Below are 72089 nucleotides of genomic sequence, written 5' to 3'. Positions count from 1 at the left end.
AAAATACACACGTTAGTAACTTCAATGAAAATCATAAAATCAAAGAATTAAATTAAATAATTGAAATAAAGATTTGGGACCAAACCCTCAGAAATCAAACCTTTCACTTCTAGGGCGAAGGTAACTTCGAATTATGCTAGGTGTGTCTAGATCTTGTGGATGCGGAATTTTATTTATAAAAGGCCAGTTTAGAAAAGACAGAGAGAGAAAGAGTAATTAAGAGATTCTTGATCAGAGTTGGTGATTGTTGAATTAAAGAGAATAAGAATTGATGAGAATTGATAGTTGTTGATGATGGAAAACGGAGGTTTTAGGAGGCTATTTATAAAGAAAATTAGCCGGATATGATAAAAAACGAATCAGAGTTTCGAAAAGAATAAAACACGACCGCATCGCCAAACACGCGCCTGTCGCCAAACGATAGACTTGTCGCAAAACGCTGCGCGTGTCACCAGGCGACAGAGCTGTCGTGTGGCGCTGGAAATAATTTTCCACGCGTTTTCTTATTTTCATAAAATTTAACCGTACGAGAGGGAAAAATTGTATTTTCTTTAAAAACACTTCTTTTATTCCAATTAAACTCTTAAAAGTATACTAAAGTTAATTTATCAATGCTAATTAAAGTAGGATTCAAAAGAACCTTCTAGAAGTATATAGAAGACTATACTCAACTCTAATCGCAGTAGGAATGATAAATCAATATTAGGCCTTCCTCTAGATCATTGGGCCGCATATAAATATCAAACCAGGCCCATTTTAGTAATTTGGCCATAACTTCCTCATTATTCATCGGAATTGGGTTTATAATATATCGTTGGAAAGCTCTTTTCGAACCCGACTGAATTACACTATTATTGGACCCTTGCCATGGACCAAACTAAACTGGATTGGTTGTTCTCTTAAAATAGGTTTTCAAAAACAGAGAGAAAGAAAATAAATAAAAACTAACCGCAACACTAGACTTTCCACACTTTCACTTCATGCGATTATGATTCGACGGTGAAAGGTACTCATCACTGGGTTTGATTTTAGGGAGACACAAATGGGTGTCTACACTTCTCTTTCGTAGCAAGGTGAGGGGTAGGTTGTCGGTCCTTGACTGACTTTGCTTTTTCAGCCTGATCAGGGTTTTAGGCCGAATGTTCCTTCCTAGGAACAGCCGTCCTATTGGTGATCAATTACTTGATTTCACCCTTGAAACTTGTCATGAATTTCATGAGCTTGTCTCAGGTGATTAGGGCTGATCTTTCCACCTACATCTTATTATATGGCTGTCCACGGGGAAACATGTTTAGAGATTAGTGTCCCATTAGTGGCCACATAGGTTTCGACTTCATAGTCGTCACTGAAGTCATGGTTTGAATGGACCTCTACATCAACCAAAGGTCGGTTGGTCTCCGAAAGCGGTACAAGATCTTGTGAAAACCATATTTAAGGTCCTCCCCCCACATACGACGCCTAATGTTTCAAGGGATTTTTCTCCCTTGGGAGAGTTACAGCTCATAGACTGGATCCAAGTCGCCTGTACCTGCAAAACAATGGAACTCCGGATGTTTAGATGTCCGCTTCTGAAGATTAACACTCTGTTTGGATAGCTGTTTAGGAAGTAAAGGGAGGGAATGGATAGAGAGGGGAGGGAAAAGAAGGGGCAGGGAGGGAGGAAGAATTTTTTTTCCCTTGTTTGGATTGAAGAGAAAGGGAAGGGAAGGGAAGGGAGGGAAGCAGCAGCATAAATGATAAATAGTAGTAAAAGCAACAGCAGTAACCTCAACACCCTTTTCCTCCATTTCGAAGCCAATTCAGAATCACCCTTCCCACAAAAACTCCTAATCAAAATCCCATAAGAAACCTCATTAGGAACAAAATCATGTCTCTTAGGCATTTCATCGAACAGTTGGGGTACATTATCATATAACTTAGAATGATTACAAGCAGCAAGCAAAGCATTATTATCGTACTACTATTCGCATTTATAATTATTGAAAAATTATGAGTTTGATTATAGAGTAAGTCCTAGCTTGAGTAATTCTTAGCAAAACGCTTAACATTTTCATGAACACGCATCCTACCTTGAGTATAAGAACAAAATCGCATTAAAATATTCAATCAACAAAATCAAACTAAAATTTGACAAGTATGAGTAGATTAGTAGTGAAATCGCACTCCACAAATCCTAGAAATTGGGGGGGGGGGTGCATTTTGGAAACCTAGAAATTTAGGGATATCGTGAGGAGAGAGAAAAAAATTACATCAAAAACTGATGTTCAGATTTTTGTTAGAAAGTAAAGGGTATATTTGTCTTTTTACAATATATCAGTTTTTACAGAATTTTCCTTCCTAATCTTTTCAAAATTGGAATGATTTTACTCCTAAGTAAATAATGAATTATTTTCCACCCATTTCCTTTCCTTCCATTTCCTTTCCCTTCCTAATTTGCTATCAAAACAAAGGAAATTGTATCCCTCCCTTTATCTTCTCTTCCTTTCCCTCCAAATCTTTCTATCCAAACACACCCTAAGTTAGTAACGATTCAGAGTAAAAAGGTGCGGAAGTAAGGTATCTTCTCGGATTCAGAGATCAGGTGTCTGTCTTTTTCTAAAGAGTGGCAGATGGTATAAATGATTAGAACGTGCCTCAATAAATGGGAGTATCTCCATATTTATAGGGTCTTAGAAAGGTGTGCCCTTTCCTAGGGTTTGATGAACTAGGATTTAGGGTAGCACCGTTTTACGGTTCCCATGGAATTTGGGCCTTGAAGGCCGCCATTCCCAGAGGACATATCTTCGTGACACGTGTCAACATCTGGGAAGTCCATTTGGACATCTCTTCCAGTGACACGTGTTGCGCTCTCATTGGGCCACTTGGCGGGGTAGAAATACCCAAATAAAATAGTGTTTTCAACAACACTTAGTCAAATACATAATTTATACAACTAATCAATGTAAAACCCTAATTGAAAATTAATAACCAATACAATTATCCAAAGACAAACCTTCAAATAATGATTTAAAAGCTTTATAAACTGAATTAGAACAACTAAATTAACAACAACATAAAGCTTTACAGCAATTAGCATAAGTAAAAAATAACTCAATAATGAATTACTGAACAAGAACACCCATTATTCATAAAAATACCCAAATTTAAATTTCAAAAAATAATTGATTTAGGGTCGGTAAATTTCCTAAGTTTTGTAGTGGATGGGTAATAGACGGAGCCACGGAGAAAATCTTGAAGCCGACCGACGGAGGGTATGGCCGGAATAGTGAAATCGTCTTGAATCACCGCTTGAAATCGGGGAGGTTGGTTTTTTTTTGTCAAGGGGAAAGTTTTGTAAATCATACGAGTAAGAAGTAAATTAAACAGTGTATAAAAATTAGGAAAGGGTTGGCAAAAAAGTCTGACAAGTCATAAAGATTCTTCTTTAATTTTTTTTTATTTTTTTTAGGAAATTTTGACAATTACCACCTACTATTGTTTATGTTTGAGCAATTACCACCTACTATTATTATTAGTTTTTTTTGTTTTTTTTTTTTTTTGCAAATTATCATCAACTTTTTTCTTAAACACCAAAAGTTCCCACCTAGTTCGCTCTCAACCACCTTATGATGCCATGTGCAAAGGCGGATCTTGGTTAGGGCGAGTAAGGGCCTGGCCCCCTTAAGCATATTTATGTGGTTGATTATAATTAATATGATGTCAAATAATTACAAATAAAATTTTGTGGCATAGTGTTTAAGTATTGTTATTTTTATCCAAAAGGTTGAGGGATCAAACCTTGGCCCTGATAATTTTTTGGTCCAAAATCCGCCACTGGTCATGTGGGCCTCACATAATACCTTCCCTCCCATTTCTTATTTCTCACTCGATACTTCACTCCCAAGTTCAATTTTTCGCTGAATGAAATCAAAAGAGCAAACAATATTCAATTAATTATTTGGTTTAGAGAAGTGAATTGCAATGTTTTCGATTTCTTTCAGCGAAAATTGAACCTTGGAGTGAAGTATCGAGTGAGAAATAAGAAATGGTATGGGAAAAGGGAGGAAAGGTATTATGTGGGGCCCACATGACGTCATAAGATGGTTGAGATTCAACTTGTGGGAACTTTTGGTATTTTAGAAAAAAATTGATGGTAATTTTCAAAAAAAAATTGTGGTACGTGGTATTTGCTTAAACGGAAACAATAGTAATTGGTAATTCTCAAAATTTCCTTTTTGTAAAAAGAAAATTAAAGGGTTTCCATGTGAAACACTAGGGCTTACTTTAAGTAGTAGTTTGACTCCAATTATGCTATTTACATATTAGTATAATTTTTTTTTTTAATATTAATATATCCCGGGACCTACCATGACTAAAGGTGAGTCCGCCCTTGCCTGCAACATATCCCTACCAATTAAAAAGTGGCAACTTGTCAAACATGAAAGAAATAGTGTTATGAGTGTGTAGTCAATGAAAAATATTGTTCATAAGCTTGGGAAAAATTAGAGAGTTTGGGTTTCTTGCATTTAGGTGCAATTTCATTTCATTTGTTGAGTCACCAAATAATACTTTTTCCCTGATTTCCTCCCTTCCATTCTTTCCCCTCGTTCACGCTCTTTTTCTTCCTCTTCCTCTTTCATTTGAGTTTTCAGATTTTATTAAAAATAAAATTTCTCTCCTCCCACTCTCTATTATCTATTTTTCCACCATTAAAGGTGTACTCTAAGCCTTCTCTACTTCATTGACGCAAATTCTACATTAAGATGTTTTATCAAGTGATGAAATTATAAGTTTGAACTAGTAAAATGCAATTTAATTAAGATTTGTATTGTGGAATTTCAGCTTTTTTTTTTTATCAATCACCGAATATCAATTCCGCAATAGAGTTCATTCTTAATTGATTTTTCACTATCAATTTAGGGAAGAAATCACATTAAGATTTCATTCCTCCTTCTTGGACCAGGTTGGCTTGCAATGCCCCTGCCCTTTCATTTTTCCTCCAACAAATGGTGGCATCTTCAGGCCGGTGTTCTCGCGGCGGTGGTAGTTTCAACGGTTGTGGTGGTCCAACTTCAGTATATAGTACGTCATTGATGATTTATTCGACAGAAATTTGAAAGGTATATGAAGATTAAATACCTGGAACGAGGTTTAATATTTTTTTTGATAAATTTCTACTTATTTTGTAGTTGGTCATTTTAGCTTGAAATTGTCAGTGGTTTTTTCTTTTTTAAATTTTTTTTATTTGATTTTGATCTGAGCTTTAATTATTGCTTTGTATTTGTCCCTTAATAAAATCTGGGTTTTATCTAATGACTGTATAATGATTTATCTGGTTTAAAAAAAACAAAAAAAAAATTATTTATATATTTGAAGAATGTTGTGGTTAATTATGGGTTATTGATTAAGGAATTATTTGAATTATTGTGTTTAGGTATCACAATGTGAACATCAATGTAGTAGTGCAAACTGAGAATGGTTTTTATGTTCCAATTTAGTGATGCTTTGATTGGGGGAGAGCAAATGCGCTTGTTGTTGGGATAGTTTTCTATTTGACTTTGGCTCAATTGGGAAATTTCAACTAGAATTTGCAATTCACAATTTGGTTGTTGATTGGGAGTTTAAGTTTGAGAAGATTCATAAACAATTTGTTTTTGTTTTATGCGTTTAGTTTGTCTATGTCAATCTAGAGCTGACCAACTTGGGAAAGTGCCAGGCCCGTATTTGGACCGGGGCAGCCAGGGCGCCCGCCCAGGGCCCCATATCAGAAGCCCAAATATTTTTAAAGAAAAAAAAAAGTGTACACAATATACTAGTACGTTTCTTAATGGCGTAATAGTGTAATCTTGGGAATTAACGTCATCAACTTGGGAAGTTGAATATTTCCAAAAAATGTCAATCAATTACAACCTAAAAATCATCATCTAATAATTAAATCTTTCCATTATTATCTTTATTTTTTGATTTTATATCTTCCTAATTTTATCTCCCAATTAATTCCTAAAACAACATATTCAACCATATTAATTCTCCCTTAAATGTTCATTTTACTCATAATTAACTATATATCTGAATTTTTTGGTGAATTTTGATGTGATACTCCAAGACGATTTTGAGATTGGCCGTATTATTTAATTTTTCTTTCTTTTTTTTCTTATAATAATTTGTTTTTCATTATTATTCTTCAATTAATATAGGTAACTAATTAATTGATGATAAATGATTATATTGATGAATTAAAAAAAAAATGAGTATAATTTTCTGATTTTCTTTTCCATATGTATAATTTTTTTTTCGTTTAATATATATATATATATATATATATATATATATATATATAAAGGGGAGTTTTTTCTCGATTTTTTAGAGAGCCACATATGAAAAGCAAAATTGACGAATGTGATTTTCCAGTTTAAATTAATTAAAAATTAAATATTATCTTTTGATATCAGGAATTTTATCTGAATATATAATAAATTTTAGCACGTAAATATATATATATATATATATATATATATATATATATATATATATATATATAATTATTTTTAAAAAATTCAAACAAAATGTGCATCACATGAGATTCATTTAGTATGAATTATAAGGGTATAATAAGATTACTAGTATGTGTCAAAATATATATATTACTATTCCGTAGTAGACTATTAAAAAGAACAAATTAATTGATATTGCAAAAAAAAAAATGATATTGAATTATTGATGATTTATAGGATGAAATTAATCAAATATAATATTATGATTAATTTTTTTTTTTTTTGTGTATAATCAATGTTGATCTCGACCTTATTGATTTTGAGAAGGATTTTTGTTTTTTTTTTGAAACCTTGAGAAGGATTTTCTTTATCTTCGACAGTTTCAACTTTCAAGGATAGGTGCTATTAATGTCTCTAAGAAATTGTTTTGTACTTCAAATAAAAACTGTTGCGTTAAAATGTAAATTTTTTTGCATTACCCGAATGATTTTTTTTAGTAATATATTAAACGATTAGGGCCCCAATTTATAGGTTCGCCCCTAGGCCACACAAATCTCATAAACGGGCCAGGGGAGTGCAAGTGTGTATATTATTGGAATATTTGTGCATATTTTGTTACTCAGATTAATTTCAGGAGATCTTTCTTGTTCTTTACTGCATCAATGTGCTACAATTTACATATTTCATGATAATTTTACGGATTACTTAAAAATTTTAAATTATAAAAATTAGATTCTTGTAAATGTAGTTCTAGGCTATTGAAATTGAAATGCAGTTAAATAAAAGGATTATTTTATGGTTGCCTGGTTATACCCAACATTGTTGATATTTTGTTCCTTTTAATAGATTTTGTTTCATAATTTGGTATTTTGATTGATTTTATGTGATTTTAGTATGTTATTGTAATGGTTTTTTTTTTTTATTATTCAGGGATGTGGTCTTTGCTTCCTCATGAGAACGCTACTAATGGGCCTGCATGTCCTATTAGAATGAGGGCACATCAGAATATCCCCTTAATAATTACATCACATAAGTATTGAAATTCAAGGCTCTGATAATTTGAAATGAGCTGGTCCCCATTAGGGTATTGGAACAGAGTAAGAAGTAGTGCAATTTCATTCCTTTATTTACTACGAGTAATAACTTGTATAAAGGAACTAGAGGCTCAAAATGTTATTTTAGGCTTCCCCTTTTGATGACTCTAGCACTAAGGCTATTGTGTATATCATTGGAGGTAAGGCTGTAAAGTTGAGATAGGAAGCATCAGGTTAATCCATTTGTCTATTTTATAGTTTCTGGAAATCTTGGGACCAATCCTTGCTATGATAGTGATGATTTCTCTTTGCATGAAGTGGATAATTGCTTCATTGCTTAATGTTGGTAAAACCAAGAATCATACATGCCTCTGGAACTTGATTGGTGATGATTATTATATATTTAAGTTTCATGTGCATTGATTTTGAGTTTTTCTTTAATTTTGGACTTGTAACCTGTATGCATTCTATGCGTGCTTTTATCAACTTTATCTTTGGGCTTGTTTGCAAGTCTTGGAAGGCGGACCCTCTCCCCTCTTATAAGCCCTGTTCTACCACTGATTTTTATAATTTTGTGATTATATGAGATGGAATTGAAAAGCTAATGGTCAACAATCAAGTATAACCGTATAACCCATTTCCGTAATTTTTTTCATTTGCAAAAATATATTTTTGTTTGAATTGAAGCATTATTTGTTTGATTAATTGAGGTAAAAGTGAAATCTGAAACTTTGATGAATTTAGTATCTGGGCTTTCATTTTTTAATTTAGTGTTGAATTAGGTGTTGATTATAATATCTGTTTGTATGACGAGTTATAGGAATTGAAGTGAAAAGGTTAATGTCCAGTGAAAGAGGGAAAGGACAACATTAAGTGAGTTTCACGATTCTCCAAGGCTGTTTTCGGTATCCTTTAATTCTTTGGCTGGTGTCTTTCTTTGTTTATTTATGCTTTAGTCCATTTCTCATGTTTATTTTTTTTGGTGTTTATTGTGGTGAATTTGAATTTTGGATTTGGGTTTTGTTTATTTATGTAATTAGACTAAAATTGTGTTGATAAGTATTGTTGGATTTCTATTTAGAGGAGAAAAAATTAAATTTAGTTGTGCACTTTGGTCCAAAAGTGGTCACTATACTATATAGTTGATGCCAGAACTTTAGCTGCTTTATCTGCCTCATTGAGCTACTGAGCTGTGACTGTGTTACTTTGCTGACTGCTTGCTCCTTGATCTTCTAACAACAAAAATCACCAGCCATTAAAGGTTGTGATGAGTGTACACCATTCAAAGTATTAATATTTAATGAGGGATTATGAGAACGATCTTTGTAGTGCTTAGTCACAAGCTCACACACTCACATTTTTAGGCTTTATAGCTGATTATAAGAACAATACGCCTTATCATTACTCTTCTTTGTCGAATTTAAGGGCGCATATTACTCAACCTAAAAATTAAACTTAACCGGATATCGCATGTCCTAATGTTAACCTATATCAGAACTTCAAAACTAATCTAACCCAAATCAAAAACCATTGTCATTTATACTTCTTCACTTTTCTTGAATATGTTATTGTCATGAAATGTGAGTTTTAAATTGGTACCCATGTGGAATTTTTGTATCATGACTCTGAATTAGTCGAATATGAACATGTTTAAATTAGAAATATAGGACTTTAAAGCTCTTTTCATGAATGTTTAGGGGTGGGGAGGGTCTCTCCTTATATTAAGTAATATATGAATAGGAGTGGTTGTTTTGTTTGTGGTTAAGTAGGAGAGTAGGTCCTCTAAAGAAGGTGAGAGATAGGACTTATTGTTCTAAAATGAAATTCACAAGTATGAGAAGAGCACTAAGCTTTTGACCTTCAAACTCCCCTTCCAGCGTCTTCTTCGTTGATGCCTTCTTATGATAATTTGTTTATTGAGGTTGTTTATCAAGTGTTCTACTTCCTTTCATCTGGTATAAACAATTTTTGAAATATTCTATTGTCTGTCTTGTGTGATGGCCCTATCCAAGTAAGGTCTTCTGTTTGCAAGTTGCAATGTTTTAATGGATAAATAGTTTTATGAACATGTCAAATATATATATCAGGACTCTGGTATGGTTGGGCTACTGATTTGATTTGGATTGAAGTTAGGCATCTCACATACAAGGACGAGACTAAGTTGCTTCAGCATTTTGTGTGGTTCTATAAATTTCCACCTCGTGTATAAAGTTTGGCATGTTTATAAAACTTTGCAGCAACTAGCCTAGGTATAGGTATATCAGTGGGAAAGAAAATGTTGTTATAAGTTAGTTATATCTGATGGATGCTTTTGAGTAGTTTTAGTAAAGATGGCAACGCTATTCATAATATGACTGTTATTTATTCACTAATTAGGAAGGAGTTGAAAAAAGAGAGAGGGTTCATTGAAAGATACATGAAGCTTCAAGAACAAGGGAAAACTGAGCATGCAGAGAAAGACTTAGGTAAGTTTAGGGATTATAATCTCACATTTGCTGTCAAATAATTGTATTGATTGTATGCGCTGCCTACAATTAAAATTCTTATAGAAGAAGGAAACGGATAATTTTTTAACCTCATGATGAATTGATGACATCCTTTGCCCTTTTGACGGTCCCAGCTTAATTATTGAATTACCCTTTTTATTTTGTTCAAATAATAAGAATACTAGATGGTCATACAATAAAATAAGTTGGGTTCCTTATAGGTTTGTGCAGGAATTTGTGAAAGCTCAAAAGACGAGCTTTTTTAACAATTCTAAGTTAAGTTCAAGAGAAGGCATGGTACATGGTTTGTTTGATGATTGTTTCTTAGGTTGCGCTCCGGCTTTTGATTTTTGATGTGTGTATTTCTATAGAGGATATATAAGTAATACTTGCCATTCTGATGCTGGTACTTGGCGAAGCTAATTCTAACGAAATTCACTCAATTATTAAGATTATCCTTTAGGCATAGGGAATTAAGATTAAGAAAATTGGTACAAAGGTTAATTGGGGCCCTTTTTGCCCATTACAGATGGCCTTTTTTCCACTAGTGTGAACTAAGATTAAATTGGCTGTTTAATATGATTCTATGGGTTATATTATTAAGTTAGTTTTTTGATTCTTAGGTGAATAGGGTTCGTTTGGAGTAAAGTGGACCGTGAGGCATGAGTGCTTTGGATTGCCGGTCAAGAATTTAGGTTTTGGAACCTTCAGTTTGATATACAATGGAATACGAACCTTCATTATGGAACATTGTTTAGTTGAGTGGATTCTTCAATCATCTAATTAAGGAAGTGCAAATGTTGTGGTGGCCGGGAGGAGGGGGAAATGAAAAGTATGAAAGTAATAGAGAGGGTGAAACAAGTAAGACTCAAGTACGATGAAGGGAATAAGGAAATCAAAGAAAAAGGGGATAAGGAATTTGATGCTGAAGATAAGAGAGAGAGAGAGAGAGAGGATGGAGCATGTAGGACTAAGCTAACTAAAAATATTTAACCATAAAAGAAGATATATGGAGAGAAGAATTGTGAGCAATAGAGTGGGGAAAAGGAAAAAAAAACGGGGAATGTGTAGGAGATGAGGAAAAGGGATTTAAAAAGACGACCAAGCAAATGTAAAGATGATAAAGAAAGATCGAATATAGAAATCAGAGAGGAGACATGGAAATTAAAGCTATTTGAGGAGACCATTATAGAATAAAATATCATTTTGAGGTCGTAACAATAAAATTAACAATTCAGAAGAGATTCTCAACTACACATAACTATATAAGACAATTATGAAGGAAAGATAAAAGAGATAGAGAGGGTGAAGCAAGTAAGACTCAAGTAAGAAGAAGGGGTAAGGAAATGAAAGAGAAAGAGAAGAGGGGATTTTAGAGGGAGAGAGAGAGAGCATGTAGGATTAAGCTGACTAAAAATATTAAACCATAAAAGAAGAGATGGAGAGAAAAATAGGGAGCAAGAGAGTGGGGAAAAGGAAGAGAGCGGAGGAATGTGTAGGAGATGAGGAAGAGGGATTTGAAAAGGTGGATAGGCGAATGTAAAGATGATAAAGAAAGATCAAATATAGAAGTCAAAGAGGAGAACGTTATAGAATAAAATATCTTTTTAATTCCGTAACAAAAAAAATAAAATATTAAGAATAGATTCTCAACTACACATAATTATATGAGACAAATTAGAGGAAGGGTAAAAAAAAAGTAGTGACAAAGTGTGAGGGAGAGAGCAAGTAGGATAAGCTAAATTTTAAGACTATAATTAAAAAGTGAAAGGGAGAAAAATATAAGGAGGAAAGAGGGTGTATAAATAGGAGACCAAAAAGAGTGGAGGGTGATAGAGAAATTGTATCACTTACATGTGTTAAGAAGAAAGAAACAAAGAGCATTAGAGGAGGTTAATTTTAACATGATTAAGAAATAGAGAAAATTGAAAGATTATAAAAAAAATTACAAAATCATAAAAGGTTGAGTGATAGAAACTGTAAGAGAAAGGAAAATAGAGGTAGTAGGGGAAGCAAGTGGTAAGGGTAAGCTAAAATTAACACTTGCATGTATGAAGGCTGATTTTTTTTACTTTCGCCTTCTCCAAATATTGTTCTCAAATGTCAAAAATCAAAAGAATTAAGAAATGGAAGGAAAAAGTACATAAAGCAACAAAAGATAAATATAGGAAATGTTAGTACGTAGATCATAAACTATAAGTTCATAAAACAGAATAAAGTACATGCATGTGGGTGGTGGAAAATAAAAAAAAAGGGCTAATTTGGTGTTTTTTTTTTTTTTTTATAGCGATCAAATTGAAAATATGAAATGAGAACATCAATTTAGGGCGCCTAAAAAGAAATATAAGAACTGTTTTTGGGGACAGAGGGATTAGTATCCATTGTTAGATGAGCATCTTGAGGGAATAGTTTCTAGGAATGGCAATGGTGAAGGGACAAAAGAAGAGGTATAGAGAGACATAGAGAAAGGTGTAGGAGGGTTGTGTATTTTTTTTCTTGGAATACTGGCTTACGATATTATTTGACTTTAGTCAGTCATATACAACAACATAATCCAATAGATGAGGTGTGAAATTAATTAAAATTTTAAAATATAAAGATTTGATTCTTATTTCTTCGCTCGTATTGTGTTACTATTCTAATTTCCTATTATCATGGTGCAATTTTTATTTCTTTGCATTTGCTAGCACTCCTGTAGTTTGCTGGGAGCCATTAGGCAAAGAAGAATGCAAGAGTCATCAATGGCACAACGTGGTAGAGGTGGTTCGACATAAGTACTTAATTGTGTTAGATTATTCACCAGATTTTCCAAACCTTTAGTTTAATATTAGGCAAAGAAGAGTGTAAAACACATGGCTTATAAGTGCTGTAATACAGAAGTTCATAGGTGAACTTTTAATCAAGTAGACAGATTATTATTCATTAAGATTAGATCATCAGATCACATGTTCTAAGCAAGGAGTTGTAACATGGTTTTGAGAGGAATCAGTTGAGTACTTGGGTATAGTCTAATAAAATCATGCTTTGCTTCTCCTTTTGATCCTTACAACAAGTTCATAATATGAAGATAATGCCTTTTTGCTGCCTGTTTGGATTATGCAGAAACAAAGGTATGTTAGTTAATGATGTGATATATCATGTTAATTTAAGTAGAAGAGTATCTAAGACTAGGGGTGTAAGATTCTCGATATTGTATTATTTTGGTTAGCTTAAACAACTAAGTTTTTGTGTGGAGTAAGATGTGCATTATTAATATTTGTATTGAACTTAAGTATCTTTTATGTATAAAATTCTATGCTATATAATGAAAACTTTTATCAATATTTTGTTAACTTATTTTGCATAGTAATGCTTTAAGATGGTTATAATTGTTTCTAGATAAGCAACTGCACTAATATAATGCCAAATAAGATATAAGCAATGAATTTAAAAATGAAATACGATAAGATTTTTTAAATTAGCAAAAAAACTAAATAATACAATTACATTATGCTTAATAAATTAACTCGATCTTATTGATAAGCAGATTATAAATAACATAGCAATTATCTCCATATACAATTAAATAATGTTCATTGTACACAATTTGACAATGCAACAAGTCCGTTAACCCTAGCCAAGACCAATAATTGGGATTGCTATTGATGATCTAAATGAAATAACAAGTTAAAAACAATTCAAGTGTGATTGGACATTTGGATGTGTGCTATTACACACATATCCTTACTTCAATATGTTCATCTTTAGTAGATTGACTAATGCCATTTATAATTCTACAATGATTGAAAGCACCCTTATCATAATAGTGAAATGAGACTAGAATCTATAACTTAAAAAAATAATAATAATAATAAAAATAAAAAAATAATAAAAAAAAACAGTACTCTTAAATCATGCATTTGGTTTACATTTGATTTGAATTCGTAAAATAAATGAGAACTTTTTCATGCTCATTTTCCCATTTTACCTCTCTTCCAAAGATCTTACGTCAATATATACATTATTTAACATCGATTATTGGCCAAATTAAATGTACTGCTATCTTAAAAATTGATGCAACAAAAGCAATTTCCTCTTAATCACATCTATTAGGATATTATGAGATATTAGGTGATAATAGTGAATATATTCTGTTATACGATAATATTGTAGAGAATATTTGGGTATATCTTGACCTTGCCCTCCAAGTATACCTAGGTTATATATATTGTATGTGGTTGTTCATATTGAATGAGAAATACAGAGATTAATTTTACATGGTATCAAGAGTTTTTTTTTTTTTTTAAATTTTTTTTTTACGACGAATCAATCACACGTCATTTACATAATTTCGTGTCATCGTGAAGAGTGTGAGAGTTCACATTAATTTTTTTTTAAAAAAAAAATCGAAAAGTGTTAAGCGTCAATTGTGAGGGTTTTCTTTTACAATAGTTAGGAGTTAGGAGCGTGAGTTTTATGAGTTTTTGGAGGGTTCACAAAATTAATCCAATTTTTAATCCTTTGTTTGTGAGGAATTGTGAGGAACTTTTCTTGACATTTAGTTTCTTTATTTTGAGAGACAGTGTGTGAGATTTTATCACTCAAATATATTCAGCGTTTTCCATTGCTAAGTGATGGCTAGTGATACATATTTGGCTCGGACCACTCATGCTGATGTGGGTGGTCTTACGGGGGTGACGTCAGTCCAAGTTTAGTAACTGTTAGACTATTTGAATTCCATTCAACCCAAGCTCCATGATAAGCACGATTTGGGTTTGATAATAGATACGGGAGCATCAAATCATGTAACATGTTATTTGTCTATTTTGATTAATGTGACCAATGTCAGTCATGTCCGATGAGATTACCGGATTGTAATAATGCAAATGCATCAAAAATTAGATCGGTGATATTGCAAGGGGGTTTAAAAAATGACAATGCTCTTTATGTACCCCAATTAAATTGTAATTTAGTTTCAATAATTCAATTGAGCGATGAATCAAATTGTATAATGCAATTTACTGATAAACTTTGTGTAATACGGGACCTCACAACGAGGAATGTGATCGGAGCGAGTGAACAAGGGGATGGACTATATTATTTCCGAGGTGTTCCGTGTGTGAAGGTTTTGAAGATAGATAGTGATCGTTCGACAGAGTTATGGCATCAACGATTGGGGTACCCCTCGGGAAAAGTTCTGCAATTTCTTCCTCATGTGAGTACTTCTAGTAGGAATCTTAAACACTAATCATGTGATATTTGTCCTTGGGCAAAACAACATAGAAGTAGTTTTCCCAATAGCAGGAATAGAGCTGGTCGTATTTTTGAACTTATTCATGTTGATTTATGGGGGCCTTACAAGACTACATCGACTTGTGGTTCTCATTATTTCTTAACTATAATAGATGATTTATCACGAGGAGTGTGGACGTATTTATTGCGTAATAAAAATGAGGTTGAATTGATGTTCCTTAACTTTGTTGCTTTGGTGAAAAGACAATTTGAGCATGAGATTAAAATTGTCCGCAGTGATAATGGCACGAAATTTAATTCCTTGCGTGACTATTTCTTTGCTAATGGGATTATATTTGAGACTTCTTGTGTGGGGACGCCTTAACAAAAATGGGCGTGTTGAGCGTAAACATCAACATATACTTAATGTGGCACGTGCATTGAGATTTCAAGCAAATTACCTCTTCGATTTTGGGGGGAATGTGTGTAAGCAGCTTTCCATTTGATAAACCGTACTCCATCTAGATTACTTGAGTTTAAGACTCCATATGAGATTTTGTTTGGTAAACAACCTTCGTATGATTATATTAAGGTGTTTGGGTGCCTGTGTTATGCTCATAACTAATGAAATAAGGGTGACAAGTTTACTAGTAGGAGCCGGAAATGCCTTTTTTGGGTTATCCTTTTGGGAAGAAAGGATGGAGAGTTTTTTACATAGAGACTAAAGAGCATTTTTTGTCACGTGATGTGCAATTTGTTGAGAATGAATTTCCTTTTCATACTCTAGATGTTGATAATCTACGGATCACCACACATGTGCAAACTTCGGAGGTTGTTGAGAGTGATTATGAATGGAGCCGTGAATTGATTAAAGTGAGTGAAGGAGAGCTCCAGGTAGTTAAGACCGCAGGCAGCTCGCGGTATGAAGAGCAAAACCACAGCCACACTGCGGATCGGTCTGCCAACGACCAATCAGCGGGCGATGGTGCTGCTACCAATGATACGGCCAACCCTTTTGGTCCGAGCGCTGGAAATCCAGCGACCGATGGTGAGCAGCGACGAACATACATCAGTACTATATGGAATATTTCAAGCATTACCCAAAATTTGAACCCCACTGTGATCATACACTAAAGTACGGTGGCGTACAAAGGGAAGGAAGCTAGAGCAAAAGAGTTGCCAACAAGTGTTAGGAACTTGTAAACCGTTCACGAGGTGAAGGTTATTACACCCCTTAACGATTGAAGAGATCGTTAACTTCAATAGGTCTGGAACCAAGACTGGAAGTTTGGGGATGAAGGTAGAAATCCAATCTAAAAGAGAAAGAACCTGCCCTAATAATAGGCCTCTACTTTATTCTTCTCGTATTCATGTGCTCTTTCTGACTAACATGCAATCATTAGGTTTACCCTTAACCTGTTTAATCTATATTGGTTGAATATTAATGCACAAATAAGACTATTATTGGCGATCACTTGAATTATAATCAAATTAACCCTAAACAAGATTATTAATTATCTTATTAAGCGTGATTACAAGTACAAATTCCCTTTAAATATGCATAAAAAGTGTGATCAAACAATAAAAATAAAAATCAAGCAACATAATAATAATCATCATCATAACAATAATTATAATAATCATAATTACAATAATCATTGTTTAGGGTAAAAATACCCTAGACACGTGGACCAATGAGAGGAGGCCACGTGTCGAGTTTAGGATGACCCACGTAGCTTAATATCCTCTTGACACGTGGCGCCCTTAGATACATCTTTGAAATGGCGGCCTTCAAGGGCCCAAATTCCAAGAAGCGCCGTAAAACGGCGCAACACACTAAAATTTAGGTCAAGTGACCTAGATAGGGGCACGTTCTCCAATGACCCTATAAATAGGGGGAATATTGTTGCCCTTGATGTTTTGATGATAACACAAGTCAAACAAGTAAATTAATGAATTTTGTGAGTCTTGCAGTTTTTCTATAAATCACAGGATTCACTTAAGGCTAAGGAAAACGAAGAGCTAAAAGTTCAAGGGATCAGCTGAAGAGTTCCTGAGAAGGAACTGGAGCTTCGGAGCAGAAGCTAAGGAAAGAAGACTCGGAGAAGAGACTTCTTAGAGAAGCATAAAGTCTGAAGTATTTTTCTATTTTAGATTTTATGTAAGTGAAAAATAATTAGGATTGATGCTAAGTAGAATGCATTTGAAAAAGGATAATTATTGACTTGCTAAAAAATAGGAGAAGTTGTTTGAGAAAATCTTTTCTGATTTTATCTTTAAAACGCTGAGGAGTTATCTTCTGGAAAAATATCTTTGCAAAACTAATTTCCTAAACTTGCGCTACTGATTGTTTGATTTGGTCTTCCCCACTCACGAACATACTGCTTCCTTAAGAATTAAACGTGCCCTGGTTTTTAGGACACGATTAAGAGTTTTGGAAGTGGTGTTGAGTAGTGGAGTTGATATGAAACAGAGGTGGTGCAAGTGGTGGAGATTATGGCGTTTTCTCCAAGAAATGTTTTCCTATAAATATTGAAGTTATTTTCTGAATAAACTTCACCTTGCTCAAATACTTTTATCTATCTTTCTTGTTTACAAAAAGAGTCAAGAGTCGCATTCCACTTAAGTGTTTTTCTTAATTACTTTCACTAGAGTTTGTCATTGAGTTGTAATTTGGGAATTGGGAGTTTGAGTGAACTCTTAGAGAAGTTAGAAGAGAAAGAGAGAGAAGAGAAGAGTAGCAAGTAGTGGGACTTGCTGCTGGGAACTTCAAGTTCGTAGAGGAACTTGAAGATTGATTCTTTAGCTTGTAATAGGTTGTTTGCCCTGTTATAGTGGAGAATTTTTTCCTAAAATCCCAAGTGGTCGTGGTTTTTCCTCTTGTTAGGGCCAAGAGGTTTTCCACGTTAAATCTCTCTATGTTCACTTCTAGTTCCTGTAGCTTAATAGTTTTCAATTCCGCAAAAAGTTAGCTCAATTCTCTTAAACTACAATTCACCCCCCCCCCCTCCAGTAGTATTCTTCTAAAGTAACAATATTTCCCCATTTTGGGGACACATTCAATCATTTATTACACCTACATTCTCTCACATCAGAGAAACACCTGAGCTTGGAATCCAAGCAGATCCCCACCTAAATTTCCGTACTCTTTATTCCCTTTCAAGTTACTAACTTGATCGTCGGAGGCGGAGCTCCTACCACCCGGAGTCTTCGTTGTTTTGCAGGTACAACTCAGCCGGATCAGACTTTGTGACGTAACTCTCTCGAGGGACAAAAACACCCAAAACAATCATGTTAAAGTACAATAATATTAGCAAGATCCTAGGCATGATACTAACAAGATTAATAACAAATCCTAGCATGTCACTAAACAATAAAAATCAAAGCTTTAGCCCTAACATGATACTAACATGCTATTAGGAAAGAAAATAGGAAATATCACAGAAATCATAATTGATATAATTAAGAAACTTATTCTTACCCTAAACATCATACTAAGAAAAGCATCCTAACATGATACTAGGAAAAACATCATAACATGATACTAGGAATCAAAATAACAATCTAAACATGATAACTATATCATAATATCAATAAAACAATTAAAGTACTTACTTGGATGCCTCGTACCTCTTTCTAATAACAAAATGCATACGTTTGTAACTTCAAGGAAAATATAAATTAAAGAATTACATTAAATAATTGAAAGAAAGAATTAAGAAAGTTTAGACTAGATTTGGGACCAAACCCTCAAAAATACCAAACCTTTCACGTCTAGGAAGAAGGCAACTTCGAACTTGGCTAGGTGTGTCTAAATCTTGTAAATGCGAAATTTTGTTTAAAAAGGGTTGGTTTAGAAAGAGAGAGAGAGAAAATTAAGAAATTCTTGATGAGAGTTGATGATTAAAAATGGAGGTCTAAGGACGCTATTTATAATGAAATAGTCCGGAATTGATAAAAAGAATCAGAGTTCAAAAAGGAATAAAATACGTCTCTGTCACCGTGCGACAAGGTATGTCGTCTAGCGACAGCCAGTCGTTTGGCGACGTAGAAGGTTTTCCACGCGTTTTCTACTTTTTGATCAAGTCGTAAAAATCCGTACAAAGGGTAATATCGTAATTACACATAAAACGCTTCTTTTATTCAAATAAAGCTCATAAAACATAGTTATCAATCCTAATCCCATTGGATTTAAAAGAACCCTCTAGAAGATACCAGAAGACTATAATAAATCCTAATTGCATTAGGAATGATAATGCATAATAGGCCCTCTTCTAGATCATTGGGCCGCATATAAAAACCAAACCGGGCCCAGTTTAGTATTTTGGCCATAACTTCCTCATTATTCATCGAAATTAGGCTTATAATATATCGTTGGAAAGATCTTTTCGAGCCCTATCCATATACACTATTATTAGACCCTTTTTATATACCAAAATAAACAGGATTGGCTATTTTCATAAAATAGAGCAGGTTTTCGAAAACAGAAATACAGATTTTTAATAAAAACTAACCGCAACATTAGACTTTCCACACTTTCACTTCATTCGGTTATGATTCAACGCGAAAAGGTATTCATCACAGGGTTTGGTTTTGGGGAGACACAAACGGGTGTCTTCAAGTACAGGGGGTTGTTTTTAGGCCGCCTCAAATGAGGTTAAGGTGTTTGAAAATGCAGAAAATAGCGACGCTATGGGTAAAGGAAAGCGTTAAAAATTTCCTTCAGTTAAATTTCATTATTATGTGACTCGTACTATCAAAAATAATAGTCCATCTACATCGACTCAGTGTTCACCCGTGACATCCTCATCTTCCTTATGTGCTACTTATTCTAGCACACATTGTATTGATACTCACCGATTTTCTACAAAACATAGAAAATATATTGCAGCGATCACAGGAGGAAATGAGCCAAAGAGTTTTAAGAAGCTATGAAGCATGAGGGTTGGAGAAAAGCTATGGTGAGGAGATAGCAGCTCTTGAAGCACAAGGGACTTGGGTCCTTGAAAAATTACCACCAAGGAAGGCACTAGGATGAAGAAATCTCTATATGGTCTCAAACAGGCTCCCCGATGTTGGTCTGCAAAGCTAGCCACAACTTTGAAATCTTATGACTTTAAACAGTCATATTATGATTATTCTTTATTTACTCTAACAAAGGGAAAGATGTAGATCAATGTGTTAGTATATGTCGATTATTTAATTATTGCAGGGAATGATAAATATGCTATGATTAATTTTATGTCATACTTGGGAAATTGCTTTAAGATGAAAGATCTTGGAGTGTTGAAATACTTGTCCGGGTTGAGGTAGCCCGGAATGCATAGGGAATATTTATTTGTTAGAGGAAATATGCGATTGACATTATTACTGAGGTCGGATTACTAGATGCTAAACCTGCAGAGTTCCCTATGGATCAAAATCATAAGTTGGCCTGACTTTGGCATAGGGAGAGTTTTTTTTATGATGTGGAGAAATATCGTCGTCTCATAGGCCGACTGATTTATTTGTCTATTAGGAGACCAGATTTAATTATGTTCATATTTTATCACAATTTATACAAAATCCCAGGATTGATCGTTGGGAAGCAGCTCTACGAGTTGTTAGATAATTGAAAAAGAGTCCGGAACAGGGAATTTTATTGAGATTTGATATTGCTTTACAGTTGGAAGGTTAGTGTGATCCAGATTGGGCAGGTTGTCCCCTTTCCAGACGATCCTTGAGTGGTTGGTTTGTGCTTTTTGGTTTGTCCCCAATGTCATGGAAAACCAAGAAGCAACCTATTGATGCTCTTTCTTCATCACAAGCCGAATATCGTTGTACGAATGCAACGACTTGTGAATTAAAGTGGTTGAAACGACTTCTTGGAGACTTAGGTGTTAAACATGAGAATGGGATGCACCTTTATTGTGATATTCAGTCAGTGTTATATATTGCGCAGAATCCAGTGTTTCATGAACGAATAAAACATATTGAATCAGATTTTCATTTTCTTCGGGATTCGATTAAAGATGGGACGATTATACCTTTATATCACTACAAGAAAAAAGGCTATTTCCAATAGTATAATTCCATCGGAAACACCCAAAAAACCGTCGGAAAAGTGATTTCCGATGGTTTTCTATCGTAAAAGTGCCGACAACACTTTTCCGACGGAAATACCATCAGAAATCACTTTTTCGATGGTTTTTAAAGGCCATCGGAAAAAACCGATGGCATAAACCATCGGAGATTTCCGACGCCTTTGCCATCGGAAATTTCCGATGGCTAGATGAACCATCGGAGATTATCGACGGCTAAGCCATCGGAAATACCATCACAAAAAATAAAAAAAAAAAAAAAAAACACCGCTCCCCCTCCACCACCCACCGGGACAACCACCACCCCTGACCCAGACACCAAATTACCCACCCACCCTAAACCACCAAAACCCACACAAAACCACCCTAAATCACTTAAACACACTACCCACACCCATGCAACCAGACCCACACCACCCTCCCCAAACCTCCTTTGTAACCACCGCAGCCCCACGCACACGTACACCAAATAAACCTAACCACCACCACTTGTACTCGCCGCTACCACCACCACCAAGGGCTCCAACCGTCGCTGCAATCAAAAACACAAAAAAAAATGAAATCCCCAAAAAACGAAAGAAAATGAACGATTAAAAAACAAACCTTAATAATTTGGTGGAAAATTTGTTCACATGGTCAAATTCGACCACGAAAACTCCAGATCTGGAATTTTCATGGCTGAATTTGGCAAAAAAAACCCCGAAAAAAAACCCACCAACAATGCTTGTTTTCTTGTAATATTTGCTAAAAACAATTGATGAACTGCAAATTTGGTCAATTAAAGTGAGATAAACAAGAAAGAAATGAATAGAAATGAGAAAAAGAGGAGAGAAAAAAGATGAAGGGGCGCAGAAGAGGGAAATGAGAGGAGAATGAGTGGAAAAGAGAGGAGAGAGAGGAAAATGATAGCTAAAAAAGGAGGGGGCGGCTTGCTCTTTAGTAGCCTTAGGGTTCTTTTTTTCTTTTGTTTGTATAATTTCCGACGGCATTTTTAACAAAAGCCATCGGAAATTTCCGATGGTTTTATTTATTTTCCGATGGCTTTAGACCATCGGATATTTCCTATGGCTTAAAAACTATCGGAAATTTCCTATGACTTTTTAAACCAACGGAAATTTTATATTTTTCCAACGATTTTTAAAACCATCGGAAATTTCCTATGGCTTAAGCCATCGGAAAAGCCCTTGGAACTACGATTTCTGATTCTTTTAAGGGCCGTCAGAAATTTCCAACGGCGTGATCCATCGAAAATGATGTATTTTCCGACGGTTTTAGATGGTCATCGGAAGGAATCCATCGGAAATAGCGTATTTTCTTGTAGTGTATGTTCCTACGACGATACAATTGGCTGACATTTTTACAAAGGCTTTGGAAAAAGATAAGTTCGAGTTTCTTCTTGGCAAGTTGGGTGTTTGTGACCCGTATGCTCCAACTTGTGGGGGTATTGGGATATTATGAGATATTAGGAGATAATAGGGAATATATTTTGTTATACAATAATATTGTAGAGAATATTTGGGTATATCTTGACCTTGCCCTCCAAGTACACCTAGGTTATATATATTGTATGTGGCCGTTCATATTGAATGAGAAATACAGAGATTAATTTTACAACATCTAATTACGCAAATAACTACAGTAAACATATTCACGTTGGACTATCGCGCGCAACGCGTGGAGAGGACGACTAGTAAGTCTAAAAAGTGGCTTGATATCTTATAATAAAAATATTAGTCAGCAACAATAAGTTATTTTCAAGTGTGTTGTATAACTACAAGTAATAGTTTGACTAACAATGAATTTCAATAAAAGCACGCTTGACTCATTAAACTATTATTTTTCCTACCATTCTGGACTATAAGAACTTGGTAATCAATCATCTTGGCCGTTCCAAGCAACACTGCACACCAAACTAGAATACGTTGCTTTATTCTTCAGTTCTTCACTTAAGGTAAATTAGTCAAGTCTTTTGTTGACAAATAACTTGTAATTTTTCAATTTCTTATATAAGCATGTAATATGAAATCGTTGGTCATCAAACCATTATAGCTTTGTTACATAGTAAGAGTATTCATTATGAATAATCTAAATTTGTTAACTTTGTCGCTCTCACTTTTGATTGTCTTCATAGTTTACAAGTTTTTATCTTTAACTTACAACAAGAAAAAGCTGCCCCCATGTCCTCCATCTCTTCCGATCATCGGCCACCTTCACATGCTAAAACGACCACTACCCCTTCACCAAACACTCCATGAAATCTCCACAACCTATGGTGAAATCCTATTCCTAAAGCTCGGAGTCCGTAAAGTCCTCCTCATCTCTTCCCCTTCCGCGGTGGAGGAATGTCTTGTAAAAAACGACACGATTTTTGCCGACCGACCAGACACTCTTGTTGGGAGCCTCCTACACTACAATAGCACATCGATTGCCTTTTCACCTTATAATGATCACTTTCGTACCTTAAAACGGCTCATGACACAGGAGGTGTTTTCGTCTACTAAGATTCCCCTCTTCTCTGGGATTCGACAAGATGAATGCAGTCTCCTAATTCGCGACCTTTACCATGAAGCAGCCACTGAGGAGCCGGCGAAGGTCAATTTGAATCAGGGGTTTAATGACTTGGCTCTCAACATTATGACCAAAATGACAGCCGGGAAGAGGTAACTATTTTCCAACCTTGGTAATTATTAGTGTCAATTATGGTCATTATTATATCAGGTTTGCTTCAACTTGTTAATTAAGTAAATTTTACCACTTAAATAAGTTCAACTGTATAAGTTAAATTTTGTCATACAATTATTATTATTATTTTTTTTTTTTATTTTAGAAAATTTTGCAAAAAAAAACAACCTTTTAAATCTTGTTTTTTGCATTTAACTACCTTTTAAAAATAATGTTGCAAAAAACCACCAATTTTAAAAATTTTGTTGCAACTTACCACCAATTCAATATAAAACAAGTGATAAATTTGGCTTAAAAAGTGGTAATTTGCAACAAAATTTTTAAAATTGATGGTCTTTTGCAACAGTTTTTTAAAAATGTGGTTATTTGCAAAAAAACAAGATTTAAAAGGTGGTTTTTTGCAAAATTTCCTGTTTTTTTTTTTTTTTTTTTTTTTTTTTTTTTTTGCGTGTGTGTAAAGATTTAGCCAACTTTTAAGGCAGTTAACTCAAAAAAAGCTAATCTTTTAATTAACTAAAAATAAGTTGAGCTTAATATGCTTCTTTTGTTTTTTTTTTATTGCACCATTGAAGAATTTCACGCTTGTCAATGCATTTTTTTTAACTATTAATATCTTCAATTACACTTTTGTAAAAATTATAAAAAAAATTGATATTTGAAAAGAAGATTTCGAGACGAATTTAACTACATCCCACATGACTATATTTTTTCGAAAGGATAAATCACAAATGATAGTCAAACAAGATTAAGTTAATAGTGTAAAAGTTCTAATGGTGTAATAAAATAAAAATGGAGGAAGTAGTATTTTCTTTAATTAAGTCTTTACAGGTTGGAAACTGGTTAAAAAAGTTTATTTGACAGGTGTTGCATTACCATTGGTTAGAAGTGTTGCATTACCATTGGTCTGACTTTGAAATTTTCTGACTTTGGAATTTTCATTTAAAGTTTTTCACTTAATTTTGTGTTAAATTTTTATTTTAATTTTTACCCCAAACTCTCTGCTCTTCCTCCTTCTCATGACCCTTTCTCTCTCCTCCCCCTCCACTACCTGCTTAAGTTCAGTTTCTTGCATTGAGAATTAAGTGATGAACACCTTGTCAAACTTATCTTTTCAATTGTCACCATTAAAATTGTTGATGAAACTCAACTCGGGAATAAATAAATAGCTTAGATTCCCATGTTTGAGTTAAGTCTTCTCGTCTACAACCACTCTTTTTGGCGATTCAACACCGATTTCTGACTGATGTAGCCGTGGAAGCCGACGAAAAACGGGCTGGGCCAATTCCTTGAATAGAAAATCTGTTACCCTAGTTCGATCCTCCATGAAACCCCAGGCCGTTGTTCTGAAACCATTACACCGATTCCAATGTAGGGGCCCATACTGTTCCGGTAATGGAATTGTGATTCTCCGCCTAAAAGTTGTTGCAGGCCTAACGGAATTTGATAGGGAAGGGAAAATAAAGATGATGGTAGCAGTGAGATACAGAATTTTGGAATTGCTAAATCTATGTCAATAGTTCATCACTTGTTTCAATCCAAAAATCATATATATATATATATATATATATATATATATATATATATATATATATATATTTCACCAAAATGTGATTGAAAATAGGACATAAAAATCCATACAAGAGGGTGTTTATTTAGGGGGATAAAAGGGGTGGGACAAGGTTAAATAATAAGAATAGAAGAAATCTAGTGTTTGTTTGGAGGGATAGGGATTAGAAGAGGCTTAGAGATAGGGATTAAAACACCCATTTATCCATCTATTTCTATAACTAAGGGGGTGGTATAAGGGGAAGGGATAAGAAATGAGTTTTAAAAGACCAAATTACCCTTAATGAAAGTTAAAGGGTAAGTAGAAAAGGTAGAAGTTAATAAGATTATTTTAATAAATTTAATACTTATTCCTAATTTGTTTCCTATGTTTATCAAACATGGGATAAAAACTATTTATCCTTGTCCCCACCTATTAATCACCTATCTCTATCCTCAGTTCTTATCTCTCTTATTTTCATCCCTCCAACCAAACGCCCCGTAATAGTACTTAAAAATTCAATCTCACAAGTCAAAAGTACCTAATCCAAATAATTAACATGTTACAAACAATGGTACTGTAAAATGAGAAAATTTAAGTTTGTCAATATGATAAACAAAATTTGTTTATCAAATGGCAAAATTATAAATAAATCAACAACTTTTTATTAAATATGGGTTCCACTGTTGATATATTTACGAAAGGCCATGATAACTAGGTATTTATGTTGTTTTATTTACCATTTTGTCATTTGCTAAGCAAATTTTGTTTATCAAATTGATTAAATGGGGCTTCCTCCTATAAAATTATTACATTGAATTAACTTTATGATTTTTTACTTAATTAATAAGCTTTGTGGGAAAATAATAAAATTGGTTGCATAAATATAGTATAAATAGAAACAAGAATTATTAAAAAAAATTATTAGGAGTACCAAAAAATAAAAATATTCATTGAATATAGCAGAAAAGAGACCAGTTATCTAAATAGCAAGTCTAAATAATTGAAGAGATAACAGGTCTCTTTGATATTTAAATAAAAAAAAATTGACATAATGCTAATTCAGTTGGGTGGTAGCAATAGCAACAGAAAATAGGCAGTCTCTTTGATATTTTTTTTTTTTTAAAAAAAATTATATTTATTTTTTGCTGGTTGACTCACCATGCGCATGAATAGATCCGCCCCTAGATGGTAGTTCGCTATTTAGTTAATGGGGATTGCAAATTAGTGATATCCGAGCAGGTTGATATTAGTAGATAGTAGTAATAACAAATTGTAATAGTAGCTTGAATTCCCACATTTGACGAGGATAATTATGTTGGTTTACATTGGCGGTCGGATGGCTTCAAGGTGGTGGCTGGGTAGGTAGTAATTCAAAAGGTGGATTATTTAAAAAAAATTAATAAAGGTGAACTTGTTTAGCAGGTTGTAGATTATTTGACCTAATAAAAAATAATACTATATAAAGGTTAACTTATTTTTAGTCAATAAAAAGGTTGAGTAATTATGAGCTAGCTGCATAAATGTTATTTTTGACAATTTTGTACTGTAAAACAATTTTTTTCCTTGTTTATTTTATATACAGTACTTAAAAAATAATTTTTAAATTCATTCAATGTATGGACAAGATTGGTCTTTACAAATAAAGGGTCTATATCAATTTTACCACCATTAATAAGTACATATAGATTAATGATTAAATATAAGTTAGATTTGTGATACAATAATTGTGAAATCATAGTTCCGTAATTCTGTTTTGATATAGCTAGTTTTCTTAGGGGGAAAAAAAAAAAGTTCATAAGTTTCTTCAATTCAATTATGCTTTAATAGAAAACACCTTGCTGAACTTGTCATTGTTCTTGGTCGTCAACAACATAGCGACAATTACGGGAAATTCCCTGTTTTTCATATTTTTATGAGGAGAATTTCGTAAATAAATCAACAACTTTTTCATTATTGTGGGCTCCACAATTGAATAAAGTTGAGTAAAATTGTTAGTTTATTTACGAAAATGTCATGTGAGACTATAAGAAACTAGGACATCCCTGGCGATTACAGTGGGAAACGAAAAATGTAAACTAACTGATGAGCAACAAAAGGTACTCCTAAATGTATTTTCTAATGACTTATTTTGTATGATTATTCTGTTTCAGGTACTATGGAAAGGAAGTCGAGGACATAAGTAAAGCGAAAGAGTTTAGCGAGATAATTAGAGAGGGATCAGCGTTAAGTGCAGCTGATAATCCAGGGGATTTTCTTCCTATGCTTAAGTTTATGTTTCGAGGATTGGAGAAGAAGATGGTTGCATGGATGGACAAAACGGACAACTTCTATCAACAGCTTCTAGACGAGCGAAAAGGTCGAGCGCACATAAATGATTCTAAGGCTATTATTGATGTACTTATTTCAGCTCAAAAACAGGACCCTGTCTTTTTCACCAACGAAGTCATAAAGGGCATGGTTATGGTGAGTACAATTGATCTAATGTACTTTCTCTGCCTTACTTTACATGTAACACTAAGGCTATGTTTGGATAACAAAAAATGAAAGGAAAGGGAAAGGGAGGGAGACAAACTTTCTTGTTTGGATAATATGTTGGGGGAGGGAAGGGGAGGAGGAGGGAGGGATCTATTTTCCCTCCTCTTTTAATAAAGACCATCCCTTTAAAATTGGAGAGATTTGGAGGGATAATGAAGCTCATCATTTCCTCCACTTTCCCTTCCTTCCTCTTCTTCCTATTTCCCTCCCTTCCATTTCCCTTCTAATTTGTTATCCAAACATAGCATAAGAGTTTTACACTTGACAATGCACAATTTAAACAATTAATATCTTTGGTTACTAGTAAAATTTATCAAAATTAGACTTTAATAAAGTACAAATTGAAATAAATCTAACAAAGTAAACAAAATCATATTGGGTCTAAAATGTAAAGATGCGAATTAAAACATGGTAAAAAGGGAAAGTAAACAGAAGTAGGAGAAAGATGAACTAACACCTTGAAATAGAAACATTCCACGATACGTAATGTGTGGTTGGTGCACGCGGGTGCACCATGCGCATGGTGCATCCGCAAAGAACAATAGGTATATTTAAAAGAACATGAGCGAAAAAAAAAAACATTATACATATTTATATTATAAAGAATGCGAGCATAATATGTTCTTTAAGTTTAATTATTATATTCTTTGAGTTTGAATTATATGTTCTTTACATTATAGAATATGTTCTTTAATGTATGTACATTAAAAAATAAAATAAAAAAATAAAAAAAATCACCTAAGTAACCAAGAAAAAGAACATCTTCTTTAATATATTATCATGTTTTTTTTGTAAAGACTTTATGTTATTTGACTAGAGGTGATCAAAATAAGACCGCCCGGCCCGATTTTGAATGAGATTTGGTAAGAATTTTTTCTCCCCCAAATCGGGTCGGACCTGGCCCGTAAATTAATTTTTTGGGCGGGTTTGGAAATGCGTATTTATGCATTTTAGTTGCTTTTTTTTATTTGACCCGAAAAGCCCGCACGAACGGACCATTTTGGACGGGTTTAGGCACAAAAATTTCGGTCTAAAACTTGGCCCGACCTGATAAGTGAGCTTATTTTTTAACCTTCGGTCGGCCCGCCCAATGATCACATCTATTTTTGTCAAACACAAACATGTTCTTTTTTGTCAAAATATAATGTTCTTTTTCAAACACGTTCAACCACCCGAGTTACCATAAAAAATAACATGTTCTTTTTATAAAGATTTTATGTTCTTTCTAATGTCATGATCTTGTCAAACACAAACATGTTCTTTTGTCAAACACATATATATTCTTTTTCATACACTAAAATGTTTATTTTTTTCCCATGTTTTTAAAAATGTCTAATGTTCATTTCAGATGCACAATACGCATGGTGCACCTTGGTGCACTATACTATTTTCACAATACATAACCTAAGAAAGCCATTTTTTTAGTTGATTTTGAGTATTCAAATTTTTCTTTTGAAGGTACTAGTACTTGCTGGAGCAGATACTACAGCAGCAACCATTGAATGGGCAATGGCACTTCTCTTAAACCATCCAAAAGCAATGAAGAAGGCACAAAAAGAGATAGATGAAGTAGTAGGACATGATCGCCTCTTGAATGAAGATGATGTATCCAAATTAACTTACCTTCAAAATGTCGTAAATGAAACACTTCGTTTATACCCACCAACACCACTTCTCCTTCCACACGAGTCATCGGAGGACACAACTATTTGTGGCTATGATGTGCCCCAAGGAACAATGTTAATGGTAAGTTTATGGACCATTCACCGAGATCCAAAGACATGGATGGAGCCCGAAAACTTCATTCCAGAACGATTTGAGGGGAAAGAAGGGGAATCTCTTTATAAACTATTGCCATTTGGGCTTGGAAGGAGGGCTTGTCCTGGGTATGCTATGGGTAAAAGAGCGGTATGTTTGGTGTTAGGGTCAGTACTTCAGTGCTTTGACATGGAAAGACCTGATCTGGATATGGTTGATATGTCTCAAGCCACTGGACTTACTATGCCTAAAGCTAAGCCATTGGAAGCCTTGTCTAAAGTTCGTCCGAGCATGGCTACTTTACTTTCTAACGAATTTAGAGTGTAAGTTGTAATGGGTATCAAAGAGTATGAATTTTTAAATCTTAAGGTTCTTTTATACCTCTTGTATTGCAAGTCTGAGAAGACTATAATAAAATATGTTGGTACACTGGTACCAAAATGTGTTCAACTAAATAGTAAATAAATAAATATATAAATAAAATAAAAAAGTCTATTTATATATTATACAATAAAAAAAAATTTTGGGTTCAGTAAGATATACTCCCTTCATTTTTAAATATTTGCTTCACTTACTAATTTTGACCGTTTTTAAATACTTGCTCCATATACTTATTTGGAATACTTTTACAATATTTAAATCATTTTTCTCATCTGGTGGACCCAATATAAATCATATTTTATTAATTATATATTCTCGCTCCTTCAATTCTATCAACTACTTTTACTTTTTATAATTTTTTTTTTTATTTTTTTTTATTTTTCTCCTACTCCATTATCTTCATATTTTATTATTTATCTTAAAATTCCGTACATGGAGAAATAAAGCACTTGTTTAAAAATAAAGGGAGTACCGACTATTTATATTACAGAACATTCTAGTAGCAATAAGGTTTTACAATAGTATTGTTTAGGTCCATATTTTGGGCCAATAAATGTAATGGCTAAAAGCCCAATAGCTTAATATTGATACAAACACTTGTATCCACATTACACAAGTCCTATATTGGATTCGAACCCACATCTTTTATGTATTTACACAAACCTCTACCTGTTGAGCTAACAGGCTATATATAAAATATTTAACTAAGTAAATTGCAATGACGATTGACATAAATAAGGTGGGTTCAATATATTGCCTACATTGTTTTTGAATAATAGATCATACTACCAAAATAGTCTTCATATACTCCCTCTGTATTTTAATAAGTGTTACATTTTGGCCGTCATAGACAATTTAATTGACTTAAAAAAATAACAGGTAAGTGGGATAGTTGGAATATTATAAAATTATAAAAAGGAAGATAATGGGGTTAATAATTTATTGAAAAGTACTCTTCCCACAGACAACGCTAAATGTTTTGGGTGTTTTTGTCCATCGGGAGAGTTACATCTCAAAGACTGGTCCGACGACGCCTGTACATGCGAAATAACGAAGACTCCGGGTGGTTGGAACTCCGCTTCCGACGATCTAGTTAGGACGTGTTGGAGAATGTGATCGAAAAGGTGCGGAAAGTAAAGTAAAATCTTCTCGGATTCCAAGATCAGGTGTTTTCTTTGATGTGAGAGAATGTAGGTTAGTGTAATAAATGATTGAATGTGTCCCCAAAATGGAGGATATTTCCCCTATTTTGAGTAATTTTACCTATGCACGTGGGCCAACCAGATCGTGACACGTGTCAGACCCAGATTAGTCCAAATTGGACCAATCCCAATTTGACAAGTGTCGTTCCCATAATCTGGGAGAAAAGGTGGCCTTCAGGGCCTAAATCTTCAAAAAGCCGTAATTTGCCGCATCTTAGCAGAATTAGGTCAGAGTGACCTAATTAGGGGCACATTTTCCAATGACCCTATAAATTAGGAGATTCCCCCCAAAGTTGGGACATCTACAATTTATTGCAACCTACCCTACATTCTCTTACATCAAAGAAAACACCTGATCTCGGAATCCGAGAGATTTTTTTTTTACTTTCCGCACCTTTTTACCTTCACCAAACATGTTCTAACTTGATCGTCGGAGGCGGAGCTCCAACCACCCGGAGTCTTCGTTATTTTGTAGGTACAAGAGTATTTAGGCCAGTTTTCGAGCCATAACTCTCCCGAGAGAAAAAACAACCAAAATATTTGGCGCTGTTTGTGGAGAGAGTATCTCAAAGATGGTTCAAGAACCTGTACCGCCTCCAAATACCAATTGGCCTACGATTAATGCAGAGGTCCATTCGGATGATGATTCTGGTGACGATGTGGACGTCGAAACTCATGTGGTCCTAGACGGGTCATTTATAGATATGCACATCCGTTTCAGGGACAAGATAGAACGAGTAAATAATGAAGCTGACACCAGCAGGTCTACTGGATAGCCGCTTGGTACTACTGGGGTAGCCTGAGGTCAGGCTCCAGTCACCAGAGACGAGCTCATGAAATTCATGACAAGTTTCAAGGGTGATATTAAGGACCTGATCGAAAAGAAGATGGTTGGCTCTAGCAAGAGTCAGTCGGCCAAAAAATCTCCTCAAACTGCGAGGAAGAAGTCAGTCAGGGACATTCAGCCTATTCCAGGCCACATCCTTGATGAGTCGCATTTATGCCACAATTAAGGTCCATTTTAACGGCTTTTTCCCCTACTTGTGGCTTGTGTACACCATGTTTCTTATACTTAGTTCTCTTTTCTTTTATTTGTCTTCTTTCCTAGATTTTACCTCATTTTCCTATTTTCTACTTTGATTTCCTTGATTGTGTCTTGTGGGAATCGGGCTGTTAAAAGAGGAGAAGTTTTTAGTTGAAGGGAGCCAAGGGAAGCAAGTTCAAGAGGAGGTGTGGTCGAACCTCTCAGAGGTTCGGTCAAACTGAGGTGTGATCGAACCTTCTCAAGTATCCGACCGAATCTTGAAGGCAGTGTCATATCTGTTTCAGCATTTTTGCAAGAGAGGTCGAACCTTAAACGTTCAACCAGACATGAAGAAGGGAGGTTCGACTGAACCTTCCGTTGGTTCGGCCAAACCTACCCAAATGTCTGACCGAACCTACTAAGAGTTCTGTCAGACCTTTTCCTGATTTCAGCCAATTTGGTATGGGTATATAAGCCCCTTTTTAGAACGATTTAAAAAATCAACTTAGCTTAGTTTAATTTTCTAATTTTTAGCTTAATCTAGAAAGAGAAACACCATTAGTTTTGGCACTTTAGAGAGAGAAAGTGTGGATTACTCCATTATTGAGCTTGGATTTGAAGAAGAAGCTTAGGGTCTGTTCATATTTACTGAACTGAACTGAACTGAACTAAACTGAACTAATTAGAGCTGAACTGAACTGAACTAAACTGAACTGAACTGATTGGAGCTGAACTGAACTGAACTGAATTGAACTAAGTTGAATTGAATATTTTATGAGAGAGGGAAATTAAGAGCTGAACTTAAGTGAACTGAACTGAACTGATTGGAGCTGAACTTAACTGAACTGAACTGATTGGAGCTGAACTGAAATGAACTAAACTGAACTGAACTGAAGTGAAAATAAGTAAATATGAACATACCCTTAATCAACCTCTTTGTAGAACTTCAACTTCAATGAATGAGCATTTCCTTACTCTTTTTTCTTTAATTTGCTATTTGATTTTGTTTTAAATTGCTTTTGTTTTGTTAATTTCTCATTAATCATGCTTTTGCTTGTTAATACCATGATTGACTTGATGATTGCCATGGATAGTGAGTAGTTACTTATCCAAGGGTGTGGGGATGATGTAGTTGAAATTTGATCATGTTTATAGTGTTGGGAATCAAGTTAGTTGTGATTAAAGTGTTTACATGCTTGATTGTTCTTTGATTTTCTTACACAGTGCATGTTATTAGTTAATTAAAGGTGAATCTTTGCTACATGAAGCGGAAGTTGATTTAGCTAATTTAATTTGTATCGATTGTTACTTGATTGCACCTCCCAATATATGGTTCTAATGTGGAAGCATAGAGGCTATGTTAGGAGAATCCAATTAACTCTAAAAGGTAGCTAGATTGGACTCTTTATATCAATATTCATGCATGTTTAGTTCATTATCGATTCGCTTCTATGTTATTGTAGGTTCAAGTGAAACCTACATCTACCTATTCCCCTGGATATTTTCTCTATATTTTCTTTAATTCACTTTGCTCTTAGTTTAATTTCTTAGATAATTCCATCCTTTTTCCCGAGATAGCTTAATTAATTAGTAGTGATCACAATGTTTAGCTTCACCCTGTGGTTCGACCCTTTGCTTACCTTATATTTGTATTAGGTTCGTTTAGGTTATACAAATATTATTGATTTACGGTTAGGCACTTAACGACGTGTTTACATCCCTTTGTCAAATTTGCGCCGTTGTAGGTGAGACGGTTTCCATTTTTATTTCATTGCTTTATTGAGACTATCTCACCTTTTATTTGCTAGTTTTGGTTACATTTGTTGCTTGTTAGTGCTCACTTTCTTCTTAGTTTTGTTATATGATCAGAGGTCGAACTCGTTCAAGATCTTTGGTCCCCATCGATCCCGAGCTGAAGAGGTCTTTGTCATTGCTAAGAAGAGAAGCAAGAGCAAGGAGTAGAAACTCCCATACCCCTACAAGTGAGGGAGTGAGAGAAGAAGAAGATACACCGCCTTCCTTACCCTTATGTGAAGACATAGGTAGTCCTATTTATTCACCAAGTTCAGAAATCAATCCTTTTTCTACCTTTGACATTGAGAGTTTGCAAACCCGAAAAATGGGAAACAATACGCCTTTGAGTCGCCTTGGGGATTCTGAAGCCTTTAGAGGTCAAAGTGGAATCCAAGCTCCCACTACTCAAGCCAATAATTTCGAAATCAAGACTAATTTGATTGCCTTGATAGAGCAGAAACAATTTTCGGGTGGGAAGAATGAGAGCCATCATGAACATCTAAAAGAGTTCGAGAAGTATTGTGACACAATAAAAGCCAATGGGGTGACTCAAGAATACATTTGACTCAAGATGTTCCTGTTCTCTTTAATTGGTAAAGGTTTATAATGGCTAGAGAAGGAGGTGTTCCCAAACCCTCTCACAAATTAAGACCAATTTACTATGGCATTCTTTAGGAGGTTCTATAATCATAGAAAAACCGCTAAAGCTCGATAATTGATTCCAGGCTTCCGCCGTAAGAGTTGTGAGTCCCTAATTGTGGCTTGGGAACGATACAAGAACTGCAAAGCTAATGTCCACATCATGGAATACCCAAGTATCAATTCATTCACACTTTTTATGGTGGTCTCACACCTTAAGGAAGAACAAGCTTAAATGTAGAGCCGGTGGCCCAATCATGAACAAAGGAGAAGATGAGGTGGAACAAATCATAGAGGAGGTCGCAAAGCACTATGAAGATTTGTATAAAGGAGATAGGGATGCTACATCTAGCAAAGGTGTTTATTGATGAGTGTCATTTATGGCACTCATTTGGCCTCCTTTAGGATGATTTTCATGCTATTTTATAGCCCTTTTCCTTAGTTTTTCCTTAGTTTTGTTCTTTATTTCGTTAGTTTGTGCTTTCCATAGTTAGTTTCCTTGTTTTGTGCATTTCTTTGTTTATTTGTTCTTTTTCCTTTTATTTGTTTGTTTTCGTTTGTTTTTAGGTTATGATCGTGTTTCCAAGGATTCCCGAGCCTTCCTCTCATATTTCTCATCAATTTGGATGCCTCATGTTCGCCTTTTGGAGCTTCAAGTTTGAAGGAACGCAAAGAGCAAGTCAAGAGATCGGTGCACGTATGCGGTGGGGGCGTCATCTTTGCCATGAACCCACCAAAATAGCCCTTTCAAGACTGCCTACCTTGGTGTTCATCATCATCATAAAGACGAGCGCACGAGGATGAGCTTGGACGAAGAAGAGGGGGGGCTCCCCTGCTGCCAGGTGCGGACGCGCACGAGGGTGGTGCGGCTGCGCACCTTGGTGGCGCGGGCGCGCCTGCCAGGGCCCTTGTTCCGTACCGTTTTTCCCTCGGCTGCGCCTCTCCTCTGTTGCGACCGCGCCTTCCGGGGTTTCTTTTGGGACGATCTAACTAACTCTTCTTTTGTATCTTTCCTATAAATAGTTTTTCCTTCTATTTTAGAAGGAGAGAATAAAAAATAGAATTAGAATCAGTTTTAGATAAAAAAATTAGAGAGAGAAACTCTAGATTTTTAGAGAGAGAATTTCTTAGTGGATTATTGATGATTGAAGATTTCTCCATTTCCTTTGGCTTTTGATCAAGTTTGTAAGATTTCTTTTCTTTGATGCAATCTTTAGTTTGATCTTAAGTTTGATTAGAATTATTTGTTGAATGTTCAAGTTTGATTGAAGTTTGATTGATTTGTGTTTGATTTTATCTTGTTTGATTTGATCATGATGAATTTGTTGCTTAGTGTTGTTTTGATTTTGATTTCAATGGCTAGTGAGTAGATTGCTTGCTAGGGCAACGGTGAAGCATGTATGAGTAATGGATTAAAGCTAATTGAAGAAATTGATGGAGTTGACTATGTGATTAAATTGGTTGATGATCATGTGCATGTGTGTGATTAATTAAAGAGTAGCTAACTTAGATTGTTGCACTAGATTGCATTGTAAGTTCGCATTGATACGGACCATTGATTTGTGGCTTGCAATTATCGATTGAGGTGTCTTGTGATGTTTCCTAGCTAGAGTTTATTGTAGTTGACGCTAGTTAGACCTCTAGGAGAATAGCTTGATATGCTCTCTTGGGTGCATGATTGATTTTCCCTCACATTGCTTGACTTAGTCAATTTGACCTCCCAATTAGTTTAATCCGTTATGATTACATGTGGATCCTAGCCCTAGTGTTTATTACATTTGGTTTCTTCTCTTTTATTAGTCGTCTTTGTCCTAGCATAACATTCACACCCAATCATTACATTTCGAAATAGCTTGACCATAGATAATAGATAATCGCCCACCATTCCTTTGGGTTCGACCCTCAACTTACCATTATACTTGTGTAGGGGTGTGTTGAGTGTTTACAAATTATGTTTCGCCTCAGGTAGGGGTTAGTTTCAATTACCTAGTCTGGACCCACGTCATTTATGCTTTAGAGCAAACTAACGCAATCAACAACCTCTCCACCCAAATCTCCAAGATGACCAAACAAATGGAAGAGCTAATGAAGGAGAGATCCAATCCTCAAAGGAACACCTCCCCTCCAACCAAGAGAGGCAATAGTATGACTGCCCCCTTTTCTTCTTCTTCTTACAATACAATGCCTTAAGGGTGTTTGTTTTGTGTTAATTGTGGAACCTATGATCCTGATACCTCTCAATGTGTATATTCTTTAGAAATCCAACCCCCTCCTCGAGAACATGATGAAAATTTGGATGATGTTAATGCTATGAACTTTGTTCCTAGAATGGGGAATATGAGGCCAACCCCCAATCAAATGGGGAATTAGAATAAAAGTGGAAATTATGGTTGGAACCAAGGTGGTGGTGGTTATTATAACCAGCATCATGGTGGGGGAGGCCCTTCCAACTTTAATGGAAGAGGCTACCCTGACCAAATAGGGTATGGTAATCAAAACCAACAACCTAACTTCAGATACTATGACCATCAAAATCAAAATTTTGGTGATCAAAGTAACATGGGAAACAATCAACAAAGAAATGTTCCTAACCAAGGCACTAGAGGCAATAGGGGTCAAAATGCTTCCAATTATGCCCAAACTAATAGGCCTCTAGGTTTCCATCAACCCCAACTTCCCCCACCACAACAACCTCTTCAACTTGAAGCTCCCCCTAATGATCTCGTGATGTTTAAATCAGATGCTTTAATGAAAATGCATAAAGAGGATAAGAAGCGAACAAATGTTCACATGAAAATGCTTGAAACTCAAATTGCTCATCTTGCATCTAATTCCTCTAATTAATCCCCTTCCTCTTCTTCTATTATCCCAAGTCAAGGAGTCAAACCAAAACCTTTGTGTGTCGTGACAACTAGCAGTGGAAAGGTAGTGGGAAGTGACCCTTTATTTGAGGAAGAGCCTCAAGAAGAAGTCAAACTAGAGGATGAGAGTGAGAAAGCCAACGAGTCTTTAGGTGGTGAGAAAGAGAAGGATGTTGAGGTGCCAAAGGAGAAAGAAGTTACCACCTTGCCCTTAAATTGCCAACCTAGAGAGGCAAAGCTACCCTTTACACAACGATTTGTGATAGCTAAGCTTGATGCCCAATTTGGAAAGTTTTTGGATGTGATAAAGAATTTACATATTTCTCTTCCTTTTGTTGATGATATGAAACAAATGCCCCACTATTCCAAGTTCTTTAAATATCTCTTGAGTGGGAGAAAGGAGTGTGAAACGATGAAATCAATCGCAAATTGTAGTGTCATCCTTTCCAATAAGCTTCCTACCAAGATGAAAGATCCGGGTAGCTTCTCCATTCCTTGTTCCATTAATGGTGTCAAGTTTGACAAAACATTGTGTGATTTAGGAGCAAGCGTGAGTCTTATGTCCTATTATGTCTACTAAAAGCTTACTGTAGAAACCCTCTCACCCACAAATATTACTCTCCAACTAGCGGACCGTTCAACCAAGTTTCCCATGGGTAAAATTGAGGACATCCCCCTTAGGGTTGGAAAGTTCACATTTCCTGTGGAATTTTATGTGCTAAATATGGATGAGAGGATTCTTATAAATTTGGGTAGACCATTTTTAGCCACTTCTAGAGCAATCATCAATATGAAGGAGGGTAAGATGACCCTAAAAATTGACAAATATTTAATTGAATTTGATTTGAATAGTGTCATGCAACAAACTTCTTCAAGTGGTGAATGTTTTAAAGTTGATGTTCTTGATAATGTGCTCAATGAATTTTCTCACTCCTCTTTGCATGCTACTAGTGATCCTCTTGAAAGTGTATTATTGAATAAATCCAAGATAGGTGCTCACAAGAATGATAGGAAATTTTTTGAGGATTTGCTTGAGGAAAGAAAAAGGGAGTACAAGGATGAAATCTTGGAGGAAGAGGCTCCTTTTATTCACGATCTCTTTCAAGTTGAAGAAAGAGAAGAGAGTTTCAATGGAAAGGGAGCACCAAAGGTAGACTTGAAACCTCTACCTTTGGGCTTGAGGTATGCATATCTTCATTCCAATGAATCTTTTCCCGTAATAATCAATTCAAATATAACAGAGGAGAAAATCACCCTCTTGATCAATGTTTTAAGAAAACACAAGAAGGCTTTCGGTTATACCATTGATGAAATCAAGGGTATAAGTCCATCCTTATGCATGCACAAAGTTGATCTAGAGGGAGATGCTAAACCTGTTAGGCAAAGGCAAAGGAAGATTAATCCTTCCATGTAAGAGGTTTTGCGGAAGGAAGTTGTTAATCTTCTAGATGCGGGAATCATTTACCCAATTGCTCAAAGTGATTAGGTATCTCCCGTACAAGTTGTGCCTAAGAAGGGTGGCACGATGGTAGTGAAAAATGATAATGACTAACTAGTTCCTACTAGGCTTGTTACCGGTTGGCATATGTTTATTGACTATTGCTTACTCAACACAAGTACATGCAAAGATCATTTTCCAGTGTTGTTCATTGATTAAATGTTGGAGAGGTTTACAAAATATTCTTTCTATTGTTTCCTCGACAGTTACTCGGGATTTTTCCAAATCCTGGTTGACTCTAAGGATCAAGCAAAGAAAACTTTCACATGTCCCTACAGTACTTATGTGTATCATAGAATGCTTTCAAGCTTTGAAATGCCCTCGAAACATTCCAACATTGTATGATGTCAATCTTTTAGTGATGTGATTGAGGATGAGATAGAAGTCTTCATGGATGGCTTCTCCGTTGGAGGAGTCACTTATGAATATTGTCTATCCAATTTATCATGTTGCCTAGAAAGATGTGAGAGGGCTAACCTCGTGTTGAATTGGGAGAAGTGCCATTTTATGATAGAAAGTGGAATTGTTCATGGACATAAGATCTCCCATGCCGGTATTGAGGTGGATTAAGCCAAGGTAGAGGTCATTGAGAAACTTCCTCCCCCCACCAATGTGAAGAAAATGAGATCTTTTCTTGGTCATAGCGGGTTTTATCGGCGTTTCATGAAAGATTTTTCATTGATTACTAAACCTCTCACATCCTTGTTGCAACAAGATAAAGATTTTGTGTTTGATGATGCTTGTCAAGAGTCATTTTGTAGGTTAAAAGAGGCACTTTGCACCGCCTCTATTGTCCAAAGACCGGATTGGTCTTTACCATTTGAACTCATGTGTGATGCAAGCGATGAGGCTATTGGATTGGTTCTTGGGCAACGAAAGGAAGGAAAACTTCATGTCATTCACTACTTGTCCAAAACTCTCAACAATGCTCAACAAAATTATACAACTACCGGGAAGGAATTCTTTGTAGTTATCCACACATTTGAGAAGTTTAGAACCTACCTCATTGGTTTTAGGACTATAGTGTATACCGACCACTTGGCTCTCAAATATTTGAAAGTAAGAAGGAAGCTAAACCAAGATTGTTGAGATAGGTTTTAGTTCTTTAAGATTTTGACTATGAAATGAGAGACAAGAAGAGGACCGAAAATTTGGTGGCGGATCACCTTTCAAGGTTAGGTGATGCAAGGTTTCAAGATGATGGATTGCCAATAGAGGATGCCCTAAGGGAGGATGTGTTATATGCTCTTAAGGTGATAACGGAACCGTGGTATGCGAATATAGTGAATTATATGGCTTGGTAGTGCCATACCTTCGTATTTCACTTCACACAACGTCGAAGACTCAAGCATGGGGCCAAGATATACATATGGGATGACTCTATTTTGTTGAAGATAGGGGTCGATGGTTTATTGAGACGTTGCCTCCCTGACGATCAAGTTCAAAGTTTTCTCCATATGTGCCTGACGGGTATCATAAATGGCACCCATTTGATGAGCATTTAGGTTGTTTTTACCTTCTTTTCATATCTTTACTTCTTAATAAATGCTTACTTTTATGCTTTTGCTCTTTCTTTTACCTTTTCTCTTTTATTTTGTGGTTTTGTGCATTTTTATGGTTTTTCTTGTCATTTCTCCTTTATTTATTCACTTTTTGTGGTTGTAGGCATTGTACGAGGTTTGGGTCTCGATAGTGATGATTTTCCAAGTTGGAAGATTCTTGTGGAGCAAGCTCATAGCATTGAAAAAGCTCAAGATACAAGGAAGTGGATGCTCCAAGTTCTAGCTCTTGCACTCTCGAGTCGTGCTCCCATGAAGAAGTGGTGTTGAACCCACCAAAAGTGCTCAAATTTGCTGCCTATACCATCATGCATCATCTGGAGCTCGCGGGTTCACTATCGAGCGCATGAGTGGCAAAGAAAGTCGGAAGAAACCCATATCAAGGCGGGCACCCAAATAAGCAGCGAGGGCGCACAACCTGGATGCGCGAGCACGAGCGTGCGCCTTCTCCCGTGCGGTCGCTCCTTCCCTGATTTTCGGCTTAGTTTGATCTCTTTTCCATACCTCTATAAGTACCTTTCTTGACCAATTTTAGTGAAGAAGTTTTTAGACATAATTTTGATCATATTCTTAGCTTAGTGGAGAGATTCTCTTTCTAGTTTTAGGGTTAGTTTAGGAGTAGATTTTAGAGAGAGAAAGTGAGGAATTTCAATGGTGATTGAGAGATTGAAGATTCAATGGTGACAATTGTCTTGAAGATCTTCTCTATTATCAATGAGCATTTGTAACTCTATCTCATTTTATTGGTTTAATTAATATTCAAGTTTGTTTGGATTGATTTTGATGTTTGATGCTTGATTAATGTAGTTGTTTTTCATATACTGTTGATTCTTGATTTCCTTAGTTGTTAATTAATTAGATGATGATGTTATAGTAGTTCTTTGGCTAGGGATTGGGTGAAACTTGTATGATTGATTAATTGTGCTTAATTTAGGGATTATGTTAATTGATTGTTGAGATTAAAGTGATTAATGGAAATTGTGCATGTGTGCATTTCGATAGGCTTTGAGAATTATGCTAGATTGTATTGTAATTGCTAATGATACGGACCGTTGATTTAGGAATTGCAATTGTCGATTGAGTTTGATTTGTGACGTTCCTGGTTAGTGTCTCTTGTAGTTGGCGCTACTTAGACCTCTAGGAGATAGCTTATCAAGCTCTTTTAATTGCTCTTACCATTAGTCTTTGCAACCATTTATTTGCATCTTGTTCCCGAATTGCTACAATTGTCATGATTACTCGTTGATCCCCATTCCCTAGTGATTTATTGTTGGGGTTTGGTAAGTTAAACTTACCACGGAAACAACCCCGACCCAAAGAACCGCTCACAATTAATAAAACCATAAAGTATAACAAATAAACACAAAAAGATAAAATCGGAATTTACCTTTGAAGCGTGCTTCGCCCGACCAAATGGGCTCTTACTTGAAAGCTTAGCCCCGCCAACACGAGAGCCTCCAATGGAAATCCACCCTTACTACTAGAAACTTTTAGGTCAGTTACCTCGAGGTTAGCGAGGTCCGACCAAAACCCGAGTGTTATATGAGTTTAAGAGTTTTTGCTAATGCAATGATCTATTGAACTCCTACTCAAGCAAATAAATCTCAAGCCATGCTTTGGCAATTTATAAGGAAGGATAGCTTGTGAATTCCACTCATCTTTCAATGTGGGACTTTCTCACAAAAAGATCCCACATGGAAAGATTGATGAATTCAATCCTTAGTTAAATAAACCAAGGAACAAGTAACAAGTGTCACATAGTTAGGTGAGGACCACTTTCCCACTTGGTCCCCAAGGCATTTCACATGCAATGTGAACTAACCATGTGTCACTTAACCTTGAGCCCCAAGTTGGGTTCGGTTGGACCATTTTATTTTGGCCCGTGTTCATGACCCATCGCCTCGGGTCCACGACCCTTGCAACATGTGTCGCCACAGTGGTGCGCTGCCATGTGGCATGTTGCCTACGTGGCACATTGCCACTAGGTGGCTGCTAACGTGGCTGCCACGTGTGCTGCCACATGGCTTTGCCATGTGTGCTGCCACGTAGCACGCTCCTATTGGGCGCGCTTTCTTAGCCTTTCGAGTGGCTAGGATTTTACTTGTTACTTAAAGCATTTTCCCGTCTCGCTAAATCCTAAATTTTGGCTCGACATTTGAGATTCTTCGACGCTCGGTTTTGACGCTCCAAGCTCGAATTACCGACGTCTAAATATTTAATACTCGGGCGACGAATTAATTTCTTCTGAATTAATTCATTGAGTGGTTCGTTTACTGCTAAGGGTGTGACCCAAAGGGTTCAGTCCAGATTAAGCTATGATATTAATTATGCACTAATAATACTGATCGGAAGTGGCCTCCACCCAGGCATTCCGATCACTTGACCTTACTGGATATATTAGCTTTCTAATAATTCTGAACCCACTAACGGAATAGTACACTTGTTCAAAGGACACCATTCCTTTCATTTATTTGTTTGGTTTCTTTGTTTGTTAGTTGTTAGTATTCTCTCTTTATCTTTGTCGTCGACCTAGCTTAGGTGCATAATTGAGAGCGCTTGAACATTACCGTTCATTTGGGTTCGACCCTTGACTTGCCTCTATACTTGTATTTAGGTTTGTTAACTGTTTATAAATTTAGTTTGGATAGATATTCAAATTATCTTTCCAATGATATATTATAATATTAAATCCGAGCTATAACGAAAAAGATATGAATGAGATATGAAACCCTATCCAAAACTAACACCGTCCCACTATTTCGGCCATATCTTTTTATCTACAAAATATTTTAATCTGATTCTAACTGGGTTGGAAAGTAGACTTCAAGAGATTTCCAACGACATATTATATGACTTATTTGGACTTCCAGAACAAAAGATATGATAAAAACAAAAAACGCTTGAAACTGATTATTAGCGCCTGACGACAAACATTAGGGCTTGGCGCCTGGCGCAAACCTTCAGCGCCTGGTGCTAATGACCAGCGTCTGGCGCTAATCGAGTTTTATTCTCATTGAAACTCTGATTCATTTTTATATCCATCCGACTAATTTTCTCTATAAATAGTTTCCTAAAACCTCCGTTTTCAATCATCAAATAGCATCAACTCTCATCAAGAATTTCTTGATTCTCTCTCTCTTTCTAAGCCTAGACTTTTACAAACATAATTCCTCATACATTAGCACAAGTCACACCTAGCTTAATTCGAAGTTTCCTTCGCCCTAGACGTGAGAGGTTTAGATTTCTGAGGGTTTGGTCCCAAATCTTTATTTCAATTATTTAATTTAATTGTTGTTTATTATTTTCCTTGAAGTTACTAACGCGTTTATTTTGTTATTAGAAAGGGGTACGAGGCATCCAAATAAGTGCTTTAATTGATTTATTGATATTATGATATAGAAATCATGTCTTAGGTTGTTATTATGATTCCTAGTGTCATGTTAGGATGTTTTGATCTTCCTAGTATCATGTTTAGGGTAATAACTATAATTTCTAATATCAAATATGCTTATTATGATATCTGTGATGCTTCCTATTTCTTTCCTAATATTCATGTTAGTATCATGTTAGGGCTATATATTTGAGCTTTGATGTTTAGTGACATGCTAGGGTTTGTTATTAATCTTGTTAGTATCATGCCTAGGATCTTGCTATTATTATGCTTTAACATGATTATTTTAATTATGATTATTTTTATAATTGTTATAATTATAATTTTGATTATTATTTATGATGATTATTATTATGTTGTTTATTTATTGTTATTGCTTGATCATGCCTTTTATGCATGTTTGAAGGGAATTGGTACTTGTAATCACGCTTAATAAGACAATTAATAATCTTGTTTAGGGTTAATATGATTATAATTCAAGTGATTGTCAATAATAGATTTGTTTGTGCATTAATATTCAACCAACATAGATAAACATGTTTAGGGTTAAACCTAATGATTGTATGTTAGTCAGAACGCGCACATGAATACAATTAGAATAAAGTAGAGGCCTATTATTAGGGCAGGTTCAATCTTTTTTAGGTTGGATTTGTACCTTCATCCCCAAACTACCAGTCATGGTTCCAGACCTATTAGAGTTTACGATCTCCTAGATCGTTAAGGGGTGTAACCTTCACCTCGTGAACGATTTACAAGTTCCTAAAACTTGTTGGCGACTCTTTTGCTCTATCTTCTTTACCTTTGGACGCCACCGTACTTTAGTGTATGATCACAGTGGGGTTCAAGCTAGGGATAATTCTTAAAATATTCCCTATAGTTTTTTGGCCACTCCACTGGGGAGGATTTCTATTTTTATTCTTGAAATTTATTTCGGCAATGATTTAAAATGAGTGGATGAGACTCGAAAAGTTCTAAGTATTTCATGTGCATAATTTTGATTAATATTATTGTCGTATGCATAAAAAAAGATCTCATTGGAAAGATCATCCGTAATGAGTTAAAACATAGGATTTTTACACGTAGGAAATTTAAGGAATATCTTTCACAACTAGGATCGAAATAATGCTGCACGAAACTGGAAAAATTTATCGAGCACAGAGAGCTGCTAAGGAATATAGGAACTAGCGTCAGAAAATAGAGTTTAGCACCACTAATTTGAATCTGGCGCCAGGTGACAGTTTCTGTCGTCAGGCGCCAAAGCCAAATTGTTGGCGCCGGCCTCTGTTTGTTGGCGCCAAGTTCTTCTAATACCGAGCCAGAAATATGCGTTCTAATTTTGACCAGTTTTTAGCATTGTTGCTTGATCTTACTTCCTGATTGAGTTTTTGTCACTTTTTTAAAACCCATATGTGTTCTACATATGGACATAACCCTCTGGGAATTCATACTTCATCTACCTGATTGAACACTCTCAACAACAAAGGGTACACTCGAGAATGTTGAATTCACCAAACCATGGAAGCGAGTATTTTTTAACTCGCGGTGTCCCATCCACTCGCGCCAACCCTTCACGGTTAGGCTTCCTCGTGGTGCATCTGGACAATTAGCCATGGACCCTCTTTGACTAACCCATATCCCGAACTTTGTAGAACTAGAGCCATGGTTAGTTTGCAAACTCATTGCATCATATTGTGCCTACTTGACTAATTGTGCATTATTTGTTGTGCATACTCTATGTGTTTTCTCCTAACCGTTTGTTTGACTTGTGTTAAGAATAAATAAACTAATTAATGATTAAAGGACTTTGTTTAATTAATTAATTAATTTGAGCTAATAAATATGTCTAAAATTGAGTCATAGTCCCTTTAAGTCAACCCGGATTTTTATTCCCGTATACTGCACAAGCGTCAACTTGATTTGGTCATAGCCGGAGTTCTAGGAAGAACTGCGAGTCGTACAAACTATGGATCTGTAGCCCTGAGTTTTATCATTAATTTTGTGTTAGTTTCATCCCAATCAGAGTCACAGATCAAAAGTTATGACTAAAATACCACAGCATGTCCAGTTTAATGCATATACGTGAGGACGTGAGGTCTTAACTTAGTCTTTGCTTGAGTCTAGTCACATAGTCTAGCCACATGGTCATGAAACGAGTCATAACATGTCACATGCACTCACAATAAAGCACCCACTAATATGTATATACACCATGACCATTTCTTAGGTTCATGCATGAGTCGGTTTTTTCCGTCATTTGAGTTGGGGGTACATTCTTTTCCTAATTTTTTCATATCTCTCCATTTACATCATATTTCTCCATATCACAATATTCATTCTTCTTAACTTCTTCCATCCATGCATGTTGAATCGAGTTTGAGTCATGTGATTGACAATAATAAAAAAAAATGAGGGTAATGAAACAAATGCACAAGGCAAGCTTCTCACCAAGATTTCATGCATTCTTCTTTTTTTTTTTTTTTTCAAACCCTCTCCCCAATAAGTCAAGCATAGAAACCTTTCTTTTCCCTTAGATTAATTTTGTAGATTCTTTCTTTTTTCCCTTTTAATAAAATGAGCATTTATTTCCTTATATATGATCATTTCATTATATTACATTTAAAAAATAAAAGAAAAAAAAATCCATGTCAAACTAAGCATAAGGTATACCAATTATTTGAGGCACCCCTTGAGCCACATCATATTGCCTTTCACCTTTCTAATTTACAATCCTTTCTTCATAAACCACTTCGAGCCTTGTCTAACGATAGACCTTTCAATTTTCAATCTACATCTACCTAACTTTGGGATGGGATGGTGCGTAACTTATGTAACTTCAAAAAGTTTGAGTGACTTCAAAAGATTAAAATAGCAAAAAATAAGTAAAAAAATATATAAAAGTGTACAAAAGGGCAAGTGTTCCAATGTCTTTGACATGAACATGTCTTCGATATGAACACGTCTCAGATTGCGTCTCTTATCGAGTGCTCGGTACCGTGCCTGAGAAACATGAATACTAAGTGAGTGATAGACCGCATGATCAGGATTGCCCACACTCATAAAATAAAATGCAAAAGCAAAAAAAAAAAAAAAAAAAAAAAAAAAGAGAGAGCTAAGCCTCAAGCATAAAAATATAAATATTCCAAAAGCAAAGTTGCACACCTTGGGGGCTTATCGAGGGTCTTGAGCTTTTATCCCCTTCTTTTATAACCTTTAGCCTAACCACGTTACAACCCTTAAAAAGACCTTTTTGTGGTATACACACACTTGTGCGAGGTTTGGCTAGAGCTACGTTCGGCCTGATTCCTAATGGATACGTAGGCAACCTTACACCGAGGTGCGGCCGTAATAAACATGCATTCATATTCACATTCACACTCACATTCACACACCATGATCATATCAAAAGATCCCCAATGCTCATCCTTGTTCATTTAGAGCTAGACTTGGGGGCTTGATCCTTACGTCATTAGCCTACCTAGCCTAAGAGTCACCATCTTTTAGCTCTTCTCAAAATAATATCTTTCCATACACTTAGCCTTTGCGGCCTAACTTTAGTGTCACCATCACACACATCACAGATACATGACCAAATATACTATCCTTAGGAACCCTTTGTCATGAAATCTTAACACAACGCTGAAGCATGCCTTGTCATATCAACACCACTCCTCAATCAATCATCATTACATCACAAAGTATGAAGTACTTAGCCTCCGCGCCTAATTTACCTAAATACTTTCATTATCGAGTCAACTAGGATAGTCTAAGATGTTACAATCCTTTTACTGTGAGCGAAAACGTTAACGGATTAAGCTCATTCAACATGCATCTTCAAAAAACTTCACTTCGATTCTTTTTTCCGTCTTTCTTTTTTAGGAGAAAGTCGGTACCCTCCACAAAAATGACGGAAATTTTTTGCTTTTTTGCATTTTTGAGTCGCACGATCACAATACAATGAACACACGGGTCATGAGTCACACGTGTCAAACACTTTGAGTTGAGTCAACCTCGAGTCAATCACAGCGAGTCAAGTTTATACCTTGAGTTGTGTCAACTCAATGAGTCAAGCAACACTAAGCCTTAGGTCAACCCTAAAAAAATTAAAGAGATTAGCAAAGTCCTATAGTCAAAGATAAATATAGGTGCATCCTGTAGGAGTTTATAGGTACTACGCAACGGAAAAACATGAATCACATTAAATCAAGTACCAATCCCAAGAATCACATGCATAACACACAAGACACATAATCATACCTTTGACGTGTGAATAGAGCCCCAAGCGTTGCTCCTCTACTTAGTCCACGAGATTCAAACGAGCTGTCCACCAATACTAGATTGGTCGAGTGATTGAGGAAAACCGCGCTCACAACCTTTATGGACAACCGACCACCGCATGAACCACAACGAGACACCACCGGCGCCGAGGAGGAGGAGAGAGCCGTGTGAGAGAGGATTTTGAGAGGGGTTGGGTTTCGTGTTTTCTAATTAGGGTTTGATAAATCTGATCAGTTAATTGCATACTTGCAAACCTAGGCACCTAGTATATTTATAATCTCGTTATAATTAGACTAGGGCACGAAGCCTAAAACTCTCTTATCCACTCCATATGGCCAGCCACCTAGAGTGGTGAGTCCTATGATGGGCCTCGTCCTCTAATACTCGATCTAGCCCCTTTGTGTGACCTTATAAGATCCGTCCATTTGGGCTTTGGGCTATTTTACTAGTCCAAAGATCGTTAGTACCTCTAGCTATGGAAAAACGATGACCCAAATGTACGAACTTAATTATCTCCATAATTTGATCCATTTATATATCTAGTAATTGCACACGATGAAGACATAACTCCTTTAATCTCCCACTTGTCTGATACAAGGGTGCAATATTCAAATTCCTTAAGTCAATATATGTGTCGATTTAATAATATGATTGCATCACATGTCAGGATCATATTAATCTACAAATCGTTTCTTGAAATCTGAGTCAGAATTACAAAACCTAATGATTACCGTGTAATTCATTTAAACGCGACCACGTATTTTATGAATTCTCCCTCTTCAAGCGGACATGACACATTTCCTAATTTAATAGGTAGACTCTATCCAATATTGTGGTAACATGACTCCCACTCAACTTCTGAAAAAACCGGGAAACACCTTTAAAATCTCCAGTTACGGCTAGACGTTTAAGTGTACCACAGTCACAACATCCATTGAATGAAATTAATGTTCCACTCATGTCAAAAGAATCCACTAATATATACGGAAGCTTTATACTTGAACTTCAAAGTAGGTCAATAGTTCGATCATGCATCATTCATGCATGTCCAAGTGATTGACCGAGCATCACTATGCCTCTATAGCCTATGAAACTGCGTTATCCAATCAATCTTACATGCTAGTTCATTTATTGAAATCATTTATGTCCACTTTAATGATCTCAAACTAGGAACTTAAATTATATATGAATTTTGTTCACCTGTGGGGTTTCAATTCACGAGGTCATCAACCTCATGAGCCCATCAATTCATAATTATTTTAGACATTTTATTTAATTTCCAAAACCATAATTAAATAAGAGAAATAATAATTTCTATTTTAAACATAATTCTGCAAATTGATGCATTTCTCATGTAATATGTTTTCACAAAACATATACAACTTAAATTACATAACTTGCTTCAATCCTAAGACTTTTAATATGACTCTCATACCTTAATCCATGGAAGGGGTTTAGTGATTTCTCACTCATAATAAACCTTTGCAGAACATAACCTTCCGCTGGTCAATGATCTCATAATTGAGGTGATATCTCATATCCCTTTGTTTGGATTTGTGATGTGACTCTGGCTCCTTTGTTTTTGGGCAAAGGTGACCTGCTAGTCACATGACATTTTAATCCAAACTTCCTCTCTAACTATCTGACTATAGTTTAATACACATATTCTGACATTGAGTATGCAACAGTTCTATGCTTTGAACTCTTCAAGCTCACTGACCTTCTCCATCTAGACACAAATATGCATTTAGATCACCATTTAGAATCATCTTGCCTGTTTGGAAAACTTGTATTCGTGTAACCTTTTGACAACTTGCTTAAATTACCATTTAACATAATAGCTAGAAGATTCCTCTTAGTGCTTCTCAAGCACTCAAGGGTTTGTTCTTGGTAATTCTCCGTATGCTTATTCTGAATTTGCTTGAAACCTGCTACATATGCACAAGTCATACGCAACATCTTGCTTTGTACATTTCATGGCACAATTAATGTACCCTTTTGCAAAAGCATGAGGTACACTATCCATACAACTCAACTCTATTAGCTTTTGAGGCACTAAGTTTTACTAAGTGTAATACCATGAAACATGGGAAGACATCCTCTCTTTGAGTCTTGCTTCATGAACTTGTCAAGATCCTTATCAACATAAGTCTCCCAATTCATTCTAATCATTCTTCAAGATTCACATCATGGATCTTAATTCCCAGTATGTACTCAACATCTCCTAAGTCTCTCATATAGAAACAATCTTTCTAACCACTGCTTGACTTATTCAAGCATTGATATATCATTTCATATGAACTGTATGTCAACTGCATACTAGACTAAGAAGACCAATTTCTCCCACTAAACTTCTTGTCTCTACAAGACTCCCTTTTCAATTTACTGAGGAAATCAAACTTTTTGATTGCCTAATCAAAACAAAAGTTCCAACTCCTTAATGCTTACTTCAATCCATAAATGAATTCTGAAGTTTGCAAAACTTTCTAGGAATTTATGGATTTTAAAACTCTTAGGATGTATCATATACATACTCATCATCAAGAACATTTCATGAAGATGATTTTGATATCCATAACTAGAATAATCCAAATAGGCTTACCCAACTAATAGGTTTGACCCTATTTATAAGACTATTATGGACTAACACATCTTTACAAACATGGAGTCCATACTGGATTTCATGGCTTTAAGTCATTTCATGAGTTGGCACTTATCCAAAGCTTGTTTGTAGGCCATGGATTCTAACCGTTCTAATAAGAAAATTTTGGAATCCATCTTTTCATAGAATTTCAACAAACTGTATGTTTTGATCCCTAGCAACCTACTATAGGTATGAGCGACAATAGAATTATTCTCTTCAACTCTTTGAAGCCTTTCATTCTAGTGGGACGATAGAAGCCTCGCTAGTTGAATTAGCGTGCTTCGACACATGGTTTATCAAATTAGTTGATTTCATGCGCATTCGTCTCTGATGTAGTGTTATCCACATCCATTTGTTGCTCGTCTTGAATCTCATCGAGACTTAACTTTACTCCCACTTGGCTTTGTAGGAAGACATTCTTTCTATAAAGACATTATCGTGAGCAACAAACACTTTGTTTCTACGCGATTGTAGGAATAATACCTCTTAGTTTCCATGAGAAAACCCATGAAGAACTATTTTTCTGATTTAGGATGTATTATGTCATCTTTGTAAACATTTTACATTGATTTCATAACCCTTAATCTTGTTTAGAAAAGATAACTTTTGGAACATTTCCAAATCATAACTCTTATGACATCTTTTCTACTGCTTTGGTTAAGTTTCCTGTTTAGTTTATTCACAATTGTTGTTGTAATGTATATCCTCAAAACGATATTTGTAAATCATTAAGTCTTGGATCGAACAATGGCAAGCAAAGTTTGATTCATTCTTCATAAACATATACTTTCATTGTAATGTTTGTGGATTGTGAATTAATTCAACAATTCCCTTTAGATGATCATTCCTTTTGAGTTAAACATTTATCACAAAAATCATATTGTGGTGTTAAATTGTTTATCTCAAACTGATTTTACATTTCATGTTGGAATTTTGAACATTTCAATGTTTCCAAGCATTACTTCATTAAGTAATTATCGATATATTTACTTAAATCGTCAGTAAAAGCAATGAAGTAGTTAAATCTCTTTGCTAATTTTGAACTTGTTGGTTCACATACATCATATGTATGAGTTCCAAAAGGTCATTTTAGCTTCTTTTACCCTTTCTACTAAAAGGCAACTTGGTCATTTTAACTTATCAACCATGACTTCTAATTCTCAAGTGATTCATAATCATATAAGAATAACAGTCCATCCATAACTTTGGATGTGCAAATGGTTTATGTGACCTAACCTTACTTGTTATAAGTAAGTGTATTTTGAATCATTTAAACTTTACTTTTGAGATCTACTTATATCAATGTCATAAAACAAAATTAACTCATATCTAGCAAAATGAAAACAATTTATTACCTTGGTCATGGATTAACACTTGTCCAAGCAGAGTAAACCAAAATTCATTATTCAAAACAAGAAAACCGAAATATTGTCTCATCAAAACTGGAAATTGTTCTAAAATCATGATAATTAATCAAAATTTAAAACTATGAAGCTATCTCTGGCCACTCAAACACTTCTAGTGCACCTTCAAGCTTCATTTCCTTACTAGTTTCACTTGTTTGCAGTTCTTGCGCAACATCACTATGTTAAGCACTACAACTTGGTATCACATACCTAAGTGAAAGTTAAAATGTTTATAACATAATACCTGAGGTTGATGCTCCATTCTTCTTAAGGAAGTCGAGGTATTTCTGGCAATTTGGCTTCCAATGCCCCTTCTTCTTGCAGTAAAAGCATTCACTTTCACTTGCAGCCTTGGGCTTCGGAGTCGTCTTAGGCTTCTCAGGAGCCTTGGCAACTTGCTTGCCCTTGCTCTTGGCACTAGCCTTTTACCCTTTCTTCTTGAACTCCTTTCCCTTTTGAATCATAAGAACTTCCTTCTTAGGTTCCTTAGGGATTTGTTTCTCAGCACTAACCAGCATCACATGCAATTGATTCATAGTCTTTGCAGTGGCAGTCATGTTAAAATTCATGATAAACTGGTTAAAACTTTTTGGTAGTGAATGGAGAATGATGCCTGTTGCCAAATCATCACTATATGGGTGCCCCAATTTCTCCATACTTTGAATTAGGCCGATCATTTTGAAAACATGATCATGAACTGTGGTGCTCTTCTCCATTCTACAATCCAGAATCTCACGATGGAGCTCATACCTTTCAACTCTAGCTTGTTTCTTAAACAAAGCTTTGAGTTATTACATGATTGAGTAGGCATCCTGGTCCTCAAAACGCTTTTGAAGACTAGGCTCCATGGTAGCAATCATTAAGCAAGTGATAGGTATAGTTCTGTCATGAGCTTCCTTGTGCTTATTGATCTCTACCGCAGTTGGATTTTCTGGCAGAGGTCCTGGCAATGGCGTGTCAATGACATCCTCTCTATCTCCAGATTTCAGAACAAGCCTTAGCATTCTTTCCCAGTTGGAAAAGTTATCCCCTTTCAACCTATACTTCTCAAGGAATGTTCGAAGATTGTAAACATAGTTGTCATTGTGATTACGACTACCCATCTATGTCATAATAAGACAAAGTTTAATAATTATGTTTAATTTAAATTAAAGTACCATAAACACATTCATTTGGTAACTTTAATACACTTTATTCAATAATTAATTGATCGGACTGAGGCCCTACCATCAACCATTACATTTTCAAGGTGAGTAAACTCTTTACTGATTACAACTCTTGTAACTCTTGGTTGAATAATTAATCATGTCATTCTTAATTATTACCCTTAGCTTTAAGGTTCTAAACCCTTTAGGTAACCTTGTTGAGTATAACCAATTAAAAGTGTAAAATGTGATTTACCCCCACTCCCCAAAGATATAATATGACACCCAGCTGAGGCATGACCTATCATAAAATATCAAAGGTTTCATCGAGTTTTTAATTGGAAAAGCAATCTCAATATTACTAGGACCTAGATTTATTATGTTGTGATTATTTAGTGAACTCTAGCGCATCATCAATCAACTTAAATAAAATCTAACATGCATAATCTACTAATGCAATAAAATAAAGCATGACATAGTATGACCCCTTAGTCCTAAGAAAACTAGAAATGAAAATGCTCCCACTTGAATCATTGCTCGTTTGGGCCTTCACTTCATGGGCTTCTTTGAACTAACACTATTTAAATAACTATTCTATTTACTTTAAATAAAAGTTACAAAAATACTTAACGGTACACAGACCGTATTTAGATTACAAAAATACATCACGATGCGCAGATCGTATTTAAGAATCTATGGGTCATACTAGTTTATATATAGCAACATAATATCATATATTATAAAAGTGCCATATAATAAATCACTCAACATGCTTATCTAAACTACAACATCGAATGTTCATAATAAAGTCAACGCATTTCCTAAAATATCTCATATTTTAATCATAATTAGATAATATCATATATTATTCATGACCGTTTATAAAATACCATATATTTAATTTAGTCATGAGATAGAATCAAATCATATTTTAATCTAGAAAGATAAATCATATTTAATCTTCCTTGATTATCCTAACAAATTTAGGAGATTCTATCCTAATTACTAGCCAATCAAATAATTTTAAAATCAATTATATCCTAATATAAGCATGGGATAATCACATTATTAAAATCAATTATTATCTTTTTGGAATATGCTCAGAATATCCTAATCAATCTTATCCAAAATTAACCTCTTTAATTAGGATAATTACCAATTTAACAACTTTAAATATGGATAATATCAAATATAACAACTTTTGAATATTTGAATTTATCCTAAAATAAAAGATTTTATCCAAATAAAAACAATTTTATCTTTTAAAATAAAAGATCAGATTTTCAAAATATTTTAACTTATCCAAAATAAAACTTATTTTATCCCAAAATAATTCATAATTATCTTGAAATATTTTTCAAAACAGATATTTTTTTTTTTTTGAAAAACCGCCAGCCACCATCGGCGGCCTACGTGGTTGGCTAGCCGAAGCTAGCCATGGTAGCTGGTTGCCTTGACGACAGCCACTGTCGCAAGGGCAGCAGCGTGGCTGCAGCGCTAGCAGCCGTGGCAGCAGTCGTGCAACGCTTGCACGCTGCTGCCCACAGCCACCCCCGACCGCTTTCCCTCTCTCCCTCCCTCTCGGACTGCCACCTGGTCGGCAGCCGCCGTGAATGCGCCACCCAGCCGCGGTTGCCGACCAAAATAAGTTTTTTTTTTTTTGTGTTTTAATTTACTTAAAATAATGCTTATCATAATTAAATTAAATCAGTCCATAAAATTAAAATTAAATCAACATTAAATCTTAAAATTAGGGTTCTTTATAAAATTAATCCCAATTTAATTCTAACTTTTAAAATTAAATTGATGATCATACAAAAAACACTTTTATGCATAAATCAATCCAATTAAAATTATGAATTATAAAATAAATGGAATTAAATCAAAATCAAGCACAAAAATCATATTTTGGGGCTATAAATTTCGAAAAATTTGAAAAATTAGGGTTAGGGGGTTCGAAAATTTTGAAAATTTAGGGCTGTTATAATAATATCTAAATATGGATGACTATTATCCCATGTACAATCTAGAATATTCTAGAGTTGGGTATTTGATCTTATCCATTGATGGAACCCTAGGAAATGTACATTATATATATCCAGTACTACATGGAATATGAAATACAACGTAACAATCTTCCCTCACCTCTCTTTATTTTCTCTTCCATATTTAACACGTTATCAGCACCATTGCTAGTCAACTGAGTAGGATTACCAAACATTTTTCTAGAATCCCATATTATTATTATCATGTAAGTATGATCGTAGCCCGTAACAATTATAATTTAACATTTATCTAATTTTGCATGCTTAATTTTTGGAATAACAACATATATAACGAATACAGAGCATGATAAATAATTTAAGGTTCCATTCTTATTTTTCTCCATGCTAACGTTCTCATCTTCTATTTCGTTCTTATTTATGCATGACTTGTATCAAGATTATTTATGCATGATTATAACGTTTAGTACATATTTTGGATACTATTTATATATACTTATCTTTTAATATTAGTATAGTGAAAAATGTCGAACCTTGCCAAGCTCGAATTTGTGGCCCTTGATATTACCGAAAAGAATTATTTATCATGGGTGTTAGATGCTGAAATACACCTAGATGCTAAAGGGCTTGGTGAAACAATAAAAGAGGCTAATAAAGGCAACACCTCAAGATAAGGCTAAAGCCATTATTTTTCTTCGCCATCACCTCCATGAAGGGCTTAAAAATGAATATTTAACTGTGAAAGACTCACAAATCCTTTGAAGTAATCTAAAGGAAAGGTATGACCACCAAAAAACAGTGATACTCCCTAGAGCTCGTTATGAATGGTTGAATTTGAGATTGCAAGATTTTAAATCTGTTAGTGAATATAACTCAGCTATGTTTAAAATAACTTCTCAATTGAAATTATGTGGAGAAAATATTACTGATGCAGAAATGCTTGAAAAGACATACTCCACTTTCCATGCTAATAATATTGTCCTGGAGACACAATATAGAGAAAAAGGTTTTAAAAAATATTCTGAATTAATATCTTGTCTTCTTGTGGCTGAGCAAAATAACGAGCTATTAATGAAAAATCATGAATCACGTCCTACTGGCTCTACTCCATTCCCTGAAGCGAATGTGACAACCCATAACGGGAAAGAAACTAAAAACAAAGACCATTCCAGCAGTAGTGATAGAGGTAGAGGTCATGGTCGTGGCCAATGGCGCGGCCGCGGTCGTGGACGTGGATATGGTAGAGGTTGTGGAGGTCATTTCACAAACTCACATTCCCACCAGAAGTGGGAACGTAGGGATGAAAAAGAGAAAAGTGATAACAATATATGTTACCGTTGTGGAGGAAAAGGTCATTGGTCTCGGGTTTGCAGAACTCCAAAGCATCTTATTGAACTTTACCAAGAATCATTGAAGAAAGGAAAGAAAGTTGAGGCAAACCTTGTTCTTGAAGATGGTGAAGGTGGTTTTGATTTTTGCAATGCCAATCAATTTGATGTTGGTGATTTCTTTACTTCCCCGGCAGGGAATAATTTTGATTTTGGCAGTACAACTCATTTAGAAGTTGCCGATTTCTTCACTGCCCTAGAAGGGAATAATTAAAATTATATTGTTTTATGTTAGTTTTAAGTATTAGACTTATGTTTGCTTATTCTAGTGATTTATTTAAGTTTATTTCTTTCGTTGTAATAAGGATTTTTGCTTTATAAATTTATGAACTATTTGAGTGTTTTTATTGATTTATTTGTTTTATCATCTTTATTTTTATGCTTAATATTTTGACATGTATTTTATTTCATGAAGAACATGGATATTACTCAAGTTCAATTTGCTATGAATGGTGAAGAATTATGTCTTGCTGACAGTGCAACTACACATACAATACTTAAAAATAAAAAATATTTCTCTCAATTGATGATGAAAAGGATTAATGTAAGTACCATATCGGGTAGTACAAATATCATTGAGGGCTCCGGAAGAGCCACTATAAAGTTGCCTTGGGGAACTGAAATTAAAATAATTGATGCTTTATACTCCCCATTGTCTCAAAGAAATTTATTAAGTTTTAAGGATATTCGCAACAATGGTTATCATATTGAGACAATCAATGAAGAAAATAACGAATTACTTCAAATCACAAATATAACTCAAGGCTCAAAACATGTTTTGGAGAAACTACCTACATTCTCTAGTGGTTTGTACTACACAAAAATCAATGCTATTGAAGCTCATGCTATAGTAAACCAGAAGTTTACTGATGATTTTGTTGTTTGGCATGACCGGTTAGGCCATCCCGGTTCAATAATGATGCGAAAAATAATTGCGAATTCATGTGGACATTCTTTGAAGAGCCAGCAGATTCTTCATAATAATTTTTCATGTGCTGCTTGCTCGGAAGGCAAGTTGATTATTCGCCCATCACCAGCTAAAATTAATTTTGAATCAATTAGTTTTCTGGAACGTATACAAGGAGATATTTGTGGGCCCATACATCCCCCATGTGGACCATTTAGATATTTTATGGTTTTAATTGATGCATCAACTAGATGGTCACATGTGTCTTTGTTATCAACTCATAACCTGACGTTTGCGAGATTACTTGCCCAATTGATTAAGTTACGGGCACATTTTCCAGATACTCCCATTAAGACTATTCGGCTTGACAATGCTGGTGAATTTACATCTCAAGCTTTTAATGATTATTGCATGTCCATTGGGATAAATGTTGAACATCCTGTAGCACATGTTCATACACAAAATGGTCTAGCAGAGTCATTAATAAAACGTATTCAGTTAATTGCTAGACCATTGCTTATGAAATCCAATCTCCCAATTTCTGCTTGGGAACATGCTATATTACATGCAACAGCACTAATTCGCATTAGGCCAACAAGTTATCACAAGTTCTCCCCATTACAATTGGTTTATGGTCAGGAACCAAATATTTCCCATCTAAAAATTTTTGGATGTGCGGTTTATGTTCTAATAGCTCCACCACAACGCACTAAAATGGGTCCTCAAAGGAGGTTGGGGATACAAGTTGGGTTTGAATCCCTGTCAATAATTAAATATCTTGAGCCTACAACAAGGGATTTATTTACGGCTCGTTTTGCAGATTGTCATTTAAACGAGTCACTTTTCCCAACATTAGGGGGAGAAAAGAGAGAGTTGGAAAATGAAATTAAATGGAATGAATTATCATTATCCTATCTTGATCCTCGAACTAAACAATGTGAACTGGAAATTCAAAAGATAATTCATTTACAAAGTTTAGCGAATCAATTGCCAGACTCGTTTGCTGACCCAAAAAGAGTGACCAAGTCACATATTCCAGCTGTTAATGCTCCATTTAAAATAGATGTCCCGGAAGGACAAAATAAAATTGCTAATGAGTCTAAACCACGCCAGAAACGTGGAAGACCAATAGGTTCCAAAGATAAGAATCCTCGGAAAAGAAAAGGAGCATTGATTGATGATGGTCAAATTGAAGAAACAATTTTCGAAGGATCTCCAGAAGAGACTTTAGACATGATACAAGAAGAAATTCAGGTACCTGATAATGAAGAAATTTCCATAAATTATATCATGTCTGGAATTACATGGAACCGAAATCAAATCGACGTCGATGATGTTTTTGCATGCAATGTAGCATTAGATGTTATGGATAATAATGAGGATAATGAACCAAAATCGATTGAAGAATGTAGACAAAGAAATGATTGGCCAAAATGGAAAGAAGCAATTGAAGCAGAATTAAAATCTCTTGGAAAAAGAGAAGTATTTGGACCAGTAGTCCGCACACCTGAAGGTGTAAAGCCAGTGGAATATAAATGGGTCTTTGTGCGAAAGAGAAATGAAAAAGGTGAATTTGTAAGATATAAGGCACGCTTAGTTGCACAAGGATTCTCACAAAGAGCTGGTATTGATTATGAGGAGACATATTCTCCTATGGTGGATGCAACTACTTTTAGATTTTTGATTAGTCTGGCAATAAGAGAAGGACTTGACTTACGTTTGATGGATGTTGTCACAACTTATTTATATGGCCTAATGGATAATTACATTTATATGAAGCTCCCAGAAGGATTCAAGCTGCCGGAAGCAGCAAAATCTAGTTCTCGAGAACATTTCTGTATTAAATTAAACAAATCTCTTTATGGATTGAAACAATTTGGGCGTATGTGGTATAACCGTCTTAGTGAGTATTTGTTGAAAGAAGGTTATAAGAATGATCCTATCAGCCCATGTATTTTTATAAAGAAATTTGGATCAGGATTTGTTATAATTGCTGTGTATGTTGATGATTTAAATATCATTGGAACTCATAAAGATATTTTAGTGACTGTCAATTATTTAAAGAAAGAGTTTGAAATGAAAGATCTAGGAAAGACAAAATTCTGCTTGGGGTTACAAATAGAGCACCTAGAGAATGGAATCCTTGTGCATCAATCAACATACATAGAAAAGGTTCTTAAAAGATTTTCTTTGGATACAACACGTCCATTGAGCAGCCCTATGGTTGTAAGATCACTTGAAGTAGAGAAAGATCCATTCCGACCTCGGGAAAATGATGAAGAAATTCTTGGTCCTGAAGTACCGTATCTTAGTGCAATTGGAGCACTAATGTACCTTGCAAGTCATACACGACCTGATATATCATTTTCAGTTAATTTAATAGCAAGGTTTAGTTCATGTCCAACCCGAAGGCATTGGAATGGGATTAAACATTTACTTCGTTACCTTCAAGGTACGAAGGATATGGGTTTATTTTTCCCAAAGTTGTCCAAAGAAAATTTGATTGGTTTTGCAGATGCAGGTTATATATCTGATCCTCATAATGGTCGGTCACAAACTGGATATGTGTTCACATATGGTGCTACTGCCATTTCTTGGCGTTCCATGAAACAAACCATTGCAGCTACTTCTTCAAATCATTATGAGGTTTTAGCAATTCACGAGGCTAGTCGTGAATGTGTATGGTTAAGGTCGGTAGTTCAACATATAAAAGAAGTTTGTGGTTTATCATCTGGGAAAGAGGCACCAACAACTTTATATGAGGATAACGCTGCTTGTATTGCTCATTTTAAGGAAGGATACATCAAAGGCGACAGAACAAAGCACATTTTACCCAAATTTTTCTTCACTCATGATCTTCAGAAGAATAGAGATATAAATGTATTGCAGATTCGTTCAAGTGAGAATTTAGCAGACTTATTTACTAAGGCTCTTCCGACAGCAACATTCAAAAAGTTAGCTTACGGCATTGGATTGCGTCGTCTTAAAGATCTCAAGTGATGTAGTCATGAGGGGGAGTTAATACGCGCTGCACTCTTTTTTCCTTAACTATGGTTTTTTCCCACTGGGTTTTCCTGGTAAGGAGGTTAACGAGGCAACATATTATGCGCATTATAGTGTATTATTTTGTACGGGTTTTGTAGTATATGTTAGTTATTGTTTATTCAATATATAGTCATCCAAGGGGGAGTGTTATGATAATATCTAAATATGGATGACTATTATCCCATGTACAATCTAGAATATTCTAGAGTTGGGTATTTGATCTTATCCATTGATGGAACCCTAGGAAATGTACATTATATATATCCAGTACTACATGGAATATGAAATACAACGTAACAATCTTCCCTCACCTCTCTTTATTTTCTCTTCCATATTTAACAAGGGCTAAATTTCGGTCATCTTCATGGCTATTTGAGCATAATTAAATCACATATAATCGATTCCAACAGTTTAATCACATTAAAATAATAATTGAACCAACAGTTTAATAACGTTAAAATAATATCACTAGTCCAAAGATCGTTAGTACCTCTAGCGATGGCAAAACGACGACCCAAATGTACGAACTTAATTATCTCCATAATTTGATCCATTTATATATCTAGTAATTGCGCACGACGAAGACATAACTCCTTCACATCTCATCGGCAACAAGAGCAGAATAGGGAAGACCCTACTCAAGTGCCAGACGACAACATCTAGCGTCTGGCAACAAATTTCAGCGCCTGGTGCTAGATCCCAGCGTCTAGCGACAGAGCCAATTCTTGGCGCTAGCGATATTTCAGCAGCGACTGAGATTGAAGCCTCTCAGAATGGTTAGTTCGACCTCATGCAAAAATTTCGGGTTCCTTGGTACCCTAGTTAGCCCCTATAAGCAAATTGACATGATTAGTAGTCTGCTCGATTACAATCGTAGTAAGTGATTGACCTGACAAAAAATCGTCTCACTTAGCTTAAGCGCCTAAGCACTTGCTCATTACAAGCACCAAGGCATCGGTTCAAAAGTAAGCACATCACTTATACGACAATTTTTCCAAGATTGGATTTTCATCTCCAACTGTCAGTATTTCCGAAATATGGATTATCGTGCATATTCTTCAACGACAATTTTTCCAAGATTGGATTGTCATCTCTGGCAAAGTTTCCAAGCGTGTATTTTCGTGCTCTTTCTTTGTTTGGCAAGTTTTCCAAGTTCGGATTGTCATACATTCATTGATCTTTGGCAAGTTTTTCGAGATTGGATTATCATACACATAATTCCCTATGACAAAAATTTCCCAAAGGATTGTCGTAGGTCTCTACTCATCATAAATTTCGACAAAAGTTCCTCAACATGGATTGTCATTCATTTTAGCAAGTGGAAAATTTTCCCTAAGTGGATTGTTGATCGACTCTTTTTTGGCAAATGTTCCAAGACACGGATTGTTAATTGTGGCAATATTTTCCTAAAAGGATTGTCGCATAGCATTGGCAAATTTCCAAGGTTGATTGCTTTCAAGAGTTATACTCCAAGATGTGGATTGTCGATCGTAGCAAAGTTCTTATGACAGATTGTTACAAAGCATTGTCAACTTTTCCCAAAAAATTGGATTTTGGAAAATTTTCCGAGATACGGATTGTCGCTTGATCGTAGCAACATTTCCAAGGATGGATTTTTACGAAGCATTGACAAATTTCGCTAAATTGGAATGTCATACATCATACAAGAGTTGTGTTGGCAACTATTCCCAAAGATAAGAGGATTGTCATCACAGCAAAAGCACCGACATACTAGTTCACAAGCAGCAAAGCACCGACGTACTACCATAGCAGCATTAAGGATCAACAAGCAGTGATCTTTTCGAAGACTATCACAGCAGAAATTGGAGGCAGTTACAGGCGTAGCAGTCTTTAGGCAGTATTCTGTAGCTTGCGGAAGATCGTCACAACAAATCGGTTACCTCTAGAGACGTGTACTCGACGGTGCAAGATACGCGTTTCTTAACTCTTTTATCTGTTTAACTAATGCTATTTTGCAGGTATCGGCGTTGCAAGAATGATTTAGGATTGCAGAACGTTCTGAACATTCTCCGTCCCTATCGTACTTTGACTTTTGTTTTCGAAACGTGCGTTTCTCCAAACTCAGTCAAAGTGGGGGCTTCTGTAGACACCCAAATGTGTCTCCCCAAAACCAAACCCAGTGATGATTACCTTTTATGTAATTTGATTATCGAACAAATTAAAAGTGTGAAAACTCTAGTGATGAGGATGTTTTTATTAAAATATCTCTTCTTTCTGTTTTTGAAAATATTTCTTTTCTTACCTTATTTATGAAAAACGTGCATTCTAGTTTAGTTTGGTCCATGATAAGGGTCAAATAATGGTGTAGTTGTATTGGGTTTGAAAAGATCTTGGCAACGATATATTATAAGCCCAATTCCGATAAATAATGTGGAAGTTATGGCTAAAATACTAAACTGGGCCCGATTTGGTTTTTATATCCGGCCCAATGATCTAGAGGAGAGCCTATTATTAATTATCATTAAAAAGCTATTAGGATTAATTATAGTCTTCTAGAATATTGTAGAAGGTTCTCTAAAATCCTAATGGATTTAGGATTGATAATTATGTTTCAAAGAGTTTGAAATTGAATAAAACTACTCCTTTTTGGAATCCTTGTTTTGTACGAAGTGGAATATATTCAGATTTTATTTTCATGCCTCATAATCTTTATCCAAATTTTATATGGTTGTATAGATATTCAAATTATCTTTCCAATGATATATTATAATATTAAATCCGAGCTATAACGAAAAAGATAGGAATGAGATATGAAACTCTATCCAAAACTGACACCGTCCTATTATTTCGGCCATATCATTTTATCTACAAATAATTTTAATCAGATTTCAAATGGGTTATAAAGTAGACTTCGAGATCATTCCAAAGACATATTATATGACTAATTTGGACTCCCGGATCAAAAGATATGATAAAAACAAAAAACACGTGAAACTGATTATTAGCGCCTGACGACAAACATTAGCGCCTGACGCTAATGACCAACGTCTGGCGCTAATTGAGTTTTATTCTCATTGAAACTCTGATTTGTTTTTTTATCCATCTGACTGATTTTCTCTATAAATAGATTCCTAAAACCTCCGTTTTCAATCATCAAATAGCATCAACTCTCATCAAGAATTTCTTGATTCTCTCTCTCTTTCTAAGCCTAGCCTTTTACAAACACAATTCCTCATACATTAGGACTAGACACACCTAGCATAATTCAAAGTTGCCTTTTCCCTAGACGTGAAAGGTTTTGATTTATGAGGGTTTGGTCCCAAATCTTTATTTCAATTATTTAATTTAATTGTTGTTTATTATTTTCCTTGAAGTTACTAACGCGTTTATTTTGTTATTAGAAAGAGGTACGAGGCATCTAAGTAAGTGCTTTAATTGATTTATTGATATTATGATATAAAAATCATGTCTTAGGTTGTTATTATGATTCCTAGTGTCATGTTAGGATGTTTTGATCTACCAAGTATCATGTTTAGGGTAATAACTATAATTTCCAATATCAAATATGCTTATTATGATTTCTGTGATGCTTCCTATTTCTTTCCTAATATTAATATTAGTATCATGTTAGGGCTATATATTTGATCTTTGATGTTTAGTGACATGCTAGGGTTTGTTATTAATCTTGTTAGTATCATGCCTAGGATCTTGCTATTATTATGCTTTAACATGATTATTTTAATTATGATTATTTTTATAATTGTTATAATTATAATTTTGATTATTATTTATGATGATTATTATTATGTTGTTTATTTATTGTTATTGCTTGATAACGCTTTTTATGCATGTTTGAATGGAATTAGTACTTGTAATCACGCTTAATAAGATAATTAATAATCTTGTTTAGGGTTAATATGGTTATAATTCAAGTGATCGCCAATAATAGATTTTTTTTGTGTATTAATATTCAACCAATATAGATAAATAGGTTTAGGGTTAAACCTAATGATTACATGTTAGTTAGAAAGCGCACATGAATACGATCAGAATAAAGTAGAGGCCTATTATTAGGGCATGTTCAATCTTTTATAGATTGGATTTGTACCTTCATCCCCAAACTACCAGTCATGGTTCCAGACCTATTGGAGTTTACGATCTCCTAGATCGTTAAGGGGTGTAACCTTCACTCGTGAACGGTTTACAAGTTCCTAAAACTTGTTGGCGACTTTTTTGCTCTATCCTCTTTCCCTTTGGACGCCACCGTACTTTAGTGTATGATCACAGTGGGGTTCAAGCTAGGGATAATTCTTGAAATATTCCCTACATGGGGAGAGATGATTTTGAAAGGAATTTGCATCCATTCATGCATGGTTTCGAGACTTTGGGCTTTTAGGAGGTTAAGGGATTTGTTGTTCATGAATGTAGTGGAGGAGATTATGTAGTTCCTCTAGGAAGTTGGATGTTTGAGGGAGATGGTGATCATGAGTGTTCTTTTTTTGAGGATTCTATGATTGAATTTCATGCTCTTATTGGTGATTTGAGGCATGGTGGTAAGGAAGAGTTCATTTGCGAGACCATAGCCCCTATTCACCCCTTTTATGTTCCTTTTTCAAGGAATTTTCACCATACCTCCTACACTCCTATATCCCTCTCTTCCTTTATTGATGAGCCTATTGGGGACCCCCTTTTCTATGATGATCTTAATTTCCTTTATTCGTCTATTGTTGAGGAAAAGGGTGATGTTTCTACCCAAAAATATTTTAAGGAGAGTTTGCCTTCTTCTTTTTTCCTTTTCTTATTTTGTTAAGTTTTCTTTTGATTCTTCTTCTTTTTCTTTGCATCTCTCCTCTCATTTGCGTTCACTTTCCATTGTGTTTTAAGACATAGCAACGTTTGATTTAGGCGTGGGGATACATTGTTATTAGGTTTAAGCGTGGGTATTCCCCCATCGTCTACTAGATCTTGTACTTTGTATTTTAAGACATAGCAACGTTCGGTATAATTACCAATGCCCCTATGATAAATACAATAAGCACTATGATCCCATTAAGCATACCTTCTTTCTGGTGGAGTGGGTGGTTTTGGCCCTGTTGGTGTAAGTAGACCTTTTCACTCAATTTTTCTAATAATTCGTTATAGCTCACAGGAAATGGTGTAAATTTTCTTTCTTTTGTCCACCTTCTCCGAGGATCATTACTGTTATTATATTGCGTGGAGGTCGCAAATACATCAATAGAGGATGAAGTATTATCATTCCCCTTTTGTAGTTATTCCTAAGTTGATGATGATAAGGTTTGTTTGCTTTTTCTTTAGCATGATCATATTTAAGCCTACTAGCCATAGAATAGACCTTTTGAAAAGTGTCTAAACCATGGTAACGTAGATGCTTGCTGTACTTTTCATGACAATTGTCTTTGAACTTTTGTACTAACTCGAGTTCAAGTGGCCTTTGGGCAAGGTGAGCTGTAGACACCAATTTGTGTCTCCCCAAAACCAAACCCAGTGATGAGTACCTTTCACGTCGAATCATAATCGAATGAAGCGAAAGTGTGGAAAGTCTAGTGTTGCGGATAGTTTTAATTTCTTTTCTTTTCTCTCTGTTTTTTGAAAACTTATTTTAAGAAAACAGTCAATCCAGTTTGGTTGGTCCATGATATGGGTCCAATAATAGTGTAGTAGGATAGGGTTTGAAAAGACCTTTCCAACAGTATATTATAAGCCCAATTCCGATGAATATCGAGGAAGTTATGGCCAAAATACTAAACTGGGCCCGATTTGGTTTTTATATGCGGCCCAATGATCTAGAGGAGGACCTATTATTAATTATCATTCCTAAATCTATTAGGATTGATTATAGTCTTTTAGAATACTCTAGAAGGTTCTTTTAAATCCTAATGGAGTTAGGATTGATAATTATGTTTTAAAGAGTTTGAAATTGAATAAAACGACTGCTTTTAAGAATCCTTGTTTTGTACGAAGTAGAATATATTCAGATTTTATTTTCGTGCCTCATAATACTTATCCAAATTTTATATGGTTGGATAGATCTTGAAATTATCTTTCCAATGATATATTATATTATAATATCCGAATTATAACGAAAAAGATATGAATGAGGCATGAAACTTTATCCAAAACTGACACCCTTCCACTATTTTGTCCATATCTTTAAATCTACAAAATATTTTAATCTAATTCAAATTGTGTTAAAAAGAATACTTTAAGAGCTTTCCAACGACATATTATATGCCTTATTTGAACTTCCGCATCAAAAGATATGATAAAAACAAAAACGCGTTAAAAACAGGCTTGGCGCCTGACTCCAGGCTTTGGCGCCTGGCGCCAATGGCCAATGTTTGGCGCCAATCTCGTTTTGCGTGCGCCAAACTCTGTTTTGTTAATTTTATCTTTTTGGCTGATTTTCTCTATAAATAACGTCGTAAAAACTCCGTTTTCGATAACCAGATTTCATCAATTCTTATTTCAATTCACCAACTCCCATCAATATTTTCTTGATTATTTTCTCTCCCTCTCTTTTTCTAAACTAGCCTTTTCTCAAATACAAAATTCCACATTCGCAAGACCTAGAAACACCTAGCCATATTCAAAGTTGCCTTCGCCCTAGACGTGAAAGGTTTAATTTCTGAGGGTTTGGTCCCAAATCTCTATTCCAATTATTTAATTTTATTGTTTGTTTATTATTTTCCTTGAAGTTACTAACGTGTGTATTTTGTTATTAGAAAGAGATACGAGGCATCAAAGTAAGTGCTTTAATGGTTTTAATTGATGTTATGATGTAGAAATCATGTTTAAATTGTTATTATGATATTCCTAGTATCATGTCTAGGGTATTTTTAATATTAAATATGATTGTTACGATGCTTCCTATGTTTTTCCTAATATTTGTTCATGTTAGTATCATGTTAGGGTTAAAGATTTGATTTTTATTGCTTAGTGACATGCTAGGGTTTGTTATTAATCTTGTTAGTATCATGTCTAGGATCTTGCTATTTTTATTATGCTTTAATATTAACATGAATATGATTATGATTATAATTATTATGATTTATGATGATTATGTATATTATTATTTTGATGATGGTTATTTTATTTATGATGATATTATTATTATTGTGATTATTATAATTATTATAATTCATGTTTGTTCTAATGATTGATTATTTATCATGTTGCTTGATTTTTATTGTTATTGCTTGATCACACCTTTTATGCAAGTTAAAGGGAATTGGTACTTGTAATCACGCTTAATAAGATAATTAATAATCTTGTTTAGGGTTAATGTGATTATAATTTCAAGTGATCGCCAATAATAGTTTATTTGTGCATTAAATTCAACCAACATAGGTTAAACAGGTTTAGGGTTAATCCTATTGATTGCATGTTAATCAAAAAGCGCACATGAATACGATCAGAATAAAGTAGAGGCCTATTATTAGGGCAGGTTCAATCTCTTTTAGGTTGGATTTGTACCTTCATCCCGGAACCCTTATTTGGTTCTAGACCTTATGGAGTTGACGATCTCTTGGATCGTTAAGGGGTGTAACCTTCATCCTATGAACGGTTTACAAGTTCTTAAAAAACTTGTTGGCGACTCTTTTGCTCTAGCTTCTTTCCTTTTGGACACCACCGTACTTTAGTGTATGATCACAGTGGGGTTCAAGCTAGTGGGATTAAAGCTTGAAAATTATTCCCTACAGTTTTTGGCGACTCCACCGGGGAGGATTTGTATTTTAATTCCTGAATTTGTTTCGGCAATGATTTAAAATGAGTGGATGAGACTCGAAAAGTTCTAAGTATTTCATGTGCGTAATTTTGATTAACATTATTGTCATATGCATAAAAAATACCTCATTGGAAAGATCATCCGTAATGAGTTAAAAACATAGGATTTTACACGTAGGAAATTTGAGAACTATCTTTCACAACTAGGACTGAAATAACACCGCGCGAAACTGGAAAATTTTATCGAGCACGGAAAGCTGCTGAGGCATGTGGGAAGTAGCGTCAGGGGCAAGAGCTTGGCGCCAGTCTCTGTTTGCTGGCGCCAATTTCCCCCAATACCGAGCCAGAAATATGCGTTCTAATTTCGACCGGTTTTTCGTATTGTTTGCTCGATCCTACTTCCTGATTGAATTTTTTCTCACTTTTCTGAAACCCATATGTATTCTACATATGGACATAACCCTCTGAGAATTCATGCTCCATCTACCTGATTGAACACTCCGTGCAACAAAGGGTACATCCGAGATGTTTAATTCACCAAACCATGGAAGCGAGTTTTTTCTTAAACTCGCGGTGTCCCATCCACTCGCGCCAACCCTTCACGGTTAGGCTTCTGCGCGGTGCATCCGGACAATTAACCATGGACCCTCTATTGACTAAACCATATCCTGAACTTTAGAGAACTAGAGCCATGGTTTGGTTGCAAACTCATTGCATCATATTGTGCCTACTTGACTAATTGTGCATTATTTGTTATGCATACTCTATGTGGTTTTTTCCTAACCGTTTTTTTGACTTGTGTTAAGGCTTAATAAACTGATTAATGACTAAAGGACTTTGTTTAATTAATTAATTAATTAATTTGAGCTAATAAATAAACATAAAATCGAGTCATAGTTCCTTTAAGTCAACCCGGATTTTTATTCTCGTATACTGCACAAGCGCCAACTTGTTTTGGTCATATCTGGAGTTCTAAGAAGAACTACGAGTCCTAAAACCTATGGATCTATAGCCCCGAGTTTTATCTTTAATTAGGTGTTGGTTTCATTTAAATCAGAGTCATAGATCAAAAGTTATGACTAAAATACCTCAGTCTGTCCAGTTTAATGCATATACGTGAAGTCTTACTTTAGTCTTTGCTTGAGTCTAGTCACATAGTCTAGACACATGGTCATGACAAGAGTCTCAACATGTCACCTACACTCACTAGTCTTAGCACACACTTTGAGTACACATCACCATGGCCATGTCTTAGGTTCATGCATGAGTCGGTCTTTTCCGTCGTTTAAGTTGGGAGTACATTTTATTCCTAGTTCTTCATATCCCTCCATCTACATCATTTTTCCTCCATATTCTATTCCATCTTTCTTCACTTCTTCCATCCATTGCATGTTGAATAAAGTTTGAGTCAAATAATTAACAATGAATATTCCCAAATTCCTTTTCCACAGTACTTGGTCAAGGAGAGAAGGGCGATTAATCAAGGACAACCTCTTTGTTCCAGTCTCACTTTTTGATAAACCGATTTGTCAAAAGAGGAACGCTAAGGTTATAATGGCAACACAAGAAGAAGTCAATGATCTTAAGAACCAATTGGCTACCGTGACTGAGACACTGAAGCTTCTCGCACTTAAGATCGATGATCCAGTGAAGCAACAACAAATGAACCTTATGCAAGAGAGTTTGAGCAAGCTATCTAGCGACTTTAATTTTCAGGGCATGAGTTCACAAGGGGTCTCGCTGGACAAGGAACTTCTTCCACATAAGTTCAACGCCAACGACATCCCAAAATTCAGAGCAATTGACAACCCATACTTTCATTTAAGAGCATTCGAAACCATAATGAGTATTAAGGGTATCGATAAGAAAGTCTTCCCCTCTTTGTTCTCACTATCTCTCGAGACCGTTTGCCAACAATGGTTCTTTTCTCTCGAGAAAGAAAAGACCTCTACCTAGGAATCGATAGTAAACGCTTTTGTTGATAGGTACAAGTGCAATATCCAAGTTGAAACCGACCATAGACAACTTGAGATGCTAAGACAAAAAGAGAATGAAGGTTTTACTTCTTTCTTTAATAAATGGAGGGAAACTTCCACCAAGATGATTGAGGTCCCCACCGAAATGGAGTCTGTGAGGATGTTTATCAAGAATCTCCAAGAAAAGTATTCAAAGCACCTAAAATATCAACACAATTTGAATACTTTCAAGGCCGTTTATGACATCGGAATTGAAATCGAAGATGACCTCGCAAAGCAAAAAGCTACTAACAATAGTAACCACGGTGGCTGGAAAGGAAAGAAGAACGAAAATCCTTTTTCTTCCAAAAATGCCCACTCTAGTAACAATGTTAGTACCTTTGATCTCAGTGAAGTTTTAGCCATAGATAACCAAGGATCTAAGAAGCAACTAAGGAAAGACTTCACCCCCATTGGGATGAGCTACGATACTTCCTTCGATCGACTCCATGCCAAAGGACTCATTACTCCCATTGGACCTATTCAAGATCCCGCACCTGAAAAGAGATTGCCTAGTTGGAATCCAGACGAACACTGCAAGTACCATCAAGGTAGGGGTCATACTACTTAGAGCTGTTAGAAGCTAAAGGAGGCTATCCAACATTTGATTGATAATAACAAGCTTCCAGTGCCTCCTGTTAACAAGAAGAGCGAGTGATGGTAAAGGAAACAACACAAGACAAGAGGCGAGTTTCAACGACAAGATTTCGCGACCTCTTTTTAATATTTCTTATTTATTTACCCTTTCCCCAAGAAGTCTAGCATAGACACCTTTTTTTTTCCTGTAGATTAATTTTGTAGTTTTTTTCCTTTTCCCCTTTTTAATAAAATGAGCATTTATTTCCTTATATATGATCATTTCATTATATTGCATTAAATTAAAAAAAATATATAAAAAAAAAGAAAAAAGTTAAAATCCATGTCAAATTAAGCACAAGGTATACTAATGATTTAAAACACCCCTTGTAGCCACGTCATATCTCCTTTCACCTTTCAAATATGCAATCCTTTCTTCATAAACCACTTTGAGCCTCGTCTAACGATAAACCTTTCTTTTTTCAACCTACATCTATCTAACCTTGGGATGGGATGGTTTGCAACTTTTGCAATTTTAAAGAAAGCTTGAGCAAATTCAAAGATTCAAATAGCAAAAAAAAAGCAAAAAAATAAATAAAAGTGTACAAAAGGGTAAGTGTTCCAATGTCTTTGATATGAAAATATCTTTGATAAGAACACGTCTCAGATTGCGTCTCTTATCGAGTGCTCGATACCGTGCCTGAAAAACATGAATTCCAAGTGAGTGATAGACCGCATGATCAAGATTGCTCACACTTATAAAAATGAAATAAATGCTAAAGAAAAAGAAAGAGCTAAAAAAAGAGTAGAAACTCAAGCAT

The 72089-nt window shown here is 35.2% G+C and overlaps 1 protein-coding gene across 1 annotated transcript; it reads left to right on the top strand.

Annotated features, from left to right (window-relative positions):
- The first annotated feature begins 23210 nt into the window (after positions 1-23210).
- Positions 23211-30335, top strand: LOC145640961 (cytochrome P450 81Q32-like). The gene is made up of 3 exons (XM_081692185.1): positions 23211-23944; positions 27666-27978; positions 29509-30335. The coding sequence occupies exons 1-3, from the start codon at positions 23361-23363 to the stop codon at positions 30133-30135; spliced, it is 1524 nt and encodes a 507-aa protein (XP_081548311.1). The 5' UTR covers positions 23211-23360; the 3' UTR covers positions 30136-30335.
- The last annotated feature ends 41754 nt before the right edge of the window (positions 30336-72089 follow it).

The sequence above is a fragment of the Chenopodium album genome, chromosome 7 (assembly GCF_948465745.1).
Source record: "Chenopodium album chromosome 7, dcCheAlbu1.1, whole genome shotgun sequence".
In the NCBI taxonomy this organism is placed as follows: domain Eukaryota; kingdom Viridiplantae; phylum Streptophyta; class Magnoliopsida; order Caryophyllales; family Amaranthaceae; genus Chenopodium; species Chenopodium album.
The sequence above is the reverse complement of the archived record's forward strand: the minus strand, read 5'-3'. Positions and strand labels throughout refer to the sequence as shown.

What these genes read in the sequence shown, in the direction of transcription:
- LOC145640961 (XM_081692185.1), top strand. Translation starts at nt 23,361, where the DNA reads ATGAATAATCTAAATTTGTTAACTTTGTCGCTCTCACTTTTGATTGTC. An exon ending in AAAATGACAGCCGGGAAGAG is followed by an intron (nt 23,945 to 27,665) that starts GTAACTATTTTC and finishes ATTCTGTTTCAG; the next exon opens with GTACTATGGAAAGGAAGTCG. An exon ending in TCATAAAGGGCATGGTTATG is followed by an intron (nt 27,979 to 29,508) that starts GTGAGTACAATT and finishes TTTCTTTTGAAG; the next exon opens with GTACTAGTACTTGCTGGAGC.